This window comes from Lonchura striata, chromosome 7 (assembly GCF_050655825.1).
Source record: "Lonchura striata isolate lonStrDom1 chromosome 7, ASM5065582v1, whole genome shotgun sequence".
Taxonomy (NCBI): Eukaryota; Metazoa; Chordata; class Aves; order Passeriformes; family Estrildidae; genus Lonchura; species Lonchura striata.
Window position 1 is genome coordinate 845,052 of NC_140709.1, and position 70,335 is coordinate 915,386.

At 52.7% G+C, this 70,335-nt stretch overlaps 1 protein-coding gene, 2 long non-coding RNA genes and 2 other non-coding genes across 10 annotated transcripts; 3 read left to right on the forward strand and 2 right to left on the reverse strand.

Annotated features, from left to right (window-relative positions):
• Positions 1-3,390: 3,390 nt before the first annotated feature.
• GPD2 (glycerol-3-phosphate dehydrogenase 2) lies at positions 3,391-54,273 on the reverse strand. 6 transcript variants are annotated; one of them, XM_085584836.1, is made up of 18 exons: positions 54,116-54,273; positions 43,622-43,729; positions 38,559-38,727; positions 36,453-36,577; positions 34,949-35,046; positions 33,898-34,061; positions 20,871-21,023; positions 19,633-19,777; positions 15,509-15,702; positions 13,733-13,867; positions 13,315-13,490; positions 12,720-12,851; positions 11,791-11,949; positions 10,967-11,079; positions 10,813-10,891; positions 9,879-9,977; positions 6,023-6,172; positions 3,391-5,979 (listed from the first exon to the last, which is right to left on the reverse strand). In XM_085584836.1, the coding sequence occupies exons 2-17, from the start codon at positions 43,721-43,723 to the stop codon at positions 6,050-6,052; spliced, it is 2,166 nt and encodes a 721-aa protein (XP_085440962.1). In that variant the 5' UTR covers positions 43,724-43,729; positions 54,116-54,273; the 3' UTR covers positions 3,391-5,979; positions 6,023-6,049. The 6 variants fall into 6 exon arrangements, with proteins under 6 accessions (XP_085440962.1, XP_085440963.1, XP_077640987.1 ...); XM_085584837.1 differs by lacking the exon at positions 54,116-54,273 and adding an exon at positions 53,843-54,019; XM_077784861.2 differs by having other exon boundaries at positions 3,391-6,172.
• Positions 54,274-62,160: 7,887 nt separating this feature from the next.
• TRNAG-GCC (transfer RNA glycine (anticodon GCC)) lies at positions 62,161-62,231 on the forward strand. Its single transcript has one exon. It is a non-coding gene; the product is annotated as a tRNA-Gly (tRNA).
• Positions 62,232-62,491: 260 nt separating this feature from the next.
• TRNAA-CGC (transfer RNA alanine (anticodon CGC)) lies at positions 62,492-62,563 on the reverse strand. Its single transcript has one exon. It is a non-coding gene; the product is annotated as a tRNA-Ala (tRNA).
• Positions 62,564-63,599: 1,036 nt separating this feature from the next.
• LOC146766856 (uncharacterized) lies at positions 63,600-64,198 on the forward strand. The gene is made up of 2 exons (XR_014956662.1): positions 63,600-63,760; positions 63,862-64,198. It is a non-coding gene; the product is annotated as an uncharacterized LOC146766856 (long non-coding RNA).
• A 2,069-nt stretch (positions 64,199-66,267) lies between these two features.
• On the forward strand, positions 66,268-69,928 carry LOC144246644 (uncharacterized). The gene is made up of 3 exons (XR_013340306.2): positions 66,268-66,962; positions 69,013-69,048; positions 69,317-69,928. It is a non-coding gene; the product is annotated as an uncharacterized LOC144246644 (long non-coding RNA).
• Positions 69,929-70,335: the final 407 nt, after the last annotated feature.

Sequence of the window (70,335 nt, forward strand, 5' to 3'; positions counted from 1 at the left end):
AGCCAAGGAGGGACACAGGGAACCAAGGATGGACTTGGGAGCCAAGGAGGGAATCAGGAGCCAAGGAGGGACCCGGGAACCCAGGAGGGAATCAGGAGCCAAGGAGGGACCCGGGAGCCGCCCCCACAAGCAGGAGGGAGCGGGGATGCTCCGCTCGGCATCCTCCTCATCCTCACTCTGCCGCCTGGGGACCAGGCTGGGCATCCCCGAGGATCCATCCGTGCAAAGCCAAACCTCTGCAGAAATCAACAGGAATCAACATTTTACACCTTTGTGAAAAAACAACCAACATCGCGGATTACCTCAAATTACTCTAATTGGTCTTATTTTAAAAATTTATTTATTAGAAACAAACTGTTCGGGAACGAAGGACTGTTTTTAGTGATCCAAAACAGAAATAAGTGTTCTAGTCTATTAATGCCCTATATGGAATAAATCAATATTAAAACTAATTAACCCTTTTCAAAGGCGTTTTGTCTCTGGTTTTTATTTAATGGTTCAGTGCAACCTGAAGTACTGCCAGAGCTGGATAAGCTCCATTTAAAAAATGGCCAATTTTGAAAACAATTTAACAGCTTACTGTGATGAACATTTTTGTATTTTTTTAACCAGGCAGAACTTGGCTCCAAGAGAAGATGGGGGATAAACCATCTCCTTTGCTGATGCAATGAGTCACTAATTAGAACTGGCCACCCAGCTCAGCCTCAAGTGGAAAATGCATATATATTTCTGGGATTTCAAAATAAATATTATGGGCAAGGTTTTAAATGCTGTTCTGTCAGCTACAGGGTTCTAGACGAGGACTTTTTTACATTCCTAAACCAGAAAAATCCTGACCTTTCTGCGGTTCACAAGATTTTGATGCAGGAAAGCAGAAATCTAAAGGAAGGGGGGAAAAATTCCCAGTAAAGTATCCCTGCTTACTGCTCCCTCCTTCCTACAACAGTTTAACTGGAGAATCTCTTAACACCAGGAGAACTTCAGTAGCAATAATCAGTTTTTAAATTCATACGAAATCTTTATTAGTTGTTCCATGCACAATTTAAAAGGGACGAGGCAGCTTTTCAGACAATTCCGGGAGAAACAAGCCCTATTCACCTGGCTACTCCGGGCTCCCACACTCCTCTTCCTCCCAGGAAATTACAAATTAGAGGAGTGCAGGGGGGGAGAGAAAAGCAGTAATTTATGAAAACACGGTACACCATAATTTCGCCATTTTTCTGCAATAAGGATGGCAAATGATTCATGGGGAAAAATGAAATATATTCCCCTGTCAGCTCAATAGATCCAAGATTTACAGCTCCTCGACTTGGACAGGAGCAGCTCCGCTTGCATAGGAATGAATTGCAAATGCGTTAATTGGAGAGATGCAAAAATAATAAATGAATCTGTGCAAAATAAACGGAGCGACAACTCGGGAGAGGGAATGATTTGCTCTGGGCGGGGACAGGACCAGCCCGAGCCCGCCGCTGCAACACGGTGCCCCGGCCCCGCTGGACGAGCGCGGCTGCGGCTGCGGAGCCGGGCCCGGCCAATAAAGGCACCGGCAGGGAGAGCTGCGCCCCGCCGGGGAGCACGGCTCACCTGGGCATGGAGGTGTGGATCCCTGCTCACCTGGGCATGGAGGTGTGGGACCCAAACCCTGCTCACAGCTCACCTGGGCATGGAGGTGTGGATCCCTGCTCACCTGGGCATGGAGGTGTGGGACCCTGCAAAGAACTCACCTGGGCATGGAGGTGTGGGATCCCTGCTCACCTGGGCATGGAGGTGTGGGACCCAATCCCTGCACAGAGCTCACCTGGGCATGGAGGTGTGGATCCCTGCAAAGAACTCACCTGGGCATGGAGGTGTGGGATCCCTGCTCACCTGGGCATGGAGGTGTGGGACCCAAACCCTGCAGACAGCTTACCTGGGCATGGAGGTGTGGGATCCCTGCTCACCTGGGCATGGAGGTGTGGGACCCAAACCCTGCACACAGCTCACCTGGGCATGGAGGTGTGGGACCCAATCCCTGCACAGAGCTCACCTGGGCATGGAGGTGTGGGACCCAAACCCTGCACAGAGCTCACCTGGGCAGTGCAGGTGTGGATCCCTGCAAAGAACTCACCTGGGCCATGGAGATGTGTGATCCCTGCAAAGAACTCACCTGGGCCATGGAGATATGTGATCCCTGCTCACCTGGGCAGTGCAGGTGTGTGACCCCTGCTCACCTGGGCAGTGCAGGTGTGTGATCTCTGCTCACAGCTCACCTGGGCAGTGCAGGTGTGTGACTCCTGATCACCTGGGCAGTGCAGGTGTGTGACCCCTGCTCACCTGGGCAGTGCAGGTGTGTGACTCCTGATCACCTGGGCAGTGCAGGTGTGTGATCCTGGCCTGTCCAGGGGCACAGAGCTGTCCCAGCAGCACGGCCACGGCCCCACAGGTGGCCTGTCCCCATCCCTGCCATCAGCCCCCAGCTGGCACGGGACACGCCCTGCTCGGGCCATGCTGAGATTTCAATGCTGCTTTGCTATTCCCCATGCTGTTTCTAACCAGGCTGCAACAGCCACACCAGGGGCAGTAAATCTGGATTTCTGACCATCCTGGGGAGACAGCAGAGGAAGGGACTGGCCCCAGACTCCTGTGCCTTCCAGCAGCACAGCCAAAAGCTTGACACGAGGCAATTCTAGTGCTGCAAAATATTTGGGATAAAGCTGATCACAGCAAACATTCTTTGCTTTATCACTTCCATGCCGTGGATTAGGGGAAAATCCATAATCTCTGTGGTTCTCCTCTGCTCTGGTTCATTCTGCAGGGAGCTGCTTGCACATCAGCACAGCTCCGTGGCAGCTGTGCAGCATCCCTGCTACAAGTGTAAATTAACCCAGAAATAATCTGGAGATTGTGAAGATTGTGCTAACTGCTGACTCTCTGGCAGGGAAAATGGATCTGCTCTGCTGGAACTCTCCTGGCAGCCTGGGCTCACCTGGAGCCCGACCCACGGGACTGGGAAACCTCTCTCCTCCCTGGCACTGCTTTGGGTCAGGATCAATCCCAGCCGTGCGTGGGGGCTCCTGGATGAGAATCCAGGAGGAGATGCACAAATCACACACCGAGGCTGCTGCCACTGCAGCCCCAGGGCAGGGCAGGGCTCCTCACGTGCTGCTGTCACTGCCATGCCACTGCCACTGCCACTGCTGCTGTCACTGCCACTGCCACTGCAGTGCCAAGGCTGCACTCGCTCCTCGCTCGCACACTGCAGAGCACTCAGCTCTGAGCTGAGAGGGGCAGGTGTTGGGAACCTGGTTCTGCTCCCCAGACCCACCCATCCCCACCTCCTCCTTCAGAGAAACCTCCCCGGGGCCACTCCGAGGTATCTGTGCACCTGCCATGACAAACTGCCAGCAAAAGGAGCTTTTTTAGCCACTTTTATTGAGTCATGCTTCCAGTCCTTAGTTAAAAACAAGGCACATTAAATACATCCTCTTATTGCTCAATAAACGCATGCGGCTCATTCCAGATATCAAAGGTAATAAATAATGGCAGGAAAACACCGAGACATTGTAAAAATGACAACCCAGCTTCAAACACAGCCTTGAACAGCCCGGGCTGCAAGAGGAACCTGACAACAAGTGCCACGTGGGAAGCTGCAGTGTGTCTGTCCACGTATTTATACACACCCAGACACTGCACGGATCCCCCTCCCCACAGGGGCACCTTATTTACAGCACAAAATACCCACAGAAAATCCAGAAACCTTCACACACACAGTCCCATTTGCTTTTCCATCCCAGATCAGCACAGCAAGCCAGTGACAGCATGCAACTCTTGCCACAGAACATCCACATGGAGACCCCACAGAGCAAAGGCAGCGCTCCTGCAGTCAGAGCCAGGGGATAAATAAACACGGGGAGCTTTCCTGCACTGCTGGGGGAGCAGGAGCTGACACAAGCCTGACACACAAAGCAAATCCATGTCCAGGGACACACACAGCTGGGAGAACCCACAGCCACATTCCAGATGCAAGATTAGCAAAACAAGAGAACAAAGAACATACTTTGGGTACAACACAGAAATCCTGCTTTCCAGGTAAATTCAGGTTTAACAATGCCAGTTAGAGAGGAGTGGAGAACTTTTCTTTAAACTGTACAAAAACTGTTCAATAGTGAAAATATTTTTTCTTTACAAAAAGCCTGTTCAACATAGGAAATATTTTTTCTTCACTTGGCCTGGAGAAGGTCTCATGACTTTTACTTTGTTTTTTTCCCCTTACACTTCTGTTAACAGTAGACTCCTGAACCCCTTCCCTCGCCCACTGAGCCAAAATTACCGTGTGCTATACATCCACTTCCCTCCATTCTGCAGGACATGTGAAAGCTGTTACTGTGCTTTGAACACAAACATTCCATCCTTCACCTGAACATTCTGGAACAGAGCTCAAAAGGAAAAGCCTGCAGGACCACAGGAACAAAGCCCTTTGTCCATTAAAACATCCTCGTGGTGTCAGATGTGCCAACTCCCCCTTCCCCAGCCCCTGCTCGAAGCACAGAGCCAGAACCTGAACAACATCTGCAGCAAAAAGCAAACTGAACATGCAAAACCCATTGAACTGTTGTAGGAACTCATTTTAGGTGAGTCTTACCCTTTTCTTTTGTATCTACTGTTTTTCAACATCTGAATGTTTAATGTTTTTTTTTTTTAAGGGCTCTGCTTCTGCAGCCCAAGACAGTATCTGCACTCACTGCTGTACCCCACTACTGCTCAGCATCTCCATTTGTGCCTGGAGCCATTTTCCCCGTTAAAATATCCAAGGAATCTTTGCTGTTCACTCCTGCCCTGTTGGGCACCCCTGATGGATGTTATTTTCCATCAGTGGACGTGCTGATACCAGTTAAATACATCAAATTTTACTTCAGCAGAAATTCCGACCCCTGGGAAGTGAAGCTCGGTTTGAGGTGGAAATTGCTCTACTCAGGGAATACAGCAGATGCCAAATCCAGCAGAAAACCAGGTTTCACTGCCTTGTTCTACAACCTCCCAGCTGATCTCAGCCCAAGCCAGCAGCAGGAGGGCACCAGGCAGGTACAGCAGTGCTGCAACAGCTCCACTGAGGGCTCCAGGCTTTGCTTTTCCATCGAGCCTGCTGAAAAACAGCCGTTTTCTTCTGGAAAAGTTAGTAGGATGCAAGACATACACTTTGCTTTTTTCACCGTATCTGAGCATTTTTAAGGTAATATTTAACAACGTTGTGCTACCAAAACCTGCCCCATCAGGGTTTGACCCAAGCTTGAAGCTCTTTTTAGCATAAGACACCTTTTGCCTTTATTTGACTGCACAAAGCACCACCTGCAGACAATGCCATTTATTAGAGGCAGTTTATTTGTGTTAACAGGGGAGAAGGGAAGCTGTGCCCAGCTTTCAGCTACATTATTACCTCGGGTGATTAATGCAGGTGTCTTGTTTTCCAGCTGGAATTTCTGAGAGGCCAAGTGCTGGCAGCACTGGAGCAACAGGGCAAATAGCAGGCACAGCAGGCTCAGGACAGGTCTCCATCACCCTCACCCCGGGAAGTGCTCCTCTGGAACGGCGTCTCCACTCCAGGACACAGCTTTCCCCCCTTGCTGCTCCTTGCAGAGGCAGGAGCAGCTCAGAGAGGTTTAAGGGCAGGATTGCCTCTGAGCACCCAGGGTGAAGGTGGAGCCCGGGCATGGCCGGGACAGGGCGTGCCCAGGGTGCCCAGAGCTCCTGAGTGCTGCCAGGACAGGAGGCACGGGGAACCGCCGGGCAGGACACACCGGGCAGGACACACCGGGCAGGACACACCGGGCAGCCTGGGGACACACCGGGAGTCCCTGGGGACACTCCGGGCAGTCCCTGGGGACACACCGGGCAGTCCCTGGGGACACTGGGGACACACCGGGAGTCCCTGGGGACACTCCGGGCAGTCCCTGGGGACACACCGGGCAGTCCCTGGGGACACTGGGGACACACCGGGAGTCCCTGGGGACACACCGGGCAGTCCCTGGGGACACCGGGGACACACCGGGCAGTCCCTGGGGACACACCGGGCTCAGAGCCCGCCGCCGCTGCGGTCCACGGGGATGGCCTGGCGGCGCAGGTTCTCCTCGGCCCTCTTCATCAGCACGGCCAGCCTGCTGCCCGACACGCGGCCCTTCTGGATGGCACTCATCAGCTGGGGACAGGGACAGTGGCTCAGGGTGCAAACCCCAACTGCAAACCCCAACAGACTGCAAACCCCAACTGCAAACCCCAAATGCAAACCCCAAATGCAAACCCCAGAGTGCAAACCCAAAGTGCAAACCCCAGAGTGCAAACCCCAACTGCAAACCCCAAATGCAAACCCCAGAGTGCAAACCCAAAGTGCAAACCCCAGAGTGCAAACCCCAACTGCAAACCCCAACTGCAAACCCCAGCTGCAAACCCCAGCTGTGGCCTCAGAGGCTGCCCCCGGCTCACTGGCACCTCCCAGGACTGTCAGGACTGCCCTGGGCAGGCCTGGGTGGCAGGAGGAGGGCAGGTGCCAAGCATGATGCACTTGGAGCAGTGCAGGCACCACCAGTGCAGCCAGCCATCATCACTGGGGGCTCCTCTGACACCTCGGAATGGGGGGAGCCCAGCAGGTGCACAGGTTTTCTCTGTAATTCCTGATACCTGAATTTGTACTATCTGAAGGGTGCAGCTCACAGAAGAGTCAGGATTTTTTTCCATTTAGGAAGAAATTGTTCTCAATGAGGGTGGGGAGACCCTGGCACAGGGTGCCCGGAGAAACTGTGGCTGCCCCTGGATCCCTGGCAGTGCCCCAGACCAGGCTGGAACACCCTGATCTAGTGGAAGGTGTCCCTGGCCCTGGCTTGCAGATGAGCTTTAGGGTCCCTCCCAGCCCACATCATGCAGGGATTTCATGATTCCTGATCCACCACTGATCCCACACCTGCCCTCTTCCACCCACGTGCCTTTCTCTGGAGAGACGCTGTACTTGACTCCCACAATTCTTTCAAATCCAAATTCCTTTATAGACTTTTAAAACTAATTTGCCTCTAAGTCCTGGAAGCTGGACTCCTCTCTCGCACTGTGAAAGCACACTAGTGCTAAGATTTTAGCTAATTCTTTTTTATCCCATGGATAAAGCCAGCATTAGAGCTGAGATTACCTGCAGCCAGCTCTGCAGAGAGCGCTGGGGAAGCGACTGGCACTTGCCAAATGCAATTTTTTACTGGCACTGACTGCAGGAACCCTCAGACTCCTTCCCCCATAGCAGAAGCTGGACCTGTGCAAATGTGGTGTGGCCTTCTCCCTGGCCTCCCTCCCAGCTCCAGGGCACAGGGAGGAGGCCAGGCCTGTGCCAGGGATGTCCCAGCAGCAGAGCACTGGCTCCTGGGCCAGCAGCCTGCCAGAGCCCGGGGCAATGAGCTTTAGAGGAAAGGATGGCTTTGAGGCCCCTTCCCACCTGAACCACGCTGGCACGCCACGATTCCTCCTGCCTGAACGTGGCCTTTGCATCCCAGCAGCAGCTCGGGGCTGCCTGTCCCTGCGGGGCAGCAGTGCCAGCAGCTGGCTCGCCAGCTCCTGTGCCCCGGGCTCCGTGCCCGCCGTGCTGCCTGCCCCGGCTGCCCAGCTTGGCTCCCAGCCCCGGGGGCTGCCAGGGCCACGAGGCTGGCCCTGCTCTGCTCCCACCTGCAAGCCAGCAGCCCCCAGGCACTACCTGCTCCATTTTCCAACACAAACCTCCACAAATATTTGCCCAGGGCTTGCACAAGTTCTGCGCTGAAACGCAATTACTTGAAAGTTTTCAGAAAGCAAACACTCAAGTATTGGGCACTGGCTTAACAGATCCATTAAAAAATTAAACAAACATCTAATGTATTTTGCTCCTTCCATGGCAACCCCAGTTCATTTCAGTGGCACCTTCCTGCTTAGCACTGAGTGCTCCCCTGGAGCAGTGCAAGGCACAGGAGAGGGCTCAGCCCCACAGGGCCATTGATGCCTCAGGGTTTAGCATTTCTATTTTTCAGGCTCTGTGCTGCTTTGGTGTGCAGCTCTGAGCTTCACATTCAGTGTTGCTGAGCTCTCTGCACAGAGCAGGGAGACAAAACAATTCCTTCTCCAGCTGGGCACCCAAATGATCCAAATCTCAGCCCAGGAGCACAAACAGCGTGGGCTGGAGAGAGAAAAACAAGCAGGGTGGGACTGCCTGGGCTGGAGCTGGAATGGGACAATGAACTCCAAGGTGCCAATGGAGCAGAACTGATCCCAGGGAGAGCCCCGGGAGCGCTCGTGCATTTTGGGACCATTTTGGTTCATTTGGGTGCAGCCCTGGCTGGGCTCTGGTGCTGCCCAAGGTGGATCCATGGAAGAGATCCTTTAATAAATCCTTTAATAAATCCCTGTTTATTCTGTGACTCTGCCCAGCCTCTGCTCCAGGGCAGCCTCCACAAGGCATCCCCATCACTGCTGCTCCACAGCCCGGCTGCTCTGGGAGATGTGCAGGAGCCACACAACAAACAACTTTGCACAACAACCCTGCTTTGCACAAACAACCCTGAAATGCTCCTAAGCACTGCCTGGCCTTGGCATTCTATGGGATGATGCAGGGCTGGCAGTCCCTGGTGAGACTGGTCAGCGTGGCACAAACAGCCCAGAACGCCCCCAAAGCCCACAGAAGAACAATTCCTGTTGTTTCAGCTCCCCAGCCAATGTACCCGACCTAACCAAACTCCAGCCAGCTCAGCCCTGCAGAAAGGGCTGGCTGCCCAGTGAGAGGGGCAGCAGAGGTACCAGGGTGACCCTTCAGCAGCCAGAACCCCGCTGGGCTGTGCTCTGCCATTTGAACAGAGCAGCACAAACTCCCAAAGCCACTGGTCCTCCTTTCCCCCTGGCTTGCTTGGTTTGGTTTTTCCCCTTTCCCCAAATTCACTGCAGCTCCTCAGCTCAATTGCTGCATTTTAGGCAAATAAATACTCCTTTTTGCTAATGCTGGACACAACCTGTGAAAATTTTCTGCATTTAGATTCAACAATGCTGCTCTTATCCCCAGCTCATCTCCAGAGAGACAATTACCATTTCCTTTGCCTTGATCTTGTTTGTTTAACTTGACACAGTGAAGAAAGGGCTGACATTGACCAAAATCCCCAGCATTAATTTCTCTCCTGTTTGGCATTCATCATTGCCACCGGGCAGGGGAGACATGGCAGGCTCTGAAATACCACCCCAAAAAAGACTCCTCAAACACCAGCCCAGCTGACAAACTGCACATGCAAAGGGAGCACCCTAGGGTTTGCTTAAAAGCCCCCCAAAAAGCAGATGCATGTCTTTTTTTTCAGAGAAACTGAGACAATTTAGCCAATTCAGGAATTAAAATGGGTTATAGGGCCTGCATGGGTTCTAACTACAAGCTCATTCTTTATAATATTTGGTTAATTATTCACTTATTTAGCTTATAATTATTATAGTTATATTACTATTTATCACTATAAATATTTGGTTACTTAGTTATTGTTCAGTTTCTTAGTTTGCTCATTTTTGTAACAACCCTTAAGAGCTGCAGATAATGTCAGTGTGCACACCTCTGCCATGCACCTTCCAATGGACACCTGTATAATCTTAAATACATTTAAACAGCATTTCTGGGGTTAAAATGCCAAATTCATGTCTGGACTGGGGCATACTTTGTAAATGGCACCTGTTTTTTGAGTCTGAGTGGAAAAAGCCCTGAATTTCCAAACTGCTTGAGGATGCTCTGTGTTCCCCTTGCACCAGCCCCACCAGCACAGGTAATGCTCCCCTGGTCTCCAACCCAGCCCTAAGCACAGGAAAAGTTCCCCAGCTGTGACTTTGCTGTTGGAAATCCAGCCTTGGCTGGCAGCACAGGAGGCACCTACCTGCAGGAACTCGTTGAGCTCCACCTGCCCGTTTTTGTTGAGATCCACCTCGTTGAGGATCTCGTGCAGGGTGTTCTCGTCCATCTGCACGCTGATGCTCTGCAGGGAAGGAGCAGGGAGGAGGGGGCTCAGCAGCCTCACCTGGGGCTCAGCAGAGGCTCAGCAGCCTCACCAGGGCTCAGCAGCCTCAGCAGGGGCTCAGCAGCCTCCCAAGAGGCTCAGCAGCCTCAGCAGGGCTCAGCAGCCTCAGCAGGGCTCAGCAGCCTCACCAGGGCTCAGCAGCCTCACCTGGGGCTCAGCAGAGGCTCAGCAGCCTCAGCAGGGCTCAGCAGCCTCAGCAGGGCTCAGCAGCCTCACCAGGGCTCAGCAGCCTCACCAAGGGCTCAGCAGCCTCACCAGGGGCTCAGCAGCCTCACCAGGGCTCAGCAGCCTCAGCAGGGCTCAGCAGCCTCAGCAGGGGCTCAGCAGCCTCAGCAGGGGCTCAGCAGCCCCACCAGGGCTCAGCAGCCTCACCAGGGCTCAGCAGCCTCAGCAGGGCTCAGCAGCCTCACCAGGGCTCAGCAGCCTCACCAAGGGCTCAGCAGCCTCACCAGGGGCTCAGCAGCCTCACCAGGGCTCAGCAGCCTCAGCAGGGGCTCAGCAGCCTCAGCAGGGGCTCAGCAGCCTCACCAGGGCTCAGCAGCCTCACCAAGGGCTCAGCAGCCCCAGCAGGGGCTCAGCAGCCTCACCAGGGGCTCAGCAGCCCCAGCAGGGGCTCAGCAGCCTCCCCAGAGGCTCAGCAGCCCCAGCAGGGGCTCAGCAGCCCCACCTGGGGCTCAGCAGCCTCACCAGGGCTCAGCAGCCCCACCAGGGGCTCAGCAGCCTCAGCAGGGGCTCAGCAGCCTCACCCCTGCCCCGGGCAGCTCCAGAGCAGCCAGCAGCAGGGGCAGCTCACCTGCAGCACGCGCTGCACGTCCAGGATGGTGATGAAGCCCTTCTTGTCCTTGTCAAACATGCGGAAGCGCTTCTTGTACCTGCCAGGGAGGGGTGGCACGTCAGGGCACCGTGGCTGCAGGGACAGCAGCTCGGGCACCTCCTGCCTCACTCACCTCTCGATATCCGAAGGCACCAGGCTGATCTCAGACTGATCTGTTAACTGATCTGTTTTCACCTTGTAGCCCATCTCATAGTACAGGAATGTTTTAGCCGTTTCAAGCTCTTCCTACAATGGAAACACAAAACCTGAGAATCTGAGCAATAGCAAGTTCTCACACAAGTATTTATTGTTTTACACTGTACTATTTGGTTCTTCTTCTAAGGTCGCAAAATTAAACAGATGGCAGCTGAGAAATATCAGAAAGTTAAACTTAGGCACTTTTTACCCTTGGAAAAAGGTATTCAGGCTAGTAAAGGCTTCTAATTTCTGTATAAATGCTTTCAGGAGCATCCACACTTTCAGTCACACACGGTCTGTCTGCCCCTTTCAGGAAGAAATGGCCTTTTCAGGCCAGGCCTACAAGCTGTCATTTCTCTCCCACTTGATATCTTAGTGTGATGATTCACACAGCTGCCCAAAGCCAGGGAGCTCAACACCAGGCAGGTTCTTTATGGTTACAGGAGCTTCCTTTGCTGAGGGAGATCTGTTGAAAAGTGTCAGTAAAGCAAAATAACTGACAGGAATGAGACAGCAATGCCAAGCCTGCTTTCACTTCTACGGCTGGGGAGCAAGAGGATACAGATCTTCCCCTTCCCCTCCACCCCTGGCCAATCCCAACCCATTTCACAGATAAAGTCTTTAGAATGAGATGCACCCAGTGACTCGTTCTGCCCGGAATAAAACCGCTTGCAGTTCTCCATTCAGCCAGCTGGGACCTGGAGCAGGGAGCTCCCCAGGCACAGCACAGCAGCTGCAGCGGGACAGGGCCCTCGGTACCTTCTTCTTCTGCTCGCACCAGCCGAGCTCCTTGCCCATGATGTCCACGATGCGGGGCAGGGCCTCGTCGGCCGCCTGCACGTTGAGGAAGGCCAGGCGGGTGCGCCGCGAGATGATGTCCACGGCCGTGCGCGCGTACTCCCGCACCCCGTACACCACCTGGGGGCAGGGGGCACGGGGCTGGCACCACACCCACGGCACGGCTGGCACCAGAGCATGGCTGGTACCCACAGCCCAGAGCATGGCTGGCACCACAGCCCACGGCAGGGCTGGCACCCACAGCCCAGGGCAGGGCTGGCACCCACAGCCCAGAGCATGGCTGGCACCCACAGCAGGGCTGGTACCCACAGCCCACGGCAGGGCTGGCATTCACACCCCACGGCATGGCTGGCTCCACACCCATGGCAGGGCTGGCACCACAGCCCATGGCAGGGCTGGCACCTACAGCAGGGCTGGCACCCACAGCCCAGAGCATGGCTAGCACCCACAGCCCATGGCAGGGCTGGCACCCACAGCAGGGCTGGCGCCCACAGCCCAGAGCATGGCTAGCACCCACAGCCCACACCCCACAGCAAGGCTGGCACCCCACAGCCCACACCCCATGGCATGGCTGGCTCCCACAGCCCACAGCAAGGCTGGCAGCGCTGCCTTTCCTTGGGACATTTTACAGATCCCATCCGGAGCCGAGCGCTCGTGCATGAAGTAAAAAACAGGCGCTGGATAAACACTGACTTGTGCATAAGTATGTTAATGTGTGTATAAAGTATGTTAATGTGTGTGTATATCGATACACGAAGCGTGCTCTGGGTACAGGCACAGAAAATACCTTGGCCTCCCCAAAGGAAAGGGCTCAAGGAGATGTTTCGGAGCCGCCGAGCTGCTGGTCCCAAGGACACAGTCACAGAAGGTGACATGGTTTCCCCACGTACCTCAGCCTCGATGTAAGGAAATTCAGATACCAGACGTTTCCCAACAATGGGCCACCTCTTCCCCGTCACCTGGGCTATTTTGGCCACCTCAAAAGCCTTGTCCCCGTAGGTGGAAGCCAAGTGCTGAGCCACCTGTGGAAAGGAAAACAAATCCAGCATGCTTTGAAAGCACACAAAGGACACATTTTCCTTGACCATTCCCTCATCCCCAGTAACAAGCAGGCTGCCAAAGGTGCTGGAGTGTGCCAGTGTGGGAGGAAGCTCTGTGCTCCGGGAGGCTGGACCAGCACTGCCCCGCTGTGTCTGTGCCACCAGGCCTGACAGCCCAGCTCTCCTGCCACACGGTGACCATGCTGCTGCACAGCTCGGGGGGCTCCAGGGACCACAGGCCCCGGCAAGTCACAGCACTTTTAGCAGGAAACAGTCAAGATATGGAGGAAGAAAAAGGGGGAAGACGATGGACAATTACTACCTTTATTTCTGTTAGAACTATCTCTGCCCCAGCTCTGATGGGGCTCACCAGACCTTGCCCAAGTTATGCTGGTGTTTGACAGAGGGGACACCAAAGCCCTCCAAGGCAGGAGGCAGCACTCACCTCGCTCTCCAGCCCGTAGTCCTGGACCAGTCGGATGTAGAGCGTGGGGCTCCAGTCCTGGGCCCCCTCCAGCTGCAGCCCCATGGTTCTGCAGGAGCCTGCCTGCAGCCCGTGCTCGCGCACGGCCGCGTCGATGGTGTCCCGGGCCATGGCACGGTAGGTTGTCCACTTCCCACCTGGGGGGACAGTGCTCACCTCGTTAGGTGGGGCAGGCAGCAGGAGCACAGCCTCCACACCCTCCAGACACATCTGTGCACTCCATCTATCACACGGTTGCTGCCAGGCTCGCTCCAGGCCAGCCCCGTGCCACTGACAGAGCAGCTCGATCACAGGAGCAGAATTCCCACAGAACAAGATCTGTGCAGGGAATGCCCCGGGGAAGCCCAGCAGAGCTGGAGTTGGGAGGAAGCCCCGGTACCTGCAATGGTGACGAGGCCGCTGTCGCTGATGGTCACGACGTGGTTCCGGGACAAGGACTGGGTGTCCTTGGAGTCGGGGTTGGTGACCAGGGGCCGGATGCCACTCCAGGCTGCCAGCACGTCTCCTCTTCTCACTGTGCAGAGCCACCCTCAGGCACGGCCAGCCTGAGCCCAGGGGTGCCCCATTCCCACCCCACACCCTGCTCGGCCCTGAGCACCCCCAGAGCTGGGGATAAGCTGGGCTATGGAATCCCAGAACCAGTGATGTTGGAAAAGCTCTCCCAGGCCATCGAGTCCAGCTGGTACCAATGCCCAGCCTGTCCCAGCCCAGAGCACTGAGTGCCACAGCCAGGTGTTCCCTGCACAGCTCCAGGGACTCCAAATCTCCCTGGGCAACTCCAGCCTGACCCCTCCTTTCCACAAAAATTCTTCCCAATGACCCTGAATAGTCCTTACATTACATTTTGTAAACCAAAATAAAAGTTTGTTACACGCGTGTAACATTTCCTTTCAGATCTTACAAGCCTTTTCTCTAGATTGAAAGCTGTTATTCCAAGATTTTCTCTTGACAAGCCATCTTTATCCACAGCATTCACCCTAAGTGCAGTTACCAATTTGCTTTATACTGAAGTCTTTGGAACATGTTTTTAATACAACTTTCAAATGACCGATAATTGAAAAATCACTAAAAGGGTGTAAAAAACATCCCCCAAAGAACACGGAATAGATTTCCGAAATCAATGTGCTCTAACAGCGTGTTCAACCTGCCAAAATGAAGTGTTAATCACAGACACAAGACCCTGTATTAGGTTTATAAACTAATGAAACTACAGAAAGCAGCACGCGTGACGCTGTAATTAAGCAGCTGGAAGGTGTCCAAGCCTGTGGAAGCTGATAACCCTGGCACTGGCTCTGGCAGCACAGGCAGGGCTGTCGAGGGGTGATATGGGCAGTGCCGTTGTTATTGCAGCTCCAGCCATCTATAAACAGTAATTGAACAGGAAAAGCAGCACGGGCCCGGCTGGGCTGAGCCACAGAGACTGAGCACTTCCGAATGTGCTGCTGGAAAACACGTGGGAAACCAGGGAATGGCCTGCCTTGGGACAGACCTTGGGCTCATCCCATCCCAGCCCTGACACCTCCCACTGTCCCAGCTGCTCCAGCCCCAGTGTCCAGCCTGGCCTTGGGCACTGCCAGGATCCAGTACAGCCACAGCTGCTCTGGGCACCCTCCCAGCCAGGGATTTCTTCCCAGTATCCTACTAATCTCTGTCCTATTCACATTCCCATCTTCCTCCCTGGTCTCCTGTGGTTCCAGCACCAACTGCTGCTCCAGACACGCAACAAGAGCTTCCCTGGACATGGTCAGAACTTCATACAACAAGCAGACATCAATTCTCCACTTCAGGAAACGAGGAATTGTTCATTTCCCATCCCCAGAGAGCAGGTTTTCCTAAACCTATGTTACAGTGCTCCTGCCCGAGTGCTTTTCAGACTCACTTTAATGCTGCAGCAGAAACGCAGCAGTAGGAATGCTTTCACAGAACCATTTAAATAAACCAAACCCCCACTCTGGAGGAAGGATGGCTGCCCGGGCACCCTCCCTGGAGGGAGGCGGGTGGATGGGCAGCTGGGGAGATGTGTGGGTGGTGCTGCAGGGCAGCATCCCTGCACGCTCAGCATGTGGCACAGCCAGGTGCCAGGCACGGCCTCGGGCAGCAGCAGGCTCCCCCCAGGCTGGGATGCCCCAGCCTCCCCAGCAGGGCCCGGGGTTACCTTCCACGTCGGGGCCCAGGTAGTTGCGCACTTCGCACAGGATGAAGTTGATGTCCTCCTCCGTGGGGATGGGGTGGGAGGTGACGTCCGTGGGGCTGTCCGTGGTCCCCGCGATCGTCATCTTCTCCCAGGGCAGGAAGAAGATCACTCTGCCGTCGCTGGTGGCCGGGTCCAGCAGCCCCATGTTGTCAGGGCTGAAACAGGAGGGACAGGGTGGCACCTGGGGGCTGCCCTGCACCCAATGCCCAGGCAAGGGCTGGGGCACAACAGCTGCTCTCAGGTAAAGGGGTTCATAAATCTACAAATAATGGACTGCACGTGTGGCCACAACACGGCTTTAAACAGAAGTTTGGGGAAACAAAGCCATGAAATCACAGCGATGCCTCCAATCTGCCTCCACAATAAAGGTGGAGCAGGAGGGGAGAGGGGTGGTGACTGAGAGGAAAAGAGCAAGAAAGAAGAGCAATGAAGACATGTAAGGAATATCCTTGCAGTGACACTAAGGCTGAGTTTGTCACCGCCTGCCACTTCAGCAGGAAGGAACACCCACAGCCTCCCGAGGGATTTGGAGGAAGGAACGTGCTCGGAGTGCTTCCAGCTCTGTGGCCCTGAATGGGGAACTGTGCTTTCAGGAAAAAAGGCAACAGGGACACTTGGTGGATGCTGCCACTCGGGCACTTTTCATTACTTCTGCCAGTGCTACAACACAGTGATTCGGTACAAGGATGAAAAACCACAGTGCTTTGGATAGATTTTCATTCATGTATCAGGTTTTCTGGTGTAATGTAAGAAAGATAGCCACAGTATAAATCCTCATGGCTTATTAAAAAGCTCTGCTTGAATTTCAGAAAACAAAAGGCTTTTATAAACACTTCAAAGGAAACAGCTTTTATGTAGGAAAACACTGAACTACCCCTTTTTTCGATCATTTTTTACTTCAAGGATTGATGCTGACTTTCATTTAAGGTGCTGCAACTCCCTTTACAAACACATGCAGTCAGGTCAGGGCTCTTCAGGCTGTGCCCTGCTCCTGAGACACAGGGAGCCCATGGAAGGAGGGCAGGAGATGCAGATTTAGCTGGCAGTTAGGGACTTCAGTGGGGAATTATTCAATGTACTCAAATCCTAAGGCAGGCAAAGACCTGCTTGGGTGGGATTTACCTACTCAAGCTGAATATTGCATTTTTAGGAAGTCTGAAGTGATTACTGAAGGAAGTCGGCAATATCTGGCAAGGCTGGGAGAGAGGCTGAGAATTTCATAGCTAGCATGTATATTAGACCCATTTTAGCTGATATTTATAGACAGCTTAGGCACACGGTGGCAGAGGTACAATCTAATAGGGGAAGTCAACACAGGTTTGGGAAAGGTAAATCACCTCAGACAAATGATTACTTTTTAAAATGAAAAAGTTGTTGATTTAGAGACAGAGGAAACCAGAGGTTTAATATACAGTATCAGAATTCAGAAACTTTATAGACATTTTCTTCAAAGTATGAATTTTTTTTAATGTGATTTCATAAAAACTGTTAAAAACAAGGGAGAGGAACAAGACAAGACTTCCAACTAAGTTTCCCCACGGCACCTCTGAAGTGTTTTAGATTGCACAGCAAGTGCTGAGAAAGGCTGGAACAGTTTTTCATATGCCAATTATTTACTGAAACACTGATACCAGCTATCCTGGGAAGCTCTCTCTCCATGCCCTTTGCCATGCTGTTCCAGCTTATTTAAATAACTAAAGAACCACCCAAACAAATGCAAAATAAGGTGGTTTGCATCAGAAAGGAGCATCTTAACACCCAAATACTGGCCTTCCTGAGGCCTCAGGAGTCATGCTGCTGCACAAAAGGAATACCTCTGAAACAACACGGTTTTATGAGGCAGGAATTCCTACAATTCCACCATGGATGGGAGCAGGAGGTAAAAGCCATGTAGCCACGGTGAGATTTCTCTTAAAAGATGGATAAATGGGCAAATTGAGGATTGGAAACTCCAACATGAAGCATAAAGCAATGCCTTTACAGAGAGATGTAGAGGCAAAAGGTTTGGGAGATCCATGGAAGGTCTTGGAACCTTGGAAGATCTCCAGCTGAAGAGGCATTTGCCCAAAGCACCACAAATGCAGTTAAAGAATGATAAAATGTGACTTTCCACAGAGAAGAAGTGAAGTGCAACAGGCAGGTTGACCTGGAATGTGGCATGCAGAGCAGAGAGGAAAATTCCAGAAAGACAGAAACATCTGAAATTGGTCAGAAGGGAGAGAAAAAGCCTTGCCTTCACAGACACATTCCAGGCAGGAAGCCTAATTAATGAGGGGAGGAATTCTGGGACTATTAATGAAGGACATCAATGAGTAAGAAACCCATGGGGAGTGAATGCATTAGGTTAACATTAGTTTTACAAAATCTTGACTATATTTAAAACTAAAACCCTCTATATGTTAAAAAAAAAAAAATAATTTGTGTGACTGTGGGCCAAAATCCTGTAACACATTCACAGGGCACACGTGGACACGGTGAAATGCCAGCCTTCCTGTGCTGAGCAGTGTTCCTTGGCACCACGAGAAGAAGGCCTGAGCCAACCAAGATTAAATCCCACGAGTGTTTTCTGTTTAGCAGACAGCTCCCTGCTTTCAGCTATCCCACTCCAAGGAAATTCACTGCAGTGTTATCTTATCAGCTGTGCTGTGGAGGCAGTGTGTGGGCAGATACTATTTTCCAAGGAAAATAATGCCCACATGCTGGCATACACCGGGGAACATGGAGAACAAGAATTCTCCACATTTCCAATTAAAATTATTGGGTTATTAGAGAATAAATAAATCAAGAGCTCTCAAGCGTATCCAGCCATCTTCTACTTTGAATTTGCTACGTGAGCCCAGGTTCTAAGGCTTTCCATGTTTTTGTGTAGGGCCATAAAGCTAATCACACACATCCTTCTCCTGGCATATGAGGAAACTGGGATTACAGCCCATTTCTCCACATTTTTAGTACTTTAAAGCAGCTATCAGGTCATTTTACCATTTTTCATGGAGAAAGATACAAAAATGAAAAAAACCCCAAAAAATCAGAAGAGAATGCAGGGGTAATTTTACACGAGGCCAAAAATGCCTCAATTGTACAGTGTGTGGTGGTGTCCTGTTGGGACAGCTCTGGCAGAAACACCCCCTGGTGCACTGGGAGGCTGAATTCCCCCTCTGAGCAGGGCTGTGCAAGGCATTACTGCAAGGGCACTGTATCAACACAACTGGGCTAAGTCCATAAAGGGGAATTTCCATTAGGATGCTAATGACTTCAGGAACCAAAGGTAATATTTGAGTTCCGACTGACAAGGCTGGCTCGAGAGAAGGGGATCTGGCTTTGCACAGCAAACAGGGAGAGGAGCAGGGGGCTGCAGGGAGCAGAGTGCCAGGGGAGCCTCTCCTGGAACACGGCGGGCACGTCCTGTCCACCAAAACCCCCACGGATGGGCGCTGGGCTTGGGGCCACAGCGATGTGGCTGTGCTACTCTGAGCTACTTCCACTGCCTGTGACAGCAATTATTATTACTGATTACCCTGCCCATCCTCACTTATTCTGTGCTTTGCACTCCTGTTTCCTCTGAGCAGAGCCGCATCCCGGCAGAGAAACTGCACAGGGAGTTTCACGTGTGAAGGCAGGCACTGGAACAGGATGATCTTTAAAGTCCCTTCCAAGCCAGACCACGCTGTGATTCCATGATTTAACAGGACAAGGGACTGTAGGAAGGTGCAATCTCTCTGGAAGGTTTTACATGGTCCTTGGTTCCCTGAGGGGGTGACCAAGCAGCAGCACACTCAGCTCGAAGGCATCACTGAAACAGGTGCTTTCACACCTGCCTAAACGCCTTCTGCTTCAGCAGCAGCCCTGCCTCGGGGAACTCTAACTAAAAACCACACGGCTTCAGTCTGTTGTGAATAGCTGAAATCGTTCTCCTCACCGGTACAGCGCCAGGATCCTCTTTAAAACACACAAACAAAAATCAGACTCAAACTGCGCGCTCGGAGCTGCCGCAGAGCCCGCGGGACACCTCTCCCAGCTGGCTCACACACAGCAGCAGCAGCAGGGATGGCAGAGGTGCCACGCGGGCAGCAGGCTCCCCTGCTCACCTGTAGTACCCAGGCATCACGATGTGCACGCCTGCGCTGGGCTGGCAGATGTTGGGCACCTCCTGATCATCCATTTTGCGCACCGAGTCTGTGAAAGGTCCCGTGGCATTGATAACACACTTGGCTCTGACATCGAACTCCTTGCCTGTGAAAGACAACAGAATCCATCACAGACACCGTTTGTTTCTGCTCACTGACGCTCTTTGTTATTCATCTCCCTATGAACTCAGCCTATTGGAGAGTGCACCCTGCCTGTCTGAACACAACAGCTGGGATGGGCTCTAAAAATCAACCAAGTGCTCACCCAACACCAGATCTGAGAGAAAATGTTTTAGAGTGGAATTCCAGCTTATCTGCAAGGGCAGAGAGAGGCAGGCAGGGTGGAAGTTGCTCAGCTGAAATCTGCCTCTCAAGAAGAGAGATTTCAGTCTCAGCCCGCAGACTCGGTAAATGGGATTGCTACTGTACAGCACGGAGCCTTTTACAATGTCATCTTTGCTTGACAGAAGGGCTGGGATGCAAAGCTCAGTCTGGCCTGCCAAAACACTGGGGTTTGAGTGAGAAATGTGACAGAAGTGGAAGCTGAGTGACGCTAATGGCACGGCCCAGAAAGATGGCTCCTGTGCTGGTTCAGGGCTGTTTGCAGACAGCAATGGCCCCGCTCCTCCCTCCTGGGACATCTCAGGGTGTCCCTGTCCCCTGCAGAGCACCCCACAGACCCCACTCACCTGTGAGCATGTCCCTGCAGCGCACGCTGCACACCCCACAGACCCCACTCACCTGTGAGCACGTCCCTGCAGTGGGACCCTGCACACCCCACAGACCCCACTCACCTGTGAGCACGTCCCTGCAGTGGGACCCTGCACACCCCACAGACCCCACTCACCTGTGAGCACGTCCCTGCAGTGGGACCCTGCACACCCCACAGACCCCACTCACCTGTGAGCACGTCCCTGCAGTGGGACCCTGCACACCCCACTCACTTGTGAACAGATCCCTGCAGCATACCCCACACACCCCACTCACCTGTGAGCATGTCCCTGCAGTGCATGCTGCCCACCCCAAACGCCATACATCCCCCAAACCCCACACACCCCATACAGACCCCAAATCCCACATACCCCACACACACATCCCACACCCCACACTGACCCGTGAGCACGTCCCTGCAGCGCACGCCGCAGACCCCAAACCCCATACATCCCCCAAACCCCACACCCCCCACACCCCAGACTCACCGGTGAGCACGTCCCTGCAGCGCACGCCGCAGACGCGGCCGCTCTCGGGGCCTTTGAGCAGCCGCAGCACCTCGGTGTAGTTGGCGGCGGCGGCGCCGTAGCGGGCGGCGGTCAGGGCGATGGCCAGGTTCATGCGCGCGTCGTTGTGCTGGCCTGAGGCACGAAGGCAGGAGGGACAGCGGTCACCCGCAGCTCCGGCGGCGTGCCAGGGCGGATCTGTCACTGCCGTCCCCATCACTGCTGTCCCCGTCACTGCCGTCCCCATCACTGCTGTCCCTGTCACTGCCATGCCTGTCACAGCGCCCACCGCTCACGGCCACTCGCTTCTGGGCCCTGCCTGCCCCACACCTGCCCTATAGGGACCCTGCCTGTGCCATGGAGCTCTGCCTGTACCATGGGCTCTGCCCATGCCTGCCCCACGGGGCTCTGCCTTGCCCCATGCACATCGAGCCCCACTGCTGCACTGAGCAGCACACAAACCATCCCTCCCTTCCCTTTATCATCCTGCCCTAACTCGGTACCCGCATCCCAGATTTTGACAGGACAACTGGTAATAACCAGCAAGTCTGATTACTGTGCGAACACGACACTCGACATCCAAAACATCCTTTTAGAGACTCTTCCAAATTTAACTGGGTTTTTTTTTGTATATTCCTTTGAACTTCCCAACATACAACATAAAAGCACCCAAAAAAGAGAAATAAGTGGACAAGAATTAATGAAGGATTCTTAACACATATCATTAAAGATTTATTACTGAAATTCCCTCGTTAAAGAAAACCAAGAGAGAGGTGGAGGGACTGTGAGGGGAAGATGATTAATTACTCTGAAATACTGGCTTCACCTGAGACTTTTCCTATTTATTATTGCACTGAAGTTGGAGGCCTGGGTGCTGGCTGGAAAGAATTACTATACATTGAAGGGGCCAGGCTCTGTGTGTCCTGAATAATTAATTTCCGAGCAGGCTAAACTTCCTGAGGTTCACTTGCCCACCTGTTTGGACCACTCCTATCACAGACCGTACTGATAAAGTGATAAATCTGTAATAGATACTGTAGGTGATTAATGTTGCCAGCATTCCCAGCATTTAGTATAAATGGTTTATGTAAAGTTTGGTCCTTCGGATTCTGCCTGCGCAGATCTCCAGCCCCCGTGCAAATCATCTGCTCCCAGCTAAAAGGGCAAAGTTATAAAGATGGGATCAATGGCCTCGCAAGCACCGCCTCCCTCCCCAAACCCCTCATCCTAACCCAGCCCAGGCGGTGCGGTGCCATCCGTCTTCAGCGGTGAGAAAAAGTTACCCAAAGTGTACAGAAACGGCAGCATGATAAAGCACCAATGAAGAAACAAACAGTAACTCCAATTCCACTCAGCAAACAACGCCCGGGATCTGCCGCAACAACAGAGAACAGCAGAACAACTGAGCAAGATGTCAGGAAAAGTTGGGGATGCTCCATCACACGAGATGCACGAGAGGGAACAACCATCGGTCAGAGCTGGCAGGCAAAGCTTTCAGCAAATGCAGGGGCCCTGCTGCTGCTGCCGTGGCAGGGAGGGATAAATGACCTTATGAGGTTCACCTCAAAGCTGCCCACTTTCAGGCAGGGTTGAGAGAAGGTACAGCTCGTGTGCAGAGGGAGTGCTGGGTGAAAAAGGGACAAAGGACAGCACGAGCGGTGGTACAGCAGCTGCTTCCACATCACAACAGGCATTCCAGAGGAACCTGGTGAAAAAGGGACAAAGGACAGCACGAGCTGTGGTGCAGCAGCTGCTTCCACATCACAACAGGCATTCCAGAGGAACCTGGTGCTCAGTGCTCTGGGCTGGTTGGTGAGCTGAGCTCACAGCTTGGGCTCGATGCTCTTGGAGGGCTTTTCCAACATAAGTGCTTCAGTGAAACACTTCCCTAGCCTGAAGCAGGGGCTCTCAGGAGCTCATTGCTCTGAGACACCCCCCTGTACTGGGGCTGAACTGGGGCCAGCCTGACCCACACTGCAGGACTCAGCTGTCCCAGGCCACAGCAGCACGCCTCAGACAGGGCCCCCAAACCCCAACCCTGCCGTGCCACCAGCACAAGGGGATTTGTTCCCCCCCTGCAGCAGGACCCTGGGGCCAGGGGCGTTCAGGCCCCCCAGTCTGCTCCTGCCAGCAATGCCCCAGGTGGCACCGACACAAACCCTGCTGCCTGTGGTGCCCTGGTGTGGGGATTCATCACATTCAGCACAACCCCGCCTCAGCCAATATTAGCTTTGGTCTATGGAGCCCTGACTGTTCAAATTTGGCGAGTTTGCCTCTTCCCAGATTTGTCACTTATTTGTCCAGAGCAAAAGCAATCCAGAGAAGCCAATCAGCAGAATAAATAATGTGGAAATGGGTAGCTTCTATCAAACCAAACTTCCAAGCAGGAATTGTTTAGCAAGCCCCAAATCCAAAGGCTGCTTGGCGTTTTGTTGAGCCTCCCAATGCTCTAAAGTCAGAGTGAGCTCAGGACACTCTCAGCACATGCCAGGATTTGGACCACTGCGCTCAAAACAACATTTTCCTCCTTTCTCTGAACCTCTCATCCATTTCCCCTCATCGTTATTCTGACGCAAGAACCCCCGTGCTATTACTCACTCCTCAGCTGTCCAAAAGCAACTGAGCGCCCATGGAATGCATTTGCAGGCAGAGGACTGGGAAATAACCAGTTCCTGATTAACTACACAGCTAGAAAAACACACTGGCTTCAGATTGATGTGACCTACAGTGTGGAGTCCTTGAGTATTTCATGGCATAAACAGCAGAGATCTGGAGAGGTCTGGATTTGAAAGGAGTAAAGGCAGACTTCCTAACTTGGGAATTTATCATCTGTGGAGAACAACAGTGCAACAGTTGAGGAGAGATGGGGTCACAGGATAGTGGTTCTATACTCAGAACAGCTGGAGTTTGCCTTTTTTTCAGGCTGCCAACTGGCATGTGTGTATTCTCCCTAGATAATGGCATTAAAATCCTGCACTTGAACAGAGTGCAGAATATCCTGGACCAGGAGGGGCACACAGGGATCAGCCAGTCCAACTCCTGCCCCACACAGACCCCCAGCAGTCCCACCCTGTCCCTGGCAGAGCTGTTCAAACCCTCCTGGAGCTCTGGCAGCCTCGGGGCTGTGCCCGTTCCCCGGGGAGCCTGGGCAGTGCCAGCACCCTTCACCCAAAGGGGAAGCACCTTTTCCTGATCTCCAGCCTAAAGCCTTCCTGACACAGCCCCAGCCCTTCCTCAGGTCCTGTTCCTGCTCACAGGGAGTAGAGATGGGAGCTGCCCCTTGGGAGGGAGCTCCAGACCACAGTGATGATCTTTAACACTGGAGAGAAAGGGAAGGACAAAGCACAGCCAAGGTTTTGCATCTGAGCCTTTCTGACCCTGCAATCAACTGCCACTCTGCCCAGACAGAGAGATCCCCCCAACACCAGAGAAAAGCACCCCCAGGCTTTAGCTCCTCCAGCCCAGATGTGTAAACCCTCACTGTCCCTTCCCAGGGTGCCTGTTCAATGACTCCACTCCAGGAAACCCGAGGGGTGTGATCACAGGCAAGGGAACCCCAGCTGCCAGCGAGGCTCTGGGTTACCCACCACAGCCACCCCTGTCCTGCAGAGCAGCCACTGGGGCTCCAGAGCCAAACAGAACAATGATCCCACCTTGCTACCACAGCATCCCTTGGTGATGCTTTGGGGTTCTCCAAATACTTCAGCCAAAAAGTTATTTTCTAACAACAGAGTGGCTAAGCCAAATTACTTTGGCATCTTTCTCCACAGGTGAGTACGCCCCTGAAGATCCCCTAAACCTCTAAAGTGTAGGCACCACAGTGAAAAGGTAACAGTGGCATTCCCCAGGAAGAGATGCTCCAGTGCTCTGCCTGGAGAGGACTGTGCTGCTCCAGGGCTGGGTCTGAGCACTTGTTCCTCGCATGATGCCAGCTGCCACCCGCTGCACCCAGCAGCAGGCAGGCACAGCTCAGAAGCCTCCCTGAGCCAGCTGAGGGAACACTGAGCCCCCCTTGGGTAGTGCCTCTGGAGAACAGCAAGGAAACCTGAAATAACCATCCCTCCCTGGTTTGCTGCTTCCACCTGCTGTAATATGGTGACAATTTCATTTTTACTGAGGGCAGTCAACGCAGCTTTTCCCAAAACACTGGCCTAAGTGCTTTCACCAAGTTAACACTGAATCCTCCAAGGAACCCTCAATCCTGGGAGCCACGCTGCTGAGGACATTGAGTGTGCAAAGACAGTTTGAGTAAGTCTATCCCACACCACGTTAAGCCCAACAGAGATGTCATTTGGTTTATAATTGCTTCTTTTTGTGTCATTTGGGAGAATTCTATTTTCACTCCTTAGTAGCAAATGCTGTATTTCTTCACATCCGAACAGACAATGTTTCCGTTGGCGCTCACAGGATCCTCCCCCAGAGTGCACACAGCGTACATTCAATTTTATTTTTATCAGACCTGAGCCCCAGCCAGCAGGGAGTGGTAACAAAGCCCACAGACCAGAGAGATTTGTTTGGGACTGGTTCAGGAGCCTTGTGTGAAAACCAGAGCGTTTCTGAGGGACTCTGGCAGTTCTGGTATGTTCTGTCCTGTGTCACTGTGACAACTACCCCATCATACCAATGCACAGAATCAGAGCCCCAGACAGGCTTGGGATGAGAGGGACCTTAAAGCTCACCTGCCTACAGGTGTATTCCTTACTGCAGCCCTGCACCAGGTAACTGAGGGCACGCAATAAAACAACACAGGTAGCCAAATCCTTTCCTGCTCAAGGTTTTCTCACTGTGTACACAAACCTTAGCCCAGCCTCACCACACTGAAGGCTGGTGAGTGATGACACAATTATAAATGTGCATTAGGTGTATACAACTACACTCCACTAAGTCACCAGACTGTCCCTCTCCTGTAATTTTAAGGAAGTGCTTAACTGCACGAGCAGTTTTATTACAAGCATTAAGCAGGAGCCCAGGAGCTGTTGTGCATATGGAAAGGGTGAGATCCCAGCTAGGCACGATGAAGATGAATCAGCTGGAGTGACTCAGAATCCTTCCAGACTTTTCTGAGCGAGAGCTCAGCGAGTTCTTCTCCCCAGACAAGCACAGTAAGCTCAGGGGGAATGTCCCCTTTGACTGTGAGTCACAAGTCAGGACAATGCCCTCAGACCTGAACTCTCCAGCTCTTTGAGTCACAAGAAACCAAAGTGGAATTTGCTGCAAACTCCCAGACTTTCTAGGCTATGCAGCACTCACATCCTTGCTCCTGCCCTGCTCCAGGGGGACACATTCTGACTGTCTCCATGGTTCATCCCCACAGCAGCACAGTGACAGCACCCGTGGCTGTGCCTGCAGCTCCTGCAGGGCACACAGAGCCCAGCCCTGCTGGAGCGAGGCCCAAGCAGCTGGGAAGGACATGGACAAGTGGATAAGCACTGGAAATAACCACACCCCACATTTCAGCCCTTTAACACCTGCCCCAAGGTGTGAGCTTTCATGGCAGGGAAAGCCTCCAGCCTCCCCACAGGTAAACTGATCCCAACAGATTCAAACTCAGATTTGACACATCCAGTCTAAATAACCCAGTAGCAGTCACCTGAATTTCTGACCTCCATCTAGCACCAGCTCAGATCAGAAGAGCTAAACCTCCCTATTCTTGGAATCACAGAATGGTTTGGGTTGGGAGGGTAAAGCTCGTCCCATTCCACCCCCGTAGCAGGGACCATTTCCACCAACCTGGCTGGGGCACTTCCAGCAGCAGCCACAGCTTCTCTGGGCACCCGTGCCAGGGCCTCCCCATGCTCACAGGGAAGGATTTCACCCTGATCCCTTACGTACCCCTGCCCTCTGGCTGTTTAAAGCCAATGCCTCTGTTCCACTACGATTTGTTCCAAATTCTGTAGTTATAAACAAAGCAGTATCACAAGCAAGAGGCAGAAAACCCAGAAAATATTTTTACAGAAGAAATCCCAATATCCTTCAAATGTCTGTCTGATGGAGTCTGCTGCCAAGTGACAGCACAGGAGCTAAAACTCCTACTGAAACTAAGATCCCAGAAAGCAAAAATAAGTCACAATATCCACCACATCCAGTGACAGACAAAATTTGGAATTCTGGCTCTGTGTGACTGCTTTATAATTACGTTGTTTCCCACTTCTTTTGTATCAGCCTTCAACTTGTCACTGCAGTGCGACTGCCGTGTCAGCGGCAGGAAAAGCGCCGTGTTAAAATGCAACCAAACATTGTCACTGTCAGTTTACGGCACGTTGCTGAAATGTCACCGTGACGGGCGTGACGGGGCTGCCGCGGCCGTGCCACCGCGCCAGGCCACCGCGGGCGTCCCCAGTGCCACCCGCCTTCCAGGGCAACCCTGGTGGGCTCCCAGAGGGGCCGGCCCTGCTGGGCTCTGCTTCACCTCCCAGCACAGCAGCGATGGCACGGGCCGAGCCGTGCCACGCAGGACGGCGCCCGGCTGTGGGACTCAGAGAAACTGAGAGTTTCCAGCCAGGCAGAGGCTTGGGAAGGAGCTGGGGAAGAATGTAAATAATTCTTTATCTCTCTTGTTTTCACATTTGTTATAGTTAAGTTCTATCACTGTGCGTCAAGCACTCTGCACCAATGGTGGTGGGCTGTTTTCACTTCAGAATCAATGGATATGGTCCTTGCAGAGCTCTGTACAAAAGAGCAGTGTATTTTGAATAAACAGAGTTTTACTCTCACAGCCTTCTGAATCAGAGTCTTCATCATTCCCGTCCTGCCTTGACAACAACACCCGGGAGCCACGCAGGAGTGCTGCAGGGACAGAGTGCCCTGCCACAGGGGAGAGAGCAGCACTGCTCCCACAGAGCCCACAGCAGCCGGGCTGGCAGAGACCTTCCAGACCAGCCAGCACCACCACAGTCACCCCATGACCGTGTCCCAGCTGCCACATCCAGATGCACCTGCCAGGCACGGTGACTCCAGCACCTCCACAGACAGCTGCTTACAATGCCCGGCCACTCCTCGGTGAGAAGGTGTTTCCAACACTGTTCTGATGCTCACTCCTCGGTGAGAAGGTGTTTCCAACACTGTTCTGATGCTCACTCCTCGGTGAGAGGGTGTTTCCAACACTGTTCTGATGCTCACTCCTCAGTGAGAGGGTGTTTCCAACACTGTTCTGATGCTCACTCCTCAGCAAGAAGGTGTTTCCAACACTGTTCTGATGCTCCCTGCACAGCCTGGGGCCGGTTCCCCTGCTCCTGTCCCGTGTTCCCCGGGAGCAGTGAGATGTGCAGGGATCCCACCACCCACTCCCCCTCCCAGGCACATGTCCCACAGGGAGCAGCACCCCTGGCACCCCGTGACCCGCTGCAGCTCCCACAAACAGCCCCGGGCTCACAGCAGAGCTCCATCCCTTCCCCTGCAAGCCACGACACCCCGGGCACCCCGCGGATGTTTGTGCCACAATGAACAAGTAACGTTCAGGAATAATCTTAAATCTTTTTGGTAACATGAGCTGAAGAATTATTCCCCGTTCACTCCTTAACGGACACAAACTCCATCCTTGGCTTATACAAGCATTAGAAAAAGAAAAGAGAAAGGCCCTGAATTCACCGGAATATTCATCATTTCCAACCTTAAACCCAGAGCGTACAAACAGACGAATCCGGCAAGTCAGAAAGCAAAGCCAATTTAATCTGTGGCTCCCCTGAGGTAAATGTAGTTCACAGTCCTGCCCCCACCCCAACCTCAGCCATAATCCCTGCTTCCTGGAGGTAAGAAAGCACTGGAGTGAGGAAAATTCTGCAGCAGGATATAATGATCCAAAATGACAGGGACAATAATGACAATGAATTTCATGTCTCCCAGTCATGAGCCGGGGATGCTTGACTGGGCTGACTCACACGATTAAATTGTTACAGGTACAACAGGAGACGCAGTTATCATCCGCTGCTTTTGGGCAGGCGCCCGGGGCAGCGGGCAGGCAGCGCCATGCACGGCCCCCGTCGGGAGCAAGGGGCTCCTCCCGCAGCCACGCTGCCCCTCGACAGAGGCAAAACTGGGTTAAAGAGGCAGCTGGTGCAGGCCACTGATTTTATCCCTTCTGAACAGCATAAAAGAGCCCTGACGGGGAAAGCGCAGCAGGACCGGAGTGGCGAGGCACGGCCGTGTGTGCCAGAGGGAGATGGGCAGGGCTGGGAGATGGCAGGGCTGGGAGATGGCAGGGCTGGGAGATGGGCATCCAAGGAGATGGGCAGGGCTGGGAGATGGCAGGGCTGGGAGATGGCAGGGCTGGGAGATGGGCATCCAAGGAGATGGGCAGGGCTGGGAGATGGCAGGGCTGGGAGATAGCAGGGCTGGGAGATGGGCATCCAAGGAGATGGGCAGGGCTGGGAGATGGCAGGGCTGGGAGATGGCAGGGCTGGGAGATGGCAGGGCTGGGAGATGGGCATCCAAGGAGATGGGCAGGGCTGGGAGATGGCAGGGCTGGGAGATGGCAGGGCTGGGAGATGGGCATCCACAGGAGATGATGGGCATCCACAGGAGATGGGCAGTGCTGGGAAATGGCAGTGCTGGGAGATGGGCATCCAAGGAGATGGGCAGTGCTGGGAGATGGGCAGTGCTGGGAGATGGGAAGCTCTGGGAGATGGGCAGCCACAGGAGATGGGCAGCACTGGGAGATGGTCCTGCCTGTCTGCGCCAGCTCCAGCTCCAGCTCCGGAGCCCCATCCTGGGCTGGTCCTGCCTGTCCGTGCCAGCTCCAGCTCCAGCTCCAGAGCCCCATCCTGGGCTGGTCCTGCCTGTCCGTGCCAGCTCCAGCTCCAGCTCCAGAACACTCCAAGCCCTGTCCTGGTCTCTCTGCACCTGCAGCCCTGGGGTTGATCCTGCCTGTCTGTGCCAGCTCCAGCTCCAGAGCCCTGTCCTGAGCTGGCCCTGCCTGTCCGTGCCAGCTCCAGCCCCAGAATGCTCCAGAGCCCTGTCCTGGGCTGGTCCTGCCTGTCCATGCCAGCTCCAGCTCCAGCTCCAGAACACCCCACAGCCCTGTCCTGGTCTCTCTGCACCTGCAGCCCTGGCAGCATGCCCCTTCCAGCCCCGCAGCCTGCAGGATTTCAGGGGCACTCTGAGATGCAGAAGGCCCTGGCACACAGCGGGGCATGGGCACACACCCAGTGTTTCCCAGCTCCACCATGGCCGGAGTGCCTGCAAGGCTTCCTCACCCAGCCAGCCTCAGGCTGGAAACACGAGCAGCTGTGTGTTTAAATTCACCTATGGCAAGTCTGTTCAGTGACAAACTGTCAGAGGTTTTACAGCCAGGGAAGGAAAACAGCCACAGAGTTGTCTGTAATACCCCTATTACAGCTCAACATCTCCAAATATCCATTTGTCAAACATGAATTATAAAGCTATAACATTTCATAATTCAGGACACACTCAAATCCTAGGAAAAATAGCTACAAGAGCCTAAATAAAAAAAAGCATTTATTCCATTTTTGACAGCTTAATGAATGCCCTACTCTTTTGCATTGATTTTTGTGTGTGTGTCTGTGTGTGCACGTGTGCCTGGGAAGGATTTCTCAGGGGGTTTGCTGTAAACAGGGAAAGCAAAATACTCTGCCAAGGCTTCTTCTACTTTTAAATAACCTCCATATTAAAATATTTCAGCAGACAATGTATCTAAAACTACTGAGAATGCAAAAAGCAAAAAAACAACTACTTACATCCCACTAAACATACTGGAGGTTTGTTGAACAAGACATTAAACAATCCAATACCTCAATGTGGCAAGAGAGTCCCGGACACAGCATACGTTAACTTCTCTTTCAGGAAATAACAGCAAATTCAGACAGCATGGTCAGCAGAGCCCTAGAATCTTAAATTCAGGATTGATTCCAGAACACAGATTTTCCTTACATGCCTAAGGGCTCACCTTGCAAGGGAAAATATGTTAAAAAAGCCTGCAAGCACCTAGAGACAGAAAAATAATGTATCATAAAGAGAACCGTGCCACTTGGAATTGCTGAACACTTTACACTGACACACTCTGGCCAGCTGGATCCCTGCTTTAATGGTTTTCCGAGTTCTTATCATAATGAACTCTATATAATTTAAATGGAGATTAATTCTTCCATTTAAAGTGCTTTGGAACAATCCTGCCCGAGATCCTGAGCTCAGCCCAGCCTCTCCCCGTGCTTCCTCTCCAGTTCTCCCGCAGCCCCTAAGTGGATCTGACAGATCCCTGCTCAGATAGCAGCCGCCTTCTCCCCCCAAAATGTTGCCTTTTTGCTATTCAGGAGTATCCTAATACCAACAAATGCTAAATGCAGTCTGACATGTCCCCCTAAGAAACAAACTTGTAAGTTGTGGCTTCAAAGCAGACCTTGAATAAATAGGACATGCTGTGTACACCCCGGCTAACATCCAACATATGCTCTGGCTTCCCGACGCTCAGGCAGAGCAGGAATAGCCTCTGGACAAGGCTGTGATTTGCTCTTGCTGGTGCTTCCAACGTTCCTGCTGTACCATTTCTTTGTGGCTGTATAAACAATTTAAGGGATGTAATGAAGACGACCCCGGCGCGGTTGGGAACGCAGCGTCCCCATGAATTATGGATGGCTGGAGGTGCCACGGCCCCACCGGGGCCCACACAAAGACAGGCACCCCTGGGCAGGGCTGCAGCACACAAAAATCAACCTGGACCCAGAGTGTCTGCAGCTCTTCCCCTTGGTGCTGGGGATCGACAGCTGCCATCATTAACAGCTCTCTTTTCAACAGTTACAGGGACAAGCAATAAAGGAAAGTGAGGAAACAGGATAAAACTGCATTTAACAGCACTTACAGTTGAGACACTCCATCCTTAGAAGGCCAATTTATCGATTCATTCTTTAGGGGAGAGAGAAGGGATGGACAGAGAAGAGAAAGATGTCACCTACTTTAAGACTTGTATTTTGCCTTGCCATTATTTAATACTCTGTTTTATGACTAATCCTTCTGAAAGGACTAAAACAAGTTTGATTTCACCACCCCATCCTCTACTTTCAGTTCCGTTCCCTCTCCCTTTGTGCCTGTCCCTCTGGACGTAGGGCGTGACAGTACATCACTAAAATTCAAGCACCACAATTTACAGCACCTAAAGGGAGCCTGCTGAAATGCTGTGACTTGATGGCCATTTCCCGTGGTTAATTAACACAGGTTATTGATCAGGACAAAGCATTCGTGTGGCCAGCCCCACGGGAGCCCCGCTGCCCCACGGGAGCCCCACGGCTGCCCCACAGCAGAGTGACAGCAGCGAGCTGAACGGGGCCCATTACAGCTGAATTAACACTCAGCTGGACAGCCTTCACTCTGCACTAGCTGCAGCCCCAGAACGTGGATATCCTCAGTCCAGCCAGAGAGAAAAGGAGAGATTTCTGCTGGGCTGAGGCTGGAAAAAGTCCCAGAGGAATGTAAACAATCTGTTATCTTGCTTTCCATTCACATTGTTTATAGAAATATTCTGATTCTCTTGCTTTCCATTCACATTGTTTATAGAAATGTCCTACCACACTGACCTAGGTCCAGTGCACCAATCAGGTGAAATGGTTTCACTTTAAAACCAATGGAATTAATGTTCACAATGTTCTCTATAAAAGAGAGAAGTGCTTTTGAATAAACACTCAGTTGACCTTCTAAAATCATAAAAGTCATTTTGCCCATCCCTGGCTCAACAACATCATCAGAACACTCAGATGTGGATTATCAACTCACAGACTTCATCCCATTTTGCTCTTCAGGGAAACTGAGGTTTGGCGGAGCTTGGAGAGCTTTTTGAATTTTAATTCAAAGCAGCATTTCTCTACATTCTGCCTAAAACTGAGGATAACTAAGCTGTATCTTACAAAGAAAACAAAATAAAGCAAGACAGATTTTTTTCCCTTTTTTTTTTCTATTTTACTCTTCCTTTCCAATACTGAGTGTGGGTTTGTTTCCCTCTGTTGGGATGGCACAAAACCTCCAGAGACATCTCTCAGTCACTCGGAGCCCTGCCCTGTCTGTGTCTGCCATCAAAGCCCACCTGGCATCTTGATGCTGAATCTTTAGATTTACAGCACTGTTTAAAACAATTATTCATGTAAGAAACATGAAGACTAATTTTAAGGCTATCCTGAAAGATGTATCTTTGGAATGCTGGAGTAGTAAATAGCCAAATTATTTATTTAATCAGAAAAAACTTCACTGGATTATAAATAGATTTCAAGCTATAGTGCTCTTATGAGAAGTGTAATTACAGTTAAGAGAACCACTTCGTTCTTCTGGCAGGCTCCTGGGATCCCTTAAAACAAGCTAAGGAATAGCTCAGGGTATGGAAAAAATAAATCTGAATTCCCTCTCTGTGTGCTGTGTATGGCAGGTCCTGGTACTGGGTACAAAAACCACCACATAATCCCACAACTGATTTTGCTACATTTGCAAATTTTTCTCTCATTTCCTCCAGACCTTAAAAATAAGATAAAATGCAGCTTCTATCAGTAGTAAAATCAAGTAAACACCAGGTCCATCCTTTAAATACAGCCCTCCTCCCAAACGAGAATCTGCACATACATACTCCTACACGTATACATGAAATTTTAACTGATTTCCACATTGCTGGGCTCTGTCTGAGACACCTCCAATAAACAACACCAGCTTTAGCCTCATAAACCCCTCTGGAGTCCAGCACGTTTCCAGAGCTCTTCCCAGTCCAGAACCCCTTTGATGAGCTGATGAATTGTTCTAAATGCAGCTCTACAAAGGGAAAAGAATTCCCTTTAAAATCCACCTGTGTGAAGACCTTTCCGCTGTCCAAAGGTCAGAAACCACATCTCCAGCAGAACTTCACTAGCCAAGAAAAGCCATTGCATTTTCTCCTACGTCCAGTAAGTCGCTGTCGTGAAAATATAACTTATCTCCCAAGCCAGCAATTCAGAGGCAAGCTGAATCCTTCAAGCACAACCCCCAGGCTCACAGCTGTGTCCTCAGCCCAAAAGCAGAGCACAGAGCAGGCAGAGAGGCCACGCACCGTCGTAGTAGACAATGGCTCCCACCAGCTTGTCCCGGCGCAGCATGGGGAACAGCTCCAGGGCCCGGGCCTTGGTCAGCACGTAGCTGCTCTTCAGGCACTGGCTGCCTGCCACCAGGTCATACAGCTTGATCCCAATCCAGTAGTAAGGCAGCTGCCACCACCTGGGGGAAAACGGGCGTGAAGTGAAGAAAGTACAAGCGAAGCACTGAGGAGTGCGTGCACGCTGTTACTGCGGTGCAGAACACAGAATGTTCTTACAGCACTTCTGCCTTGTACAGCTTTACAAGCTCATGGCAACAGGACAATGTAAATACTCCAGACTCAGGTGTTGTTTGCCACTGTTTTCAACTGAGCTACTCCCTGCAGTGAGTCAAGCACATACAAGGATTTGTTTGCTCCAAAATCAGGATCTAAAGGGGGCTGTTGTGCCTCTGTGTGAGATACTGGAGCTGTGTGTGCAAGCTGAGAGGATTCCCCAAGGCAGGGTCTGTGTTTTCTGCACAAACAGGCCAAAGTAAATGCAGGCAGCCACCGCCCTACGCAGGTTGCAGCTCTTACAAGCCACTCACACTAAGACAGGATTAATAAAAACAGGAATAGTCTTAATAAAGTTAAGTTCCTTTAGCAAAACCTCCCTGCTGTAAGTAGGCTGCTCCAGGGAGTAATTGCTCTTACAGACTGAAAACCCAACCCAAAGCACTGAGTTCCTCAGAGGAGGAGGAACCTGTTCTGTGCACACCAAGTGCCCTGTGCTCACAGGAACTGAGCAGCACCGTGCTGGGAACACTGGGGGGACAGGGTGCACTGAAAGAACAGCAAATACATCCTGGGAATGAGAGCTCTTTGCAGCTGCCCCTGTCGGGGTGCTGGAAGGCACTGAAGGGCTGCACCCCAGCATGTGCCCCCAGAGCAGCGACTGCTGGCTGGGCACAGGAGACCTCTGTGCTTCTGCAGCCCAGCTGTTCCCCTGGGGCAACTCTCAGAAACCCAGGCCAGGGTTTGCTTGTGAGAAGCCAAGGTAAAGGAGAGAAGGCAGGGCAGAGCTTACTTGTAGATGGGCAGCATGATGGGCAGCGGGGCCGAGAGGTGGGGCGCACTCTGCAGCAGGTGGGCACGCTCCTCCAGAGCCTCCTTCACCATCCTGTACTGCAAAACAGCAGCCAAACACCAGCCACAGTCAGTGCCAAGCCCCCACCCTCCTCCAGAGCCTCCTTCACCATCCTGTACTGCCAAACACCAGCCACGGTCAGTGCCAAGCACCCACCCTCCTCCAGCCCTCCCTCACCATCCTGTACTGCCAAACAGCAGCCAAACACCAGCCACAGTCAGTGCCAAGCACCCACCCTCCTCCAGCCCTCCCTCACCATCCTGTACTGTAAAACACCAGCCACAGTCAGTATCAGAGCATCCACCCTCCTCCAGAGCCTCCCTCACCATCCTGTACTGTCAAACACCAGCCACAGTCAGTATCAGAGCATCCACCCTCCTCCAGAGCCTCCCTCACCATCCTGTACTGTCAAACACAAGGTCAGTGCCACAGCAGCCACCCTTGGCAACAGGGCAAGCACTCAATAACAGACTTTATCCAAGAATCAACACCTGCCACCATTGTCACTAGGCTTTCACACTGCGATCTGATGAGAAACCCAAAGGGTAAGGGAAAGATCCCCAATAAAATAAAGTTGTGGTGGTTTAATCTTGGCATCTTGGCAGCACAACTGCACAATTTTTCATTTGAACATAGAGCTCCTGCCCTAACGAGGAGCAGGAAGCACTTCAGGAGGGCCAGGACTCATCCCACAGCACAGCTCTGTGCCAATTCCCACAGCTCAACCCCTCTGAACTCCAAGCTGCAGATGCAGAAGGTCTCTTCTCCAAACCAACCAATGTCCATCAACGTGGGGGTGTTCTCTGCCAGAAAAGTGGGTTTCTCTATGTAGGTAATCCCAGGGTTTGGGTATTTCCCTCTGAAAAATCACCATTCCTGCAGCAGCATTCCAACTACTATAACATACTTTGAGGGGCTCCAATGGAAAGACAATGTGATTCTTCAAAACAGGAATATCAGGCTTCCACCCACAAAAAAATGCACAAAAGCATTTATAAACTATCACTCATTTACCGTATTCTCTTTCCCCATGCCAAAATAAATCACTCATTTACCATCTTTTATTCCCTTATTCCAAAATAAGTCGCTCATTTGCAATATTCTTCCCCCATTCCAAATTAAATCACTCATTTACCATCTTTTCTCTCCCCATTCCAGAACAGAACAGCCGCTCACTCCCCCCAGTTCATGACATTACCAGTCACTTTTAATTTGATTTTATCTTAAGCTCTTTCTGTTCCGAGATCAGCCCTGTCTCTGCCTCCTCTCCCAAAACCCATGGCATGGCAATGGCACTGCCCCCAAAGCACAGGAAAGCTGCCAGAGAAAACACTTCCCATGCACAGTGGCTGTGGAACACAGCCCTGCAGTCCAGCACTGAAAAGCTCAAAGGACACTCAGGTCTAAGTGGGACAGTGAGGTCCCTACCAGCACAGAAAATTACCTGCTCGAAATCCAGCTTCATGATGGCCTTCTGCAGGTACCTCACTCCACCATGGATCAATTTAGTGCTCCTGCTGCTGGTCCCCGATGAGAAATCATCTCTTTCTAGAAGGGCTGTTTTTAGTCCTGTGTTACCAGAAAACCAAATTAACTTCTTAAATTACACAATTTGTATGTAATTCATTAAAGACACTTCTCTAGGGTAGAGACAATCAGAAGAAAAATTACTCTGTACATGGATAAATTTGTATTCAAAGTGTAGTGCACTGTCTATATTGTAATGAAAAATTTTAGCCTTCTTCCTGAGGGAAAAGTCAAAGCAGAACTTAAACAGCAGCACATTAAAAGCTGGGTATTTCACAGTGGAAAGGCATTACTGCACATTAGGGGCCACGCTCCCCAGGGAAATGACAGCTTGGATGCCTGGCAGGAACAGAGGGGCTCCTTGGACATTTTAACCCTTTGCAGCAGGGAGCTCTAAACCTCTCCACTAACCATTCGAGTGGCATTCCAGAGAGGGAGACAACTGGCAGCTCTGCTTACGTGGAGTTTGCCTCAGAGGTGCCCAAACCCAGGGCACAGCCACAGAGCACGCCTGGAATTCTGACATTCAGAGAACATCCTGATCAGCCTTAACCACTGAATCCCTCGGGCTGGAAAAGACCTCCAGGATCACCGAGTCCAGCCACGCTCCAGCCCCTCAATGTCCTTTGGTCACGAGGACCCAGAACTGGACACAGCACGCGAGGGGCCTCAGCAGTGCCAACACTGAGATTTGAGCATCTACCGGTCTCCCAAAACTTTTATGTCCTTAAAAAAATCTAATTATTACTGGTAACTTACAAAGATCAGAGCAATTTATTTTTGTCGAATGTGACTGAAGATTAATGGACACAATCAGAAATAATTTGGTGAAGATTTATCAAACACACGAAAAGCAAAATTTGTTGTTAAGCGAAGCAAACACGATAAAAGAGCAAGTTCCATGAATGAACAGCAACGAGACACAACTCATTAACCAAATGCCCGTGAATATTTCACACCTCAGAGACCTACTGATGTAACCAGCATATCCAAGAAAAGGATAAACAGAGATTAACTGTAATAATTTCTGTCTGTTTTACAACTGCATTTCCAAGCAAAGCACAGCAGAGGCAGAAGTGAGAAGATGTTTGTCCCGAGTTATTAAATGTAACAACCAGGCTGGAGTTTGGACTTACCTCCGTATGGTCAGTCCCTACTGCTTTATCCATTTCATACTGCCTCCCCTGCTGGAGTGTTTCCAAGCTCCACCTGAAAGGCTCTCCTGAGCCTGGCTCTCCTGACCCTGGCTCTCCTGGGTCAGTTTTGCCCCTGTGTCTGAGGTCCATGTCCAGGTTAAGGAGCTGGGAACTCCAGGGCTCTCTGCTCTGCAGCTCCCCAGAGGTGGGGCAGCAGGAGCACAGATCTCTGTGACCTTGGCAGGCTCCTTTTGCTTCTGAGAGCAGAGGTTTCCCAGCCAGGACAGCCAGTCCTCTCGCTCTGAGCCCTTCAGGAAGCCAGCCTGAGAAGTTCGTTATAAGCCAGGCAAAACGCGGATGAAAAATTAAAACTCCACAATTCTAATATAGATTTGTAGGGACAGTCTGTTTTTATTACAGCCCTGGCGCACGTAGGGACTTCTTTTTAAAGGGCATGTGCACTCTTGAGAACTTCTGATCTTTTTTTACTACTTTTAACTAATTTTTATATGTATAGAGTTTTACAATAGGTTCATGTATATTCATTCTGTTGATTTCGCATTACACTTACAGTTAGTTATACTTGTATTTAGTTTTTTTTAGAAAGTATAGAAAGAACTCTCGGGTCACTCTGTGTTGTTTGTTTTAAGGTCTGAGGAGTCTTTCTCATCTTTTATTTTTTTTAGTGTGGAAATGTGTATTTTTTCTCTTTAGCTGGGGCAACTTTGCTAGTGCTGCAGTTACTAGACTAAACAGTGTATTTTACTCCTGTTAGTCAGCTCCGCGTGGCACATTTACCTACATCTCAATGGATTTCCAGTCTGTGAATTCTCAGTGTCTCCCAGCCCAAGGAGGAGGTGCAGCTGCAGCTGCAGGCGCTCACCCACCTCTGGTGGCTGCATCCAGGGCGCAGCCGCAGCCCGTGGCTCCCCCGCCGATGACCAGCACGTCGAACTCCTCGCCGCTCTGCAGGGCCAGCAGCTGCTGCTCCCTCGTGGGGAGATGGTCCTTCCTCACTGGAGCAGCCTCTGCAGCCTGCACCTGCACCAGGGCACCCTGCAGAGGGGAACACAGCCCCTGAGTGCCGCCTTTGGTCTGCACACGCAGCCCCCAGCACAGCCTCCTGCAGCACCACAAAGGCAAACCCACTCATTCCCAGCTGCTCCCCCACATTTAGCAATCATTTTGTGTTAAACACTGAGGAGCAAACACTTCTAAAGCCGTGAAGTGCTACTACACCTTTACTTCACCTTGCCCACCTCAGTATTCAGTACTCCACCTGTATTCATTACTTCTAGGAGCTCCCAAATGTTACAGGATGCTGTCATTATTTTAATAAACATTACAATGGAAGTATTTTAATTAGCAGACACATGGCTGAGCTCTGGACTCTGTACCAAAAACTTCACCACAGCAAAGGACACAGAGCTGAGTGTACATTTTACTTCTCATGCAGTGGCATTGATCCAAGCTCCAGTTTAATGAGGCTCAGGAGTGATGTGATTGTAAAGTGCAGTGCCCTGAAACACCAAAGAAACTCTAATTTCACCTCTTTCTTGAGAAACTTCCAAGCAATGCAGTTTATGTCCTACAGTACGCTAAAATACAACATTCAAGTGACAAAGCTCAACAAGGTGGCAGTTTCCAGACAAGGTCCCATTTTCCTGGAATGCCCTGGGAATCCCTTTGGGCTGATATTCCCAGAGCCAATGCTGCTGTCTGGGCAGTGACTGTGGAGACAAGGGCTGATGCTCAGTCACCTACCAGGGACCATGGCCTAAGTGGGAAGGGTTTCAGCAGTCTCTAAAGGCTCGCTGCTGTTAACATCAACTTAAGCTGAATTCTAAGCATTTCCAGACTTTCTTGAGAATTATAAACACTTTGAACACCAGCAAAACCTGTTTAACCCTAATTTATGACCTAATTTAGGCCCAATCTCCAGGCCAAATGGCAGACTTAACTATGCAGAATAGCTTCTGCCCAGATCTCCCAGACAGGAAAGAGCAGACTAATAAAAATTCAAGTGACAAACCACAGAAACTCCTTTCCAGCCAAGCACAAAAACCCTCAGTTCAGATTATATGGTGCATGCAGCCTAAATATTTTTGTTCAGAATTATTTGCTCATTCCTCAGCAGTATCATGATTTAAATGCATTAGTTCTGTGTCCCCCTCTCTACCACAGAGCCAAAAAAAAAATCTAAAAACTAGTAGCCATGACTCAAGGAAGTGCATATTCCAAAGATAATTAATGGCCATGTTCACCCTGCAACCAGGGATGATACTGACTGTAATGCAAGGAGCTCATGAAAATCACTCAGGACAGCAGCAACCACTGTCACTGCTTGTGTGGTACAGTGAAATCCATGGGGAAATCGGGCTGGAGAGAGTCCTCCACTTCATCCTGAGGATCTAATGAGGAGCTGCTCCAGGCCTGGAGCCCTCTGCTCTGCAGCCAGCCTGGGAGAGCTGGGGGTGCCCACCTGGAGAAGGGAAGGATCCAGGCAGAGCTCAGAGCCCCGGGAATGTTCCCCTGGAGAAGGGAAGGATCCAGGCAGAGCTCAGAGCCCCAGGAATGTTCCCCTGGAGAAGGGAAGGATCCAGGCAGAGCTCAGAGCCCCGGGAATGTTCCCCTGGAGAAGGGAAGGATCCAGGCAGAGCTCAGAGCCCCGGGAATGTTCCCCTGGAGAAGGGAAGGGTCCAGGCAGAGCTCAGAGCCCCAGGAATGTTCCCCTGGAGAAGGGAAGGATCCAGGCAGAGCTCAGAGCCCCTGGCAGGGCCTGAAGGGCTCCAGGAGAGCTGGAGAGGGACTGGGGTCAAGAAAGAAAACACAAGGTTTATAACAAATCCCAGTTTTGCCCAAGCATGGTGTCCCAGCCCACGTGGGGCACCGGGAGCTGCAGGAGTGCTCCCCCAGCTGTGCCAGCTGTGCCAGCTGTGCCAGCCCAGCCCCAGCTGCAAACACAGCAAGCTCTGCCCATTACCCGGTGCCCACAGGCAGAGCAGCCCCAAACACGGCCTGCAGCTGCCAGGCACTCGGGGGCTGGGAGCAGAGGTGAGTCCTGAAGAGCCCACAGATCACCGGAGCAGGGACAAAGTCTGGGAGCTTCAAAGGAACCCAGCTGCCACCTCATTCTTCTGGCCATGGAATTCTGCCTGTCCCCATGTCCTGCTGCCTCCTACCCTGCTCTCTCGCTGGCCCTGGCGGCTCTAGCACTGCTATAAAACTTTTATATCCCCAAAGTACAATTAAAACATGTAATAGAATCTCCCAGAAGGGTTTGGGTTGGAAGGGACCTTAAAGGCCACCCTGGCACTGCCAGACAGCAGTGGCAAGCAGGAAATTGGGAACACTAAAAACACCCTATCTTACCCAACACATGTTTTGGCTGATCAAGCTCAGCAACTTCAGCTTCCACCAGCTCTAGAGAAGGAAAATCCCCACATCCAAATTTACTTTGCACTACATTTCCTGAGAAATTTCCAAGCCTACTACTTAACTTCAGGAAAATAACAGAACACCAGAAAAGAGAAATTTGGAGTTCAAGAAATACTGGCATCAGGTGGGTTTGACTCCATGTCTAGGTTTGTTTTTAAACCCATTATTTACAACAAATGGCTCCTAGCAGAGCCCAGAGCAGAGTCCCCAGCATCCAGCCCCTGCTATAGCCAGAGTGTGGAGATTAGCCCTGGAATATAAGCAGAGTGATTAGTACCAGGAATTGATATAGATATGATGCATCTTGCTGTCAATTAAATGGGGGAGTGAAGAAAAGCTGCACACAGGGATTCCATCTGCAGTAACGTGATTAGTTTGGCAGTGAACAAGTGTGTTTACTGAAATAAGCAATTGCTGTTTATATCTACAATTTCTCAGGCAAGAGTTCCCTGAATGGTTTTGATTACACTCTTACTGAGAGGAATTTAGTTTGGCAGTTTGAATTTAATCATCAAGTTATAAAGTGATCTAGTAATCCATAATCCAATGCTCTTGTTAATTTGCTACTGTAAATCTCCAGGTAGGTTTGCAGAGTCAAATTCATCATCCTTATTCATTTAAACAAAAAAATACAGTAATCAGAACTCCCCAAAGCAGGCTCTGATACATTATCATATTATCACACTATTGGATTCACCTTGCTGAGCAATTTCTACTGACCAACAACGCACTCACAAACCAGGAAGAGCAGGACTGGGAAAGGACAGCAGAATCCTACAACTCCAAACCAAAGCACTGCCTTTCCCCTTAGTGGTCCTGAGGGGAGAGGAGAAGGAAAAGCCAAAGTGGTCTCCAGGTCTGGCAGGTCTGCTGAGGCTGGTGCATGAAATACAGACCAAAATACCAAACCAGAATGCAGCAATGCAGCCAGGAGCTGGAGGATCTGGTACTGCCAGCTCTGTGTCCCCATCAGTGCTGGGAGTGCTGGTGAAACAGCCAGCAGGGCTCACTGTGCCACCTGGGCTCTGCAGATGTCTTTGTTTGAGGCCAAACCACAGAATCCCAGAATGGTTTGGGTGAGAAGGGACATTAAAGCATCCAGGGCCACCCCTGCCATGGCAGGGACACCCCCACTGTCCCAGGCTGCCCCAAACCCTGTCCAACCTGGCCTTGGGCACTGCCAGGGATCCAGGGGCAAGGCTGGAATCAGCTTTAAGGCTCCTTCCAATCCCTACTGTGATGGGATTCAATGACTCAATTCCAGTTGCATAAATGTGACCCAAAATGTCCGCAGATGTGTGTGCACAGAAAAATTAGTTGGGATAAAAGCACAAGTGGTTCTGTGATTTTGACACCATGATCACTCTCTGTAAAACATGGGGTTTAATCTGTTTCTGGAAGCTCATAGTGGCCATCCATCCCCAGAAAAGAGGAATTCCCTGAATTCTGGAGTACTGCAGACAAAATGCAACAGGTGAGCACGCCAGGTGACTTTTCTCTTCTAACTTCTCTTATTTAGCAGTCCTAAAAGCTGCAGCTGCCATTTCGGACAGTAATGAAGCCAGGCTGTAAAACCCTGAGATAAAGACTCTAGAGAGAACATTACCAGCTTGGAGCAAGGCAGGCAGCCCGATGGGGAGCTGACTCGAAATGCTGGGGTTTATTTTCTGCAACAGTATCTGAAGCCATAAGAATCCTGCCTTATCTACTTCCCAGCTTGGCTCCCCAGAAATGACTCATCTCATTCCCAGCTGCTCCTCCTCCTCCTCCCCACAGGGATTTAAGGACCGTTGTGGATGTGGCACCTGGGGACATGGATCATGGTGGCCTTGGCAGAGCTGGGGGAATGGTTGGACTGGGAGTCTCGGAGGAATTTACCACCCCAAACAAGTGCATGGTGCAATGACCAATTAGGGAGCTCAAGAGCACAGCCACTGCAGCCCTGCTGGGAGGAGCAGACACCCAGGGAAATGTGCTTTCTCCAGCAGCAAGATGCAGCACACAGACTGACATGGGATGTGCTGCTGCACTGTGACGGGGCTCCAGCAACACCCTGCCCTGCTGGGGCACTGACTCTGTCCATGGGCACAACCCTGCAGGGATCCAGCCAGGGGCTGGGCTGTGCCCACCAGAGGCCACAGGAGCTGCCCCATGCCTGTCCTGGCACAGCTCCTGTCCCCAGCCCCAGGAACCCACCAGGAGCTGCCCCACGCCTGCCCTGGCACAGCTCCTGTCCCCAGCCCCAGGAACCCACCAGGAGCTGGCACCAGCGCTGTGCTGAGGATGGGCTGCTCAGAGGTAGTGCTGGTGCTTTCACTCCCAGCTCCTCAGCTTGAAAACACTCTGCAGGCAGCATTTTTACTTTAGTCAGGTCTTTCCACTCCTCCTGCAACTAAGTAAAGCCCCCAGTGGCAGCCAAAGGTCATTTTTTAAAACTATTTGTACAAGCCTGACATATGCTGTGACAGATTTTAAGTTTCCTATTTTATCAAAAATCATAATTAATACTTACGTGTTTGTTTCTATACTGAGAAAAATGAGAGAGGCCAAAAACTGTTGCTATGGCACCTCCTCCAATGAGAGCAGTTCCTTTCACTGCCTTCCGAAATGCCATTTTTTACTGGAAGAAAAGAAGATAAAAATTAATTGGCAGTTTTACCATGTCAGGATCTGGTACACACAGAGTAAACCGTTTGAAGGAACTAATGACAATGTTGTGACAAGTTGAAATTTAGGGTAGCGATGTTTTAATTAGAGATTTTCACTGCAATATTAGTAACTTCTAAACAAAGTCTAGACAGAGCAAGCCAGAGTGCTCTGGTGTTTGCTGAGAAAGCTGAAGGATGAAAGAGCATTTAGATCAGAGTAGACACACACAGCTCACAATGACCCCGAGTATGTGACAGGTAGTGCCAGTCCCACGGAAAGGCAGACCAGGAACAGCCTGTCCCCATCCCCAGAGCACAGCAGAGCAGGTCAGCTGCACACAGGTCCTGCAGCTCCCTGCCCGCCCGTGCCCCTGGGCAGTCCCTGCCCCTGGCAGGCAGGAGCTGCCCCGGCCCAGCCCGTCCTACCGGGGCGCAGCAGCAGCACCTCGGCGAGACGCGGAGCACACCCAGGACAGCACGAGAGCGCTTCACCGCCCACCCCGGGGGCCTTGACAGCCCTATGTGGGTCAGGCAGAGTGTTAACGGGCCCGGTGTGCGGGCCTGAATGACAAATTTCCAGCGGACTGACCGGAATGCTAAGCAGGCCAGGCCGCTCGTCCTCCCGGCGCCGTGGGGACAGCACCCACCCCATCTGGGCACCCCGTCAGCGCCCGGGCCCCCACACGGGCACACCCGTCCTGGCCACACTCCCCTCAGGCCCCAGGCAGGGATCTGGCACCAGCAAGGCCCAAGGCAGGGGCAGAGCGTGTGTGCAGCCCTGTGCCAACGCCGCAGCACCAGCGATGCACGGCCAGCAGCCCCGGGCAGGAGCAGGGAGTTCCCAGGGCCAGGCTGGGCAGAACAGCCCTGGCAGCCTCCCCTGGCACCTGCCAGGACACCAACACACCAGGGATGGCAGGACAGAAACACACCAGGGATGGTAGGACACCAACACACCAGGGCTGGCAGGACACAAACACACACCAGGGATGGCAGGACAGAAACACACACCAGAGCTGGCAGGACAGAAACACACATCAGGGATGGCAGGACACAAACACACACCAGGGATGGCAGGATACAAACACACACCAGAGCTGGCAGGACAGAAACACACATCAGGGATGGCAGGACAGAAACACACCAGGGATGGCAGGACAGAAACACACCAGGGATGGTAGGACACCAACACACCAGGGCTGGCAGGACACAAACACACACCAGGGATGGCAGGACACCAACACACCAGGGATGGCAGGACAGAAACACACACCAGGGCTGGCAGGACAGAAACACACCGGGGATGGCAGGACAGAAACACACCAGGGATGGTAGGACACCAACACACCAGGGATGGCAGGACAGAAACACACACCAGGGCTGGCAGGACACAAACACACACCAGGGCACGTCACTGACCTACTCCTGTACCTGCACACACTGTACATGGAAACATGGTCCCAGGCTGGGATGCCTCAAAGGAAGGAATTCCTCCCTGGCAGGGTGGCCAGGCCCTGGCACAGGCTGCCCAGAGCTCCCTGGAGGTGCCCAAGGCCAGGCAGGACAGGGCTTGCAGCAGCCTGGCACAGGGGAACGCGACTCTGCCCAAGGAATGAGACAAATTCTGACGTCCCTCCCAATCCAAACCTTGGCCTCATTCTCTGAGCACCTTTCCTGCAGCACACTCAGCGTGGGGGAAATTCCCCACACAATTTCTGGTGCAGGCATTTGATGAAGAGTGGTTGTGTGTACAAACTGCGTAAGGGATCGTGTACAGAAGGTCAAGACTTGCAGCTTCCCACAAGTTTTTCTAAAGAGGGGCATTTATGCTCTTCGATACTCCCACCATGACTGCCTTTCTTATATCACATTTTCCATTTACTTCTTACTATGGTCGCAAAAAAAAAGATCAGATTCATCTTTCCTTTGTGCTGTGACAGGAAGGAGTGAAAGGGAAAGGTGACAGGCAAACCCCAGCAAAGAAAGCTCCAGGGAGGGAAGGAACTGTGGAGCCAGCCTCAAACACCACAGCACCTCTGTGAAAACAGAGAGAAAGACCATGGACAGTCAGAAAGTTGTATCACAAGGTGGAATCCAGGAGAGTACAGGAGCTGGAAGAGCAGCTGGAACATCCAGGAGAGCTCAGAACTGGAGGAGCAGATGGAACATCCAGGAGAGCTCAGGAACATCCAGGAGAGCTCAGAGCAGCTGGAACATCCAGGAGAGCTCAGGAACATCCAGGAGAGCTCAGAGCAGCTGGAACATTGCTGTGGCCATCCCCACTGAAGGAGCTCAGGTGGCATTACCCCTGCCCACCTGCAGCCACGCCACACAGACGGTGACAGGAGCACTGCTCAGCCCACCCATGCTGCAGACACACAGCTCTGCCCAGGCCTCCAGGAGGCAGGAATGACAGCTCTGCTCCCCAAGGAAGGCTGCTGGCAGGACTGGAGTAGTTCCACACCCCTCATGCAGCAGCAAAGGAGTCCTGTGAGAGCCTGAAACCTTCCAAGTGCCTGTGCCAGAACACAACATTCCAGGGAGCTGAGAAGGAACAAATCAGCATCTCACACGTCTGCAGAGGTGCTGCCTTGCAGGAAGACAAAGGGAAGCGTGCCCTTTCCATGCTCTATGAGCTCAGGAGGAAGGCTGATGGCTGAAGCACAGTCCCTGCTCAGAACCAGGGTTCCTGCAAGCACAGACAACACTCAGCCCTGCTTCTTGTCTCCTGGCTTGGACCTCTCCTCAGACTTCATTTCGGACAGCAGGGACGCACCTGCCAGTTACAGCATTCCTTTCCATGGAATTCGAGCACAAGGAACACAAAGCACTGAGGAAGGAGCTCAGTGATTGCCACCTGAGCCCAGCGTTCCAGCCAGCTGACATGCCACAGGGCACACCCGCAGGTACCTCTCTAAGCCCAGAAAGGACTCGGTGGTGGCCCTGTGCAGAGGATTGCTGGCCTCAGGGCTCCCCACTCCTTGCCTGGCCCCGGGCGTGTTGCATTAGCTCTCCCCAGAGCTGAGAGCCGATTACAGGCAATTCTCCCGAGAAAGGAACTCTCCCAGCAGACCGGCTGCTCAAATTGCCACATCAATCTTGCTCACCACCCCTAAGAGAAGCTTATTCAGGAGAGAAAGGAAAATAGGGCTTAGCATAAACCACTCCAGCACAAAGGCAGACAGGCATTCCAACCAGACTGAGCTTTTACACCTGGAACAGCTCAATTGCATCCCGGGAACCACGAGGCCACATCTGTGAGGTGGGAGTGGAAGTGTTTGGATGGGGCTGGGTGAGCTCAGTGCAGGCAGCTGGGCACCAGGCTGCCCCAGGCTCTGCCAGGGCACGGCACAGCCCCGCTGCCTCCCAAAGGGAACGGCCCTGCAGGCAGCAAAGGGCACACAAGGTCTGCTCTGGAAAGGAGGATGACCTGACCACAGCCTGGGTGCCACAGGCTGCAGGGAAAGGAGGGGCTCTGACCAGACACTGGTGGGCTTCTCCCCAGCTCTGTCCCAGGCGGCTGGGGAAGGCTGCTGCCAGCTCTGAGCAGGATGCACCCGAGTGCAGGTGAAAGGGGAAGGGATGCAGTCCGTGTGCTTCCCACCAAGGCTGTACCAGGGAAGAGCCCTCACACACAAACCCCTCCTCTTTCATGAGCAGGTACTGAAACCTGCCTCTCTTCCGAGCTGAGATCAATAGCTTGTGACAGAAATGGGATTTTATTTTAATGAAAATTATAATTGCAACCAGCATGAGAAGCACTGCAGTCAGAAATGTCATCTTTCCATCACGCAAATATTCTGAATCACCTTTAAAAGCAGCTCAGAGTGTTTTAGTGCTGTCAGTGCCATCTGACACAGTAAATCTGCATGTTAAGCCTTACCCTTGATTTCAATAGAAGCCATAAATGGCACCTTTGGACCCATGGCCTCACCTGGAGGGTGGGCTGAAGTCCCTGACAGGCTCCAGAACAAGCTGTGGCAGGAACAGGAGCCCTTGGCTGGCGTGGGCAGAACCAGGAGCACGTCACAAGGAGTAGCTAGTGCATGGAGTGATCTGTCCAAGGAGTTCAATAACCCCAGGGAACAGTTCCCAGGAACAGCTGAGCACTGGTGAAGATTCAGAGGGACATTAGCTCAAGCTGCTATTAAAGGATTCATGATAAGAAGAAACAGACTTTAAACTTAAAAGGACACAAAGGGGCGGGGAGAGCAGTCTACACAAAATAGAAACTACACAAAAGATTTATCAGCACAAGTTCCTGCTTTCAATTTCCAAAAGTTAATACAAACCCTAGTCACAGTAGGAAGTCCTTGGTGCATTCCTTAACCATTAGTCACTCTCACTTGGGCTACAGGAACATGGAACAGCCCCCTCCAGAGGAGTCTCCCACCCCAGACCCAGGCTGGTGACCAGCTCCCCGCCTCGGTGAGGTCCCCAGGTGACCCTCCCTCCCCAGGTATCAGACCTGCACCTGCTGCGTCGAAGGTAATTGTCCACTTCAGCAAATAATGCACTCCTTACACTGCTTTGCTTTTGCCCCAACACCCTACCAGGCACCACTTAGACCCTGGTTTTTAAAGAAGGGACTCCAACAGCCGTGCTCAGCAGACGGCTCTGCACAGCGCATCCCTCACGTCAAACCTCTGCCACCCGGGCCCTCGCCCAGCTGGCACAGCTCCTGGCAGTGACTTGCCCTCCTTACTTCCCGTAAGGCCCGGCCCAGCCGGCTGCAGACTGCAGTCTGGATGTTGCTGGGCGTTGTGCAACCCATCCCACCCCAGGCAGCAGGTGGCCGAAAGGGAAGCGCCGCAATCGCCAGCGCTTCTCTGCTCAGGTACTCTCCAACCACAGAGGTACGGGGCTGGGGCTGGGGCTGGGCAGCCCGTGGCCAGAGCTGCGGGAAGAATGAAAGGAAGGAGGGAAGGGAAGGGTGGGGAGCCCAGCCCCGCACCATGAGCTGGAGAGTGGAGCGGGATGCAGCAGAAGCGGGGCACAGATGGATGGAGGCTGCGGAGCTGCGCCGCGGCAGCGAGAGCCGCCCCGCGCTGCCATCAGACACGGCTCCGGGACGCACAGCCGGGAGATTGGGAGGAGAAACCCAATCTGGTATGTTGTACATCCCTGTGCCTTGCGAGGCCATTGCCATGGAATCCGGGCGCTTCGCATTCCTCTGCAAATGAACACGTCTAATAAAGTGAGTCACTCCGTGCAAGGCTTAAAAATAGAAAACTTATAATCATCTCCACTACGCTTTGCATAACTTGCCATTGGCGCAGGAGCATTGTCTAATCCCTTCCTTCCCAAAGCTGCCCGGGTATGTTTGGGATGATGAGAGGCTGATGTCCCCCCGGGCTGAGCTGAGTCCTGCCCTGATCCTGCCTCTCCAAACAGCTGCAGTGCTACCCTCAGCTGCCTCCAGTGCAGCTCCCATCCCTCTGCAGGACTACCCCAAGGTGGCCACGGTGACAGCAGCAGCCAGGCCGGGTTAAGCTCTGACTGGGGGCACTTTCAGCCTTTAAAGCTGTACTGCTGTTCCCGGCAGTTTCAGGTTGTGGCAATGCAGGAAGCGGCCAGCTAACAGGAAAAAGGGGATGTAACCAGAAAATAGCCCAGTTAGCACACTCTTAAGCAGGTCATCTAGCAAGTTGTCTCTGTGTGCCTTTGAGAAGCTGGGAGTGGTTAATGTGACACTGGGATGTCACATTACCGAAGCAGCTGGAAAGGAACTGAATAAAGCTTAGCTGGAGATGCTTCCCCTGCAAGGCAGATCTCTGGTGAGGAACACACCCCAAGGAAGGGTTCCAGAGGGTCCCACCACGGCTGACACAGCACGGACACAGCACGGACACATCCACCCTCTAGAGCCTCCCCTGGAGCCTCCCTGCCCACCTGGGCTCTCCAACACAAGGTAGGCACTGCAATTAAAGTCATTATCCAAGACCACCTCTTCAGGCAAGCACAGGAACACAACCTGCGATACCCAGACAGCTCACAGGGTCACCTCACAGCTCTGTAAGTCCTGCACACAGATTTTAAACTCCCAATCCCCCCAGGCCACCCTGTGCCGGTCAGTGGAAGACAAGCAGCACTTCACCATATGGAGAAAGTCCTTCCCATGCTCCAGTACAGGCAACCAGCTCGGCTCTCAAGCCCAAAAGGAGTAGCAGCACTTGTCAAGCACAAAAATAAAGGAGAAACAAAGCAGAAAACATGCATCTTATCATCATTCCTCCTCTTGGTCTACTGCTTCCAACTACTTCATCTGCCTTCTGCACTCAGACACCAAGATATTCCCACCTACTTCAGATGACAGAACAACTGCTGTGAACTCTGTCCCACAAGGAACTAACTTATTTAGCTCCTCTTTCGAGTGTCCAGTGTTTCGATTTTAGCCTAACCACTTCTTTTTCTTCTGCTTCATTACCCTCCCACTTTAGAGATGATGAGGGGAAAAGTCCTCCGTGTAAATCCTTCTTGGAATTTCAATAGCAAGAGTCTTGCCACAGATACCAGCATGCTTCTGGGAATGAGGCAACGCTGCAGACAGGGATGGCTGCAATCCCAACAACTGGATCTAAGGACCAACAGGAATACAAAGAAACTCCAATGTCATAGGCATTTTGAGCTTTCCCAGAATACAAACATCACAATATACTTATCAAGTTCTAGATGAAAGTATTTCAATTCCCTCCTGTCCTGCTGGAAGGAGTGGGAAGCCTGATCTCCTGCCCTATCACTGATTAATGTGTGCAGGATGATTTCCATACTTTTGTGTTCTTGTGCCAATGGTTTTTTAACTTAAACTTCTCCAGTAGTCACTCTTGCTTTCAGTGTTGGTTGGGGTTCATATCAGCCATCAACCACACACGCAATACAATGACTGTAAGCCAATTACTGCCACTAGAAAGAAATGCTCTTGTCAGATATGGTTAATTTATAGCTGTTTCCCATATTTTTAAAATATGCTTCATTCCCCTCATTTTTAATGTGGATATTTGAATAGACAGCCTGCCAGTTCAACTTGATCTCAATGCTGGTTCTTCCTTCCACTCCCTAGCCAAAGACTCAAGGAGCAGGGGTTAGAAAACAAGGTGCTTTGCTTTTTACAAGACTGGACATATACCTGCACACACAAACAGGAACCTGCTCAAAAAAAAGCTACAAACTAGGTGAATACTTAGGTGTGGCAAGGAAGTAGCCTACTTTTTTATCCTGGGATACAGATTGAGACCTGATAGCACATGCAAATCTAATCCTGGAGGAGGAGCCTACGTTCAGAATCGCTCTGAAATCACAATCAACACTTCGTTTGAGAAGCTTTTCAAAGCAAATAAAAACACCCAGTCCAAGACTTTGGACTCCATCCACAGGATCTGGCTGTGATTCGGGGTGAGTTCACCTGGAAAGCCCTGGAGACAGAGCTACATGCTCGCTCGGGAACCTGGCTCAGAGCGAGCCATTTAGGGATATGGAATGTTTCCAAAATCAATACTGTGGTGTTGTGGAAGAGGTCTGATTACAAACTGCCTGTTCCTTACGTAACAAAAGCTGTTTCCTGAAGTGAAGCTTTTGGGAAGAAATTGGCTGCATCTACATTACCAAGAGGTAATTAGTGGAGCCCTAGAGCCCAACAGCTGCTGCTGCACAGCTCGGTGGTCTCTGTCCCATAGTGTTTACCCCAAATGGCTCCAGTCTGAGCCACAAGCACCCATGGAGCAGTGGAAGTGCAGGGATCCTTCCTTCCTTCCTTAAAGGGTCATCTTCCATGTCTGTCTCACTTGCTCCAGCTTTCTTTTTCCACCCTTTAATTTTTATTTCACAGAATCCCCAGGAACACTGAGGTTGGGAAAGCCCTCTAAGGCCAAGGAGTCTGAGCTGTGCCCAGTCCTCATCTTGTCCTCTTGTCAGAGCCCTGAGTGCCACCTCCAGAATTCCTGGGACACCTCCAGAGATGGGCACTGCAAACCTCCCTGGGCAGTGCCAATCCCTGAGCCCCCTTTCCATGGGGAAATTCCTGCTGGTCCCACCCTGAGCTCCCCTGGGCCAGCCTGAGGCCGTTCCCTCTCCTCCTGGCCCTGTTCCCTGGAGCAGAGCCCAGCCTGTTCCCATTTCCCACCTTGGCCATGGTGTCCCTTGCCCAGCGGGTCCCAGGAGGGTGGCAGGGACAGAGATCAGCACCCTGGTGCTCACACCCTGTGCTCCCAGCAGCTGCAGCAGCACACCCACCATGACACAGCTAATCCCTGCAAAAATCAAGGGGCCAACTACAACCACGAGGCCAAGGACACACCGTGGCTGAGTTAATCTGTACATCCAGGCTGGCAGAGCTCTGGTTGAGACTGAGGGTACCCAGCCCATCAAAAGGCAAAAGAACTCCCCAGGTCCCATCTGCCAGCACACAAACAAGCACCAGCACAAGAAGATATTGCCTAAGTGAGCTACTTGCAAATGCCAAGCCCTGTTTTGAAACCATCAACTATGAGTGGAAGGTAAAAGTCACAACTGCAAACTGACAGAAGAAAACCCACATTTCTTTCAAATGTTTGCTAAAGCTTGCAGAGACTTGTGTGGAGACAAAGCAGGCAGCAGCAAGGAACCCTTAGGAGCTGTCCTTTGGAAAACTGCTCTGCATGAATGGCCTCTGCACTGACCACATCCTGCCAGCTTCCTCCATTCCTGTCAGGGACAGCCAGCAGGTAGAATGGATCTCTAGAGAAAATACTGCATCATGGAGTAAGGTCTAGTTCACAACGTTGTTATTATTACTGTGGTCCTGTGCACACACATAATTAAGCAAAACAAAGTGTAAATCCATATATATATACAACCAAAGTAATGCTACAAATTAGACACAAGGGGTGTGAATCATTTTTTATGCACACTCGTGTCTACTCAAAACTTCCATCCAACCTCAGACTAAGTAAACTGCAAATGCCTAATGTTAAAATGAATAATATTCTGGTTATTGCTATTGAAGGGGCAATACTGGAATTTGCTTTACCTATTAACACAGAAAGATCCTGAACTATCAGACCAAGTCTTTACTGCCTAATCAGTCACTGCTCATCACTGAAAATTCCTGAAGAACTGTAACCATGAATAAGGGAGGAAAAGAAAAAGGTGGAAAGTAGCAGGGAAGAGAAGAAAATTAAACTCCTTTGGAGGGGAGCAGAGCCCCTGCTTCCCTGCAGCAGGTGAAAGGAGCTGCACACCTGTACTACCTGTTCACAGTAACAGGAGAAGTCAAGGAGGGAGTAAATCCGGCTGCTTTTGGACCCAGGCTCTCCACACACACATTCACATCTTTTCCTGCAGAATTAGGCACACAAACATTTACTGCCTGCTCAACAGAGGTAAGAACTCAGAGAAGTTTAGGACACCAAGCAACAGTCCCAAGAGAACAGTCAGCGGAAGTAATAACTTACTTTCATTTTACAAAGTTCAGTGTATCTACGGCTGTGCTATTTTTACCAAGAATTCTGGGGGTTTTTTTTATAATGGGAGGCGCTACTTCTATCAGCTCCATTGAAGAAAAAAAATATATTTAATGAACCTGTAACCTCCTTATTTATTATATACAGAAACCTACAGGCACACAGCAGCTGTCTGGGACAGGGAGACACTGAGGCTGGACCTCTCGCTGTGGGACATTCTCAGGGAGCACAGGGATGACCCGCACATGGGACAGCTGCCAGGGGCTCTGCACCACTTCTGTAAAACTGCCACACTCTCTTTTTTTTTTCTTTTTTTTCTTTTTTTTTTTTTTTTTAAATTTTTTTTTTTTCACATCCAAAGGCTTAAATAAAACAGGGGGAGGAGGCTGACTGCACTTGGAAGTGAAAGCTGCTGTGTAAGATCAGGGAATCATGGAATGGTTTTGGTTGGAAGGGCCCTTAAAGCCCATCTCATCCCACCCTGCCATGGCAGGGACACCTTCCACTGCCCCAGGTGCTCCCAGCCCTGTCCAGCCGGCCTTGGGCACTGCCAGGGATCCAGAGGCAGCCTGTGCCAGGGCCTGCCCGCCCTGCCAGGAAGGATTCCTTCCCAATATCCCATCTACCCATGCCGTTCTCGAGCCTTACACATGGAATGATGAAATCCCAGAATGGTTCGGGTGGGAAGAGAGCTTGAAGATGCTGCGGCGCCAGCCGCGCTGTGCCGGGCGCTCAGCGCTGTCCAGCCTGGCCGGGACGCTGCCAGGGGCCAGGGCAGCTCCTCGCACAGAGCAGGCTGCGGAGGAGAGGCGGGCAGCACGCGTGGGTTTGGGTTTACACTGCGCGGCAGCGCAGCGCTCGCCAGCCCCGCTCCCTCCATCCCGCCCCGAGCCCGCTCCGACGCGACCCCGCGGCACTTACTGCGGGAGCGAGCCGCGTCCCTCTGCGGGCTGCTCGGCGGGACACGGCGGCGCGGAGCGAGGGCGGCTCCGTCCCCGCCCGCCCTCCGCCTGCAGCAGCCAGCCCGGCTCCCCGGGCTCCGCCTCGGCCCCGCCGGCACCTCCCCGCCCCGCTGCCGCCCGGGGCCGCCGAGCCCCGCCGAGGCCCGCGGAGCGCCGCCGCTGCGGCCTGCGCCCGCGGGAGGGGCCCGCCGCGGCCTCCTCATCCCCGGCCTTGCGTGACGGGGGTCGCCGCCCAGGGCCGCCCCTCCCCGGGCTGCGCCGGCGGCGGCGGTGCCGGAGGCCTCCGGCCCGCGCGTGGGGCCCGGCTGCGCCGCCCGCGCGGCTGATGCTGCTCTGCAGCTGTCTGGGTGTCATTGCAAGCCACTAAACAACTGCAAGGATTGGATTTCGTGAGTTCTGCAAAGTCAGTGATATTCAGTCACTGGTGATGGGAGCGGTGTTTATCCCAGGAACATCAGTGCTCGTAAAAGGGGCTAAGACCTCGAGGGGCAGCTGCAATTAGTAGATACTCTGGCTTAGAAGCTGTCAACTGAAGAGAAAGACTTGAAAATAAAGGGAAAATACCAGAAAATTATTCATTGTTTTCTAAGGATGTGGTTTTAGGATGTGTGTTTTTTGGAGCATGTGAGAACGGAAGAAGAATAATTGTTATTAAAAAAAATAAAAAGGAATTTAAATGCAGTTTGTGACGAATAATTTCAGCGTGATCCAACACACACAAGTTCTAGATGAGAATGCCTACCCCATATACATGTTCCAGCATGGCACTAGATGTTTCATCCATCTCTAACAAATAATTGTTAGAGCTAGGAATAGGAAAATCCCATGTCCACCCAGCCCTCAAAGTGGTTGTCTACCCAGGTGTAGCTGCACTGTCAGTGTTAATATATGACAAATTTTAATTGATACAGGAATTTATGAGTGCAAATTATAGCTGTTTTCCAAGTGAACATATTCTGCACCCCAGCACTGCTGTGTCTCATCAACTTTTTCCAACCTGCAAAATCTTGAAGGGGATAGAAAATTAGAGCGTTATACTATTCTCCTCATAAAGGGAAAATGAAAACTTTGTAAAGATCACATTTCCCAAGCAATCTCACTTTGCAGGAGAGGTTCTCCCCGTCGTCACAGTGCAGCTACCAATAAACAAGGATGGGTTGTTCTCTCTCCAGTCTTTTTATCTTAGTTACTGATTGTTTAAGATTTGGCTTCATAAGTTTGAAGAGTGAAAGTTTTACAAGGTTAAGTAAAAAAATGAGATGCCTGAAAGTATTGCAAAATTCATCCCTCTCAAGTCTGATTTTTATTTAATGCCTGGATGAAAATATTACCTCCAGAGTAAGTCTCCGTGCGTGTGGCTTGGTCCCCGGGACACCTGCCAAGACAGGAATTTCAGATGCCCGAAATCATGTGCTCAGCAGGTGTAAATTGTGTGCAGGGAGAGTTCACCTTTTGTCCTCAACCCCGGAGGCAGTTTCTCTTCATTAGCAAGGGAAGATGGGGAAAAAGATCATCATCGTTTCCTGACTGCATGCCAAAGTTATGTATCATAAGAAGAAAATCTGTTCATACGTTCACAAATACGTTTTCTGCTAATCAGTCTTCAGGAAAATGCCTTTGTGAGGAGCAGGGGTGGTGGCAGTCGCAGGAGAGCTGGGACAAAGGGACAGAAGCAGATGCAGAGTTTCTCCGCTGGATTTTCCAGCAGGATCCCCGGTAGGTCCTGCCTCTGGACAATGCAGGTGGTGGCTGTGGGCAGGCGTTTCGGGGCTCCCATCCCCAGCTGTCCCCGCGTTCAGCCTGCAGCCAGAGCGGAGCAGGACGTGCTGCTGCTGCTCAGGGATTTCCCTACACTGCAGCACATCAATCCAGCCTGTGTCTGAGGCAGAGAAAGGGGCTGGTTCTTCTGTTGGGATGTGTTAGCGCTGTAATCACGTCTGATTGATTGCTGTCCCATCGAGATCCCACAGCGGGGCTGAGCCGCAGAAACAAATGCAAAAATTGCACTTTTAAAAGAACAAGGTCACGGGTCACGTTATTTGTAGCAGGACAAACACCATAATTAATTGGCCTCTCCCTGCAATGGCAGCACAGGAGGGAATGGAAGGAAGGGATGTGGAGCATCCGTGTTTTTGTGGGGCAAGTGGCCGAGCTGGGTCTGATGGACAACATGAATTCCGCTGGTAAAGAAAAGAAGAACAGTATCTTTGAGAAAGCAAGACTGCTTGGACTAGTCAGGAGTAGTTATTTTCTCTTTGAATGTTTAAGGAGCTTTGTTGTGGCAGGAAATATGAAAAAAAAACCCTATTCAATTTATTTTCTGTACATGTGCTGGAGCGAGAGATTGTATTCAGCTAAAGCAAGGCAAAAAGCTTTTCTGTATTTGTGCTGTATTATTTTTTTTCTCTCAATGACTGATGAAAACAGCCCTGGTGACTGCACATGTCTGCTGTTTATCCAGGTATTTTCTCCATTGGATTGATTAGGAAAAGCTTAGAAGCCCTCTTCAAAGACATCTACAGTGACTTTTTAAAATTCCCAGCCTGGTATCCCATAATGAATAAATCCAGGATTTGAAATGCCCATTTCCCTGGCATTGCCTGCCTGATGGGACACTTTCTTTTGGGACACTTTAGGCAGGATCCGGGATGAACGGTTTCAGGGTGTCCATGCATTTATAAGGAACTTGCGGATTGCCAGCAACATCATCAATAATTGTGCCGGGAAAAGTTATTTTAAATAACCACATGCATCATTGTCAATTTGGTTTCAGTGACCTTTTGTGATCCAGAACTATTCCATTGAAAAAGAAAGGATATTGGAAAATCCCTGAGAGGCTGGTATGTGGAACAATCAGCGTTCCTGGATGGGAGTGGCTCCTCTCCCCGGCCGAAGGGCAGGGATATCTCACCCCGTTTTCCCTCAGCACCATTTGGACCACGCCAGCCACGCTGTACCTTCCCTGGAATTTCAGATTATGCTTTTTCATCTACTGAAATATTCCTCCCTGCAGATTTAAATAATTAATTGGGACGTGCCTAGTGGGTCTGGAGCTAAACTTCAGGAAGGCAGCAGATATGTGTGACCAAGTGACCTTTTGCTGTCCTGCTCGTCCCCGCGCGCTCACTGTGCTCAAAGGGACGCTGTCAAAATTGCTAGGCCTTAAAACTTTAACCCGCACTGACAAGTTGTTCTGCATTATAAGTCTTCCCTAAAAGATTACCACGATTGTTTTGTTTGTTTTGTTCCAACCATCTTTGCTGAGGGCTCCACAATGCGGATTCATTTGTCCTTTTGGGTAGGTGGATATTTTTAAATGCCCGGCTTATTCCGTGACCTGTTAAAATCGAGTTGATGTGCGTGTGCTCCACTCAGTGGAGAACTTGCCAGGGATGGAGCAATTTCTCTGCACTCTGGAAGAGGAGGCAGGAACATGCTTGGGAAGCCTTCATGGAGAGGCTTTGAGAAGCCATTTTGAAAGGCCTCTTGTTATCTTCAGTGCTTTGGAAGGCTTGACTGGGCTTGCCTGGTGATGCAAAGTGGTGTGTGTGTGTTAGTGAAACACCAGCTGGTTCTTACACAGGGGTTTGCTTCTTTCATGGTGCTCTGATTCACTCACTGGCCTTTATTTCTAAGATCTCCATTTACAGAATCACAGAATCCCTGATGTTGGAAAAGGCCTCCAAGACCATCGAGTCCAAGTTGTGCTCGATGCCCACCCTGTCCCCAGCCCAGAGCCCTGAGTGCCAGGTCGTGGAATTCCTTGGACACCTCCAGGGATGGGCACTCCAAACCTTGGGCAGCCTCTGCCAAGGCCTGACCACTCTTTTGTAAAGAAATTCTTCCTGAATTTCTAAAAATTTTCAGCCTGCTGTCCCCCCTGAGCTCCCCTGAGCCAGCCTGAGGCTGTTCCCTCTCCTCCTGTCCCTGTTCCTTGAAGCAGAGCCCGACAGCAGAGCTGTCCCCTCCTGTCAGGAGCTGTGCAGAGCCACAGGGTCCCCCCTGAGCCTCCTTCTCTCCAGGCTGAGCCTTTCCCAGCTCCCTCAGCTGCTCCTCCAGGACGTGCATGGTTTAACAGAGCCCCACGTGAGCATGTGGATCAGAGCCAGCGGTGCAGGTACAGCTGTGCTGTCACCCTTCCCCATTTTCATGCGCCAGGACAAAGATCGACGCAACACCCATTTTATATGGGGTGACTGCACAGTCCTTCCACGAGATGTGGGAGCACGTGTCCATGCCAGCAGGCAGGAGGGAAGAAATGATACCCACTGCCACACCCCAGCTATGCCACACCTGCACTTTGGAGCTTGATTTGAGTGGATTTACCACCGCCTATCAAGCCAGCCTTGTTCTGTCACAGTGCACCAGCTGAACTTGGGGAGAGAGGCTGTGGGCGGCCCTGAGCTGCAGCATCCTCCTCAGAGGGGCACAGCAGAGTCAGCAGAAACTCCTGAACCTCCTGGGCTCTGCTGTCAGGCCTCAGCCAGAGGCAGGGACACCTCCACTGTCCCAGGTGCTCCGAGCCCCAACGTCCAGCCTGGCCTTGGACACTGCCAGGATCCAGGGGCAGCCACAGCTGCTCTGAGAACCTGTGACAGGGAAGGATTTATTCCACATACCCAACCTGAGTTTCCCCTCTGTCATTGTGAAGCCGTTCCCCGTTGCCCTCTCCCTGCAGATCCTGGTGTCCAGTCCCTCTCTGGCTCTGCTGTACACCCCTTCAGACACTGGAAAGGGCTGTGAGGTGTCCCCAGAACCTTCTCCCCTCCAGGCTGAACAGCCCCAGCTTTCTCAGGCTCACAGGGCAGCTCCAGTCCCCTTACCAACTCTGTGACCTCCTCTGGGCTTGCTGCAACAGTGCCGTGTCCACTGGGACACGGAACAAGCCTTGGCAGGAAACCTTCTCCCAGCCATTGTGACAACTGAGACAGGGAACCCCTTGGCACTGCTTGTTTTGTGGGAGTAGGATTCTGACTGCTGCTCAGCTGAACGGATCCTGTGAGGCTCTCACCAGTTCTGAGGCTCTGGACCATGTTTCTCATATTGCAGGTCTCAATTTCTGCCCCGTTCAGCACCCTCCTACTCCCGGCAGTTCTGAGGGAAGCCAGGTGAGAGCCTGGGTCACACAGCTTGGGAACAGGTTCCCAGAGCGTGTTCTGGGGTGACATTTGGGCCCCAGGGAGGCCTGGGAGTCACCAAACTCCTCCTGGTGACACAATTCCCTGCAGGACGTCAGCCACCACCCCCAGGTGTTCTCAGCAGATGCAGAACAGTCTGAGGGACATGAGGAGCTGTTCTCAGATTTGTTAAGCGTGAGTGCAGGGACAGGTTCCATTTCTGCTCGGGGCCGGGCAGTGCAGAGTCTGTCACTGAGAGTCCTGTGTGCAATAATTCTCCAAGCCGTGCACGAGCAGCACGTCCTGCTCTGCCTGCCCCACAGAGCAGAGGGCACCTGGGGACAGGGTGCAGAGGTGGCCCTGCCAGCCCTGAGTGACCCCTTGGACCCGCTGGTCTCACAGGGCTTTTCCAACCTCAGCCAGCCACGGTTTCTGACTCCGTGACCCTGTCTGAGGACGCGCTGCTGGCTGCCATGGGGCTGTGCACAGATGTTGCCAGATGTCCCTGCCTGGCAGAGCCTCGGCTCACCAGGAATGAGAGGAGGTGGGAGGACAAAAGCAGGGGAAGCCTCTGTGTGGCTGACTCCCAGACACTGCAAAATGGGGAATTTGGGGGTTCTCAATATGAACAGCGTTTGCCTCAGTGCCTGGGGGGTTTTGGTCCTGAGCTTGTCTGAGAAAAGTTTTGCTAGGCTGACTAACCCAACCATAAGCCACAGCCTCAATAACAATTATTACTTACAGGTTTTATTGTGTCACCTTCTGCCAGCGGAAGCTGAGCAGGAAAGGGAGCTGTGCTGGGTTGTTACACTCTGGTTTTCCTGCACATCCACATGCGGGACACTGGAACAGGACCTGCAGTGCCAAAAGCTGAAGCAGAAAGCACCTGCTTGCTTCTGACCTGTGCTGAGGTGGGTGGTTGTAGCTGTCCCTCCTGCCTGGTTGGTGCTCTCCAGCACTTTCGTATGTAAATCTCAGTGTTCCCTTGATGTGAAGCACTCGTTGCAGCTTTTCCTTGGACTCTGGCTCGCATGTGGCTTTTTGGGAGCATGTCCAAGGCAAACTGAGTGTCAGGAGCGTGCATGGTTTATTTTGGGACACGGTGTGGCCATGTCACAGTGCAATCTAGGACTCAGTGTTGAGATCACCACACACAGGCACAGTGTGCTGAAATGTCATTGCCTGGCGAGTCACAGGGACCATCCTGAGCACACGCTGATGACTCCTTTGTGGATAACTGAGCCTCTGAGGCCTTAACTGTTGGCCTCCCCTGGCAAAGTCCTTCCAGGACAGAAAAGGAACAAAAATACACATTTGTGACTTGATCCAAAAGCTTTTAAATGTAAAGAATGATCATAGCACCATTTAGGTTGGAGAAGACCTTTAAGATCGACTCCAACCTTAGTGCTAGGGGTAAAGAATCTTGGAAACCTTCACTTGCAATCTCCTGAAGTTCTTCCATTAAATCACTCCTTGCTTATTATTTTATCCCTGGTACAAACAGAATGCTTAGAAACAAAAAAAGTTATCAAAGAATATGCTGAGGGGAAAAAGAAGTTTTTAAAATTATTACAGAAATAATAATTAGTGACATCTTGCATCTGTGAGAGACGAACAAGCCCAAAACCATCAGTCAGGCCAGACCCTGTGGGGTGTATGGTGGGTGCATTATATGCTTTGCCAGGGGCTTTTTTAACCCTTTGGAGGAAAAATGTACAATGGCTAGTGCTGCCTTCTTAAAAGCTTGTTTCCCTGGAAATGGTGGCTGAAAAGCGCTGTGTGAGTGCGTGGGGCTGAGAGGCAGAACGAAGCAGGTGGGTGCAGTGCCAGCGGTGCCATCGGTGCCATCGGTACCATCGGTGCCATCAGTGCCATCAGTCCCAGCAGTGCCATTGGTGCCATTGGTGCTATCGATTGGTGCCATTGATGCCATCGGTACCATTGGTATCATCAGTGCCATCGGCGCCATTGGTACTATCAGTACTATCAGTGCCATCGGTGCCATCAGTGCCATGGGTGCCATGGGTGCCATCGGTCCCATTGGTGCCAGCGGTGCCATCGGTCCCATTGGTGCCATCGGTCCCATTGGTGCCGTCGGTCCCATTGGTGCCGGCGACGCCATTGGTGCCATTGGTGCTATCAATTGGTGCCATTGGTGCTATAGATCGGTGCCATCAGTGCCATCGGTGCTGTCAGTCCCAGCAGTGCCGGTGGTGCCATAGGTGCCAGCGGTGCCATTGGTGCCAGCGGTGCCATTGGTGCCATCGGTGCCATCGGTGTCGTCGGTCCCAGCAGTGCTGGTGGTGCCATCGGTGCCAGTGGTGCCATCGGTGCCATCGGTGCCAGCAGTGCCATTGGTGCCATTGGTGCTATCGATTGGTGCCATTGATGCCATTGATGCCATCGGTACCATCGGTATCATCAGTGTCATCGGCGCCATTGGTACCATCAGTGCCATCAGTGCCATCATTGCCATGGGTGGCATGGGTGCCATCGATCCCATTGGTGCCAGCGGTGCCATCGGTCCCATTGGTGCCATCGGTCCCATTGGTGCCGGCGACGCCATTGGTGCCATTGGTGCTATAGATCGGTGCCATCGGTCCATCGGTGCTGTCAGTCCCAGCAGTGCCGGTGGTGCCATAGGTGCCAGCGGTGCCATTGGTGCCATCGGTGCCATCAGTGCCATCGGTGCTGTCAGTCCCAGCAGTGCCGGTGGTGCCATAGGTGCCATCGGTGCCATCGGTGCCATTGGTGCCATCGGTGCCGTCGATTGGTACCATCGGCACCGGCGACACCATCGGTACCGTCGGTACCGTCGGTGCCATCCGTGCCGTCGGTGCCGACAATGAGGCGGTTCAGCCAGGGGCGGGGGGATCTTTCCGAGCGCGCATTGGTGGTTCAGTGGTAGAATTCTCGCCTGCCACGCGGGAGGCCCGGGTTCGATTCCCGGCCAATGCAGTTCCTTTTTGCCGGCGGAGGAGCCGCTCGTTTTGAGGCCGCAGCGCTTTGATTTTCCCCGCGGGGCTCTCGGCCGGGGGAAGCGGCACCGGGATGGCCGTGCCGTGCCGTGCCGTGCCGTGCCGTGCCGTGCCGTGCCGTGCCGTGCCGTGCCGTGCCGTGCCGGCGGCGCGGTGCTGGCCTGGTCCGGCGGAACCAGCGGCCGCGCGGGCAGACGGGAGCAAAAAAAAAAAAGAAATGATAAAACCAAAAGAAGCGCCTGGAGATGCCGGGGATTGAACCCGGGACCTCACACATGCGAAGCGCGCGCTCTACCACTGAGCTACATCCCCGGCTGCGAGCGCCTCGCGCCCGGCGCCCCCGAATGGAACACGGGGCGGGCTGGGCCCGGCCCCGCACAGCGCCCGCTGCCGCGGCGGGACACGGACACGGACACGGAGCGGGACACGGACACGGACACGGACACGGGACACGGGACACGGGACACGGACACGGAGCGGGACACGGGACACGGGACACGGGACACGGGCACGGAGCGGGACACGGACACGGACACGGAGCGGGACACGGACACGGACACGGACACGGGACACGGGACACGGGACACGGACACGGACACGGACACGGACACGGAGCGGGACACGGACACGGGACACCGGACACGGAGCGGGACACGGGACACGGGACACGGGACACGGGACACGGGACACGGGACACGGACACGGACACGGACACGGAGCGGGACACGGGACACGGGACACGGGACACGGACACGGACACGGAGCGGGACACGGGACACGGGACACGGGACACGGGACACGGGACACGGGACACGGGACACGGACACGGACACGGAGCGGGACACGGAGCGGGACACGGACACGGACACGGGACACGGGACACGGACACGGACACGGACACGGGACACGGGACACGGACACGGACACGGGACATGGACACGGACACAGACACGGACACGGACACGGGACACGGACACGGGACACGGGACACGGGACACGGGACACGGACACGGACACGGGACATGGACACGGACACAGACACGGACACGGACACGGGACACGGACACGGGACACGGGACACGGGACACGGACACGGACACGGGACATGGACACGGGACACGGACACGGACACGGACACGGGACACGGACACGGGACACGGGACACGGGACACGGACACGGACACGGACACGGGACATGGACACGGACACAGACACGGACACGGGGCACGAGACACGGGACACGGACACGGGACACGGTACGGAGCGGGACACGGCACGGAGCCCCGGGGGCGGGACACGGAGCTCCGGGGCGGGACACGGAGCGGGACACGGAGCCCCGGGGGCGGGACACGGAGCCCCGGGGGCGGGACACGGAGCGGGACACGGAGCGGGACACGGAGCCCCGGGGCGGGACACGGAGCCCCGGGGCGGGACACGGAGCCCCGGGGCGGGACACGGAGCGGGACACGGAGCCCCGGGGTGGGACACGGGCCCTGGCTCCTCACCAGGGTGAGCCAAGGGTGCTAATACCAACCTTGCAATAAAAACACAAAGCAATTTAAATATTTCTCTTCAGTTTTTTTTTCCTCCTTTTGTTTACTTCCTTGTAGAGTTCAGAATAGCCGAAAATGACTCATACAGATATTACTGTGCTGTTATGGATTTGTCAGCTGTGATGGACAGTCACCCAGCTGTGACACTTCCCCTCTGGGATGGAGGCAGAGCACATTCTGCCTGCCGAGAAGAGCAGCTCCACATGCGAAGCCTATGAGCAAGTATTTAATTACTGTCCCTGTGCCGATATTGAAGTGAAACAAGGCTTCTCATCCAGCCTGGTCTGAATACGCTCTACACCTCATCACCTACCAAACACAGGACGAGGTGGGTTCAGGCAAGACTCACGCGAGGATGCTACAGGAGAAAATAAATGAAATAGAGGAAAATAGAGCGCCATGGATGGATGAGTGACGGGGAGGGAAGCCCGGCCCCACCAGAGCTGCGTGTCACAGACAGCAGGGAGCGGGTGGCCCTGCCCCGCTCCTGCCCCGCTCCTGTCCCGCTCCTGCCCCGCTCCTGTCCCGCTCCTGTCCCGCTCCTGCCCCGCTCCTGTCCCGCTCCTGTCCCGCTCCTGTCCCGCTCTGTCCCGCTCCTGTCCCGCTCCTGTCCCGCTCACAACCCCGCTCACAGCCCCGCTCCTGCCCCGCTCCTGTCCCGCTCCTGTCCCGCTCCTGCCCCGCTCCTGCCCCGCTCCTGTCCCGCTCCTGCCCCGCTCCTGTCCCGCTCACAGCCCCGCTCCTGTCCCGCTCCTGTCCCGCTCCTGTCCCGCTCCTGTCCCGCTCCTGTCCCGATCCTGTCCCGCTCCTGCCCCGCTCCTGTCCCGCTCCTGCCCCGCTCCTGTCCCGCTCCTGTCCCGATCCTGTCCCGATCCTGTCCCGCTCCTGTCCCGCTCACAGCCCCGCTCACAGCCCCGCTCCTGTCCCGCTCCTGCTCCGCTCCTGTCCCGCTCCTGCCCCGCTCCTGTCCCGCTCCTGCCCCGCTCCTGCCCCGCTCCTGTCCCGCTCCTGTCCCGCTCTGTCCCGCTCCTGTCCCGCTCCTGTCCCGCTCACAACCCCGCTCACAGCCCCGCTCCTGCCCCGCTCCTGTCCCGCTCCTGTCCCGCTCCTGTCCCGCTCCTGCCCCGCTCCTGTCCCGCTCCTGCCCCGCTCCTGTCCCGCTCACAGCCCCGCTCCTGTCCCGCTCCTGTCCCGCTCCTGTCCCGCTCCTGTCCCGATCCTGTCCCGCTCCTGCCCCGCTCCTGTCCCGCTCCTGCCCCGCTCCTGTCCCGCTCCTGTCCCGCTCCTGTCCCGATCCTGTCCCGATCCTGTCCCGCTCCTGTCCCGCTCACAGCCCCGCTCACAGCCCCGCTCCTGTCCCGCTCCTGTCCCGCTCCTGCCCCGCTCCTGTCCCGCTCCTGTCCCGCTCCTGTCCCGCTCCTGTCCCGATCCTGTCCCGCTCACAGCCCCGCTCACAGCCCCGCTCCTGCCCCGCTCCTGCCCCGCTCCTGCCCCGCTCCTGTCCCGCTCACAGCCCCGCTCACAGCCCCGCTCCTGTCCCGCTCCTGTCCCGCTCCTGCCCCGCTCCTGTCCCGCTCCTGTCCCGCTCCTGTCCCGCTCCTGCCCCGCTCTGTCCCGCTCCCAGCCCTGCTCCTGTCCCGCTCACAGCCCCGCTCACAGCCCCGCTCCTGTCCCGCTCCTGTCCCGCTCACAGCCCCGCTCCTGCCCCGCTCCTGTCCCGCTCCTGTCCCGCTCCTGCCCCGCTCCTGTCCCGCTCCTGTCCCGCTCCTGTCCCGCTCCTGTCCCGCTCCTGCCCCGCTCCTGTCCCGCTCCTGTCCCGCTCCTGTCCCGCTCTGTCCCGCTCCTGTCCCGCTCCTGTCCCGCTCACAACCCCGCTCACAGCCCCGCTCCTGCCCCGCTCCTGTCCCGCTCCTGTCCCGCTCCTGTCCCGCTCCTGCCCCGCTCCTGTCCCGCTCCTGTCCCGCTCCTGTCCCGCTCCTGCCCCGCTCCTGTCCCGCTCCTGCCCCGCTCCTGTCCCGCTCACAGCCCCGCTCCTGTCCCGCTCCTGTCCCGCTCCTGTCCCGCTCCTGTCCCGCTCCTGTCCCGATCCTGTCCCGCTCCTGCCCCGCTCCTGTCCCGCTCCTGCCCCGCTCCTGTCCCGCTCCTGTCCCGCTCCTGTCCCGATCCTGTCCCGATCCTGTCCCGCTCCTGTCCCGCTCACAGCCCCGCTCACAGCCCCGCTCCTGTCCCGCTCCTGTCCCGCTCCTGCCCCGCTCCTGTCCCGCTCCTGTCCCGCTCCTGTCCCGCTCCTGTCCCGATCCTGTCCCGCTCACAGCCCCGCTCACAGCCCCGCTCCTGCCCCGCTCCTGCCCCGCTCCTGCCCCGCTCCTGTCCCGCTCACAGCCCCGCTCCTGCCCCGCTCCTGTCCCGCTCACAGCCCCGCTCCTGTCCCGCTCCTGCCCCGCTCCTGTCCCGCTCCTGTCCCGCTCACAGCCCCGCTCCTGCCCCGCTCCTGTCCCGCTCCTGCCCCGCTCCTGTCCCGCTCTGTCCCGCTCACAGCCCCGCTCCTGCCCCGATCCTGTCCCGCTCCTGTCCCGCTCACAGCCCCGCTCTGTCCCGCAGCCAGCCCCGCTTCCAGGAAACTTCTCTCAGCTCGTTTCAGTGCGGCTGGAGCTGGCACAAGCTCTCACTCGGCTGCCGCCGGGGGCACATTCACCTCTTTGTGCTCGGGTTGGTGCGCTGACAGCGGGGACACACAATGTCGCTGGGGACACACAATGTCGCTGTTATCTGGCAGCTCCTCCGCATTCCTTGGGATTAACTCATTGCTGGCACCTCGGGAACCCCACGCCTTTGGGGAGGCCGCCCCTGCCCCGGGGATGGGCTTTGCTTTGATCTACTCAACTTTCAGCGTGTCAGTTCTCGTCAGATCCACGCGTGAGCTCTCGCTGTGCTCCGCAGCATCTCTTCTCCACGCTGCGGAGCCCGGCAAGAGCTCAGCTCCGAAGGACTGGGAGCCGGGATCGCGGCGGGGCTCTGCGGGGACAGACGGCAATCCGTGTTTCCCCACCGCGGGACTTCTTCCCAGGATTCAGTGTTCGCACCCAAAATTCCTTCTGAAAACCGAGCTCTCGTTCGGCAGAAGGCAGCAGCAGAGCCCAGAGGTGGGAAAGAAGCAGGTGAGGAGGGTTCAGGTGGTGGATCCAGCCTGGAGCAGCGCCTGAGCTGCAGTCTCCGCTCCCAGGTGTGCCTGACACCTCGTGTGACACCCGAGCCCGCGGCAGTGGCACCGGGCATTTACACCGAAATACATCCAATTCTTTGTCTTTCCTCACATGGTTGTATCGGCCATTTCTTGGAGGTATCCAGATGAGGGGGTGCAGAATTCCAACCTGAATTCCAGCCTCGTAGCCTGGACAAAAGGAGGCTCAGGGGGGACCTTGTGGCTCTCCACAATTCCCAGGAGGGGACAGCCAGGGGGATTTGGGATCATCCCAGGGAATGGGACAGGAGCAGAGGGAACGGCCTCAGGCTGGCCCAGGGGAGCTCAGGGTGGGACCAGCAGGAATTTCCCCATGGAAAGGGGCTCAGGGATTGGCACTGCCCAGGGAGGGTTGCAGTGCCCATCCCTGGAGGTGTCCCAGGAATTCTGGAGGTGGCACTCGGGGCTCTGGGTGGGGACAGGGTGGGCATGGGGCACAGCTGGGACTTGGTGACCTGGGAAGGCTTTTTCCAGCCTCCGGGATTCTGTGTTTGTGTATGATTATTTATCTTTTATTGAGCATTCCTGTTCTCCTTCAAAAAACATTTCTGTTAGAGGTTAGGAAAGCTGTGAAGTGGCAAACATCAGAGTTGGTGTGTTGGAGGGACACCTAAGTACTTAACACTACAGGAACGTGCCCTTACTGCAGTACTTTATGTAACAAAAATATTAGAAAATCAAAAATTTACTACAGACTTGTGATTTGCAAAGTTAAACAAATAAAAACCTGCCAATGTCACATTTCAAAGAGTCAGAGAATCGTTAGGGTTGGAGGAAAGCTCTCAGATAATCGAGTCCAAGCATCAGCCCAGCACCACCACGGCCACCCTTCAGTGGTGTCCTCAGGTGTCATACCCAGCTTTTTGGAAACATATTTTACCCACTGGCACTAACCAGGGAACAGAGTGCTCGGAATGACCTTTAGGAAGTTCTGCACACAGGTTACACGAGCTGGAATTAAGTTACCACCTTAAGTCCTCCAAAAACAAATGGCTTTTTCTCCTGGATTTTTGCATCTCGATTTTTATTGACTCAGCTCTCTTGCTCGCTGGAATTGAAGAATAAAGCAAGGAAGGCTTTCAGCAGCTCCCAGCCATGAAGGAAACTGCAGAGTTCACATGCTTGGCTGCCTTCTGTTGGGAGAACAAACACAGCCCCAAAATACAGGTTACAGATGAGCCCGTAGTAAACAATTAGGAAAGCTGGAGTTAAAAAAGGAGATAAAAAGGCAGAAAACATGATTAAAGCACTGAGCTGGGAGATTCATTAGTGTTGCAGACAGATAAGTAAATTAGAGCCCTGCAGAAATTATTTGACTGGCAAATTAATTACACAATATTACAATGGCTTTGCCAGCCAAATTTAGCCCTCGGGAAGCAGGTAGGAGTCTGCCTGACTTAATAAAAGGAGCCTCGACTGGTCTGCAGCTTAATCAGAGCTGAAAATTAACATTTCAGGATGTGAGGCACAGGGCGGCCAGGCTGTGGCACACCTGCAGGTCACAGAGGCAGGGAAGCCGCCCCTGCAGCGGGACGCTCCTGCCTCCCCTCGGCCTCCACTCGGTGCCCTGCCCGCCGGGGCACGAGGCAGCAGCCGGGAGAGCCACGGGCGGCCCCCAGGCCACCCAAAGCACTGTTATTGTTATTATTGTTATTGTTGTTAGAATTATTATTATTATTATTATTATTATTATTATTATTATTATTATTATCAATATTATTATCAATATTATTAATATTATTATTATTATAGTTGTTGTTGTTGTTACTATTATTATTACTATTATTATTATTGCTATAATTGTTAATATAGTTCATATAATATAGAACTAATATATACATATACATATACATATACATATACATATACATATACATATACATATATATATTTCATGTCATTGTTAATGTTATTATCATATTTCCTTCAATGTTGACTGATTCCCTGAACTCCTTCTCCATTTGCAGCTCTCGCTGTGTCCCCAGTGAGCAGAAACATTTTAGGTAAGAAACATTTGTTTTTCAGCTTGTTTGCTTAGTATCACATTTTTAAGGTATGGATATTAGGAACTCTCTCCTGGAGCCAGTTTTTTGTTTCTTTTCCTGGAACAGCTTTGGAAATACATATTTATATTTATATTTATATTTATATTTATATTTATATTTATATTTATATTTATATTTATATTTATATTTATATTTATATTTATATTTATATTTATATTTATATTTATATTTATATTTATATTTATACGTCACCTTCCATGACAAGCACCAGACAGCACTCATTATCCAGGCTGCTCCACAGCATCATTTCAAACATGAGGACCTCCAGATCATCGGAGATATTCAAATCAAACCTTTCCGGGGCTTTCCTGCCCCCAGAGGTGGCAGTGGCTGCGCTGGGCACCCCGAGCCTGGCAGCCCTTGCCCGCCGGGAGCAGTGGAGGGGCTGCAATAAATCCATTTTCTCTCCTTGCCCGCGTGCCTGCAGGGGCCAGGCCTGGGGGATTGCTGCTGGAAGTGCGGCCTCATTTAATGGGGAGCTGACTGATATCAAAATTGACTCGCTTTTCCAATGATATCCACTAGTGGAATGTTGTGAGCTGGAAACTAATATATTTCTTCTTGCTTGTCACATCAATATGGGCTAATTTTGTTGGCTTTTCTATTGAACAACCTGGTGAATGTACAATCCAGTTTTGATTTCTCTCTTTATGATGCCTCTTATTATTAAAGCTCCCTCAACCAAAAAATAATGTATTTTTATTTACTGGTAATATTAATGGGATTCAATTTTCGCCTCAGTTTTAATCTAGTTTTTCCATATTGAAGAACCAGATCCCATTTAATTAGAATTGAATAAAACCCAGTTTTTCCTCCATTCAGTGTGCAGGCTGAGCTTCATTTTTGCATAGTTTTATTTAATACTACTCTTCTCAAATCAGTGGTTTTTTACTCACTGTGCTTCAGGTGTTGCAAAAAAAGACTAAATTATTTATTGTGCATGATTAATTGCCTGTTTCTCCATGATTATTCCATTTTCAGGAAAGGGCGAGTGTACATTTTTGCACCACTGGGTGTGTGTCCATCCTACACTGGTGCTGAATTCCAGCTGAGCTTTGCTGGAAGCAAAGAAGTGCTGAGGGAAGGAAAGAGGAGCTGAGACTTGGAGACCCTCGTGGTTGTGGGACCAGGGAATCCCCAGATGGGTTGGGCTGGAAGGGACCTTAGAGCCCATCCCACCCCATCCCATCCCATCCCATCCCATCCCATCCCATCCCATCCCAT

Bases quoted from the DNA above. Each gene is read 5' to 3' on its own strand.
- GPD2 (XM_085584835.1), bottom strand. From the start codon at position 43,723: ATGGCATTTCGGAAGGCAGTGAAAGGAACTGCTCTCATTGGAGGAGGT. The intron at 36,578-38,558 runs GTGGGTGAGCGC...CTGGTAACACAG, and splicing joins CCTGGATGCAGCCACCAGAG to GACTAAAAACAGCCCTTCTA. The intron at 10,892-10,966 runs GTGAGTGAGGCA...CCTCCCTGGCAG, and splicing joins GTGCCTTCGGATATCGAGAG to GTACAAGAAGCGCTTCCGCA.